At 38.3% G+C, this 59,462-nt stretch overlaps 6 protein-coding genes across 13 annotated transcripts; 5 read left to right on the plus strand and 1 right to left on the minus strand.

Annotated features, from left to right (window-relative positions):
• The first annotated feature begins 2,857 nt into the window (after positions 1-2,857).
• Positions 2,858-9,358, plus strand: LOC134861497 (B-cell receptor CD22-like). Of its 5 annotated transcripts, XM_063878736.1 has the most exons (11): positions 2,858-3,141; positions 3,235-3,287; positions 3,481-3,819; positions 3,904-4,128; positions 4,563-4,835; positions 5,287-5,577; positions 6,870-6,948; positions 7,483-7,513; positions 7,840-7,983; positions 8,067-8,155; positions 8,995-9,358. In XM_063878736.1, exons 2-11 carry the CDS (start codon positions 3,248-3,250, stop codon positions 9,062-9,064), a joined length of 1,581 nt encoding a protein of 526 aa, XP_063734806.1. In that variant the 5' UTR covers positions 2,858-3,141; positions 3,235-3,247; the 3' UTR covers positions 9,065-9,358. The 5 variants fall into 5 exon arrangements, 4 of the variants coding, with proteins under 4 accessions (XP_063734806.1, XP_063734805.1, XP_063734807.1 ...); XR_010165417.1 differs by having other exon boundaries at positions 3,033-3,287; positions 8,067-8,219; XM_063878735.1 differs by having other exon boundaries at positions 3,033-3,287.
• Positions 9,359-9,365: 7 nt separating this feature from the next.
• Positions 9,366-23,303, minus strand: hpn (hepsin). 3 transcript variants are annotated; one of them, XM_063878739.1, is made up of 13 exons: positions 22,891-23,303; positions 21,415-21,560; positions 15,980-16,087; positions 15,796-15,837; positions 15,175-15,304; positions 14,854-14,973; positions 14,632-14,672; positions 13,830-13,995; positions 13,548-13,738; positions 12,629-12,724; positions 12,163-12,305; positions 11,824-11,988; positions 9,366-11,108 (listed from the first exon to the last, which is right to left on the minus strand). In XM_063878739.1, the coding sequence occupies exons 2-13, from the start codon at positions 21,449-21,451 to the stop codon at positions 11,064-11,066; spliced, it is 1,284 nt and encodes a 427-aa protein (XP_063734809.1). In that variant the 5' UTR covers positions 21,452-21,560; positions 22,891-23,303; the 3' UTR covers positions 9,366-11,063. The 3 variants fall into 3 exon arrangements, with proteins under 3 accessions (XP_063734809.1, XP_063734810.1, XP_063734812.1); XM_063878740.1 differs by having other exon boundaries at positions 21,415-21,582; XM_063878742.1 differs by lacking the exon at positions 12,629-12,724.
• Positions 20,342-30,246, plus strand: LOC134861500 (B-cell receptor CD22). Of its 2 annotated transcripts, none has more exons than XM_063878743.1 (10): positions 20,342-20,597; positions 23,087-23,354; positions 24,217-24,394; positions 24,953-25,083; positions 25,345-25,436; positions 25,537-25,742; positions 27,243-27,506; positions 28,340-28,651; positions 29,334-29,436; positions 29,760-30,246. In XM_063878743.1, exons 3-10 carry the CDS (start codon positions 24,316-24,318, stop codon positions 29,821-29,823), a joined length of 1,251 nt encoding a protein of 416 aa, XP_063734813.1. In that variant the 5' UTR covers positions 20,342-20,597; positions 23,087-23,354; positions 24,217-24,315; the 3' UTR covers positions 29,824-30,246. The 2 variants fall into 2 exon arrangements, with proteins under 2 accessions (XP_063734813.1, XP_063734814.1); XM_063878744.1 differs by having other exon boundaries at positions 29,763-30,246.
• Positions 30,247-32,669: 2,423 nt separating this feature from the next.
• Positions 32,670-36,879, plus strand: LOC134861379 (uncharacterized). The gene is made up of 6 exons (XM_063878564.1): positions 32,670-32,927; positions 33,553-33,682; positions 35,048-35,298; positions 35,510-35,657; positions 35,857-35,979; positions 36,067-36,879. Exons 2-6 carry the CDS (start codon positions 33,586-33,588, stop codon positions 36,114-36,116), a joined length of 669 nt encoding a protein of 222 aa, XP_063734634.1. The 5' UTR covers positions 32,670-32,927; positions 33,553-33,585; the 3' UTR covers positions 36,117-36,879.
• Positions 36,880-41,128: 4,249 nt separating this feature from the next.
• On the plus strand, positions 41,129-44,671 carry fxyd11 (FXYD domain containing ion transport regulator 11). Its single transcript, XM_063878944.1, has 7 exons — positions 41,129-41,273; positions 42,970-43,014; positions 43,194-43,259; positions 43,555-43,569; positions 43,711-43,785; positions 43,928-43,952; positions 44,105-44,671. The coding sequence occupies exons 2-7, from the start codon at positions 42,981-42,983 to the stop codon at positions 44,133-44,135; spliced, it is 246 nt and encodes an 81-aa protein (XP_063735014.1). The 5' UTR covers positions 41,129-41,273; positions 42,970-42,980; the 3' UTR covers positions 44,136-44,671.
• A 353-nt stretch (positions 44,672-45,024) lies between these two features.
• fxyd3 (FXYD domain containing ion transport regulator 3) lies at positions 45,025-57,332 on the plus strand. Its single transcript, XM_063878943.1, has 8 exons — positions 45,025-45,275; positions 52,719-52,774; positions 53,836-53,868; positions 54,152-54,175; positions 54,274-54,348; positions 54,457-54,493; positions 55,272-55,315; positions 56,664-57,332. The coding sequence occupies exons 2-8, from the start codon at positions 52,741-52,743 to the stop codon at positions 56,681-56,683; spliced, it is 267 nt and encodes an 88-aa protein (XP_063735013.1). The 5' UTR covers positions 45,025-45,275; positions 52,719-52,740; the 3' UTR covers positions 56,684-57,332.
• Positions 57,333-59,462: the final 2,130 nt, after the last annotated feature.

Below are 59,462 nucleotides of genomic sequence, written 5' to 3' on the forward strand. Positions count from 1 at the left end.
ATTATGTTTTAAATGTTGTTTAAATTCTTAAGAACATTACAAAGTGTTGTTTTAATATTTAAACTATACAGAGACATGATTGAACAAAAATAAAAGTTCACTTTCAAAATCTCATAATAAATCCAAAGACTTTCTAAACACTTAACATTACTTACAGCTTGTAAAAATGATATGGAAAGTGTTTATTTTTACGAAAAATCACGGCACATAACATAAATCACCTAAATAAACATTTTGACATACATTTGTATGTACGCAACAATCTTAATGTTGGAAATTTAAAGAGATGTTCTGAATTTTTGTATTTTAAAATTAGCCTGTTGAAAATTCGTATACGTCATTGACCCATAAACTCACAGAACATGTCATATGTGTAAGCGATATGATTACCCCAAAACATTAGGACTGTTATGTGGAGAAGAGATGTAGTTTTAAAATAGTTTAAAAAAAGATTTGCCCCTAAAATAAAACACAAATACGACCCAACTGATTTTGTACCAACTGTATGGAGTCTAAGTGGTGGAAGATGTAGATGAGACATTGGCGGTGAAAAATAAAAAATGATGATTAGAGGTCGGGGAGGGAAGCGGGTAACAGTCTGTGGAAAAGGGGGATTCCAAAATAGGATTGCTTGTTTTTATCAATTTTGTGAGTTTTTTTATTTTTTATTTTCCATTTCTATTTCAGAGAATATCCAACTTCTTTCTGGTAAATTAACATTTTTAATCTTGCAAACTGTTTTTTCAATATTTGATCGCCCTCCCAACACACAACGTCTGTTTTATGCTGTCTTAGTCCTGTTCTACTCAAAATGTTTTCCTCTAATATGTTTCCTTTCTTCTTCCTTAGCTGAACAGCACATCAGCGTTCCTCATGTGAAGGCTCATTACTTCACATTCACATCATAGGACACACCTTGTAGTGAACTCTGATGATACCTTACTGTTCTGGGTCAGACGTGTCCTTATGGATTCTCTGCAGTTCACTAGCATGGTGCTGACTGGGAGTCTAGATCCTACCCATGTTGCATGATTTCCTGTTTTTTCTATGCATCTTACCACTGTATGCAGCCTGATAAAGTCACATTCAGCCTGTTAGCCACTATGCTTGCGTCCATATCCACAGTACAGGCTATACTGTATATACCATTGCTGGTGTTGATTTTGCATCCTGGCTCTCACCAATGAAAAGTCATAACAATGTGTATTCAAACATACAGAAAAGTGATTTTGTTTTGAAAAGTGAAGTAATTACACTTACTGTTATCTGTTTTTGGTATGCTGAAGGTTTAAAATAAGACATGGAGTCTTGTCACATTCTTTTTATTCTGTGAAAAGTCCACAGCACTGATTGAGGTATCACATTGGAAAGATTCTCTTTCCCCTGCTTCCTCATTTCTTTTTCACTTTCCTTTCCTCTTTGGTTTCTAATTTAGACCTGCAAACATTATCTATTAAATACCGTTATACCTGTTTATAGCTAAATAAATCTATTGCAATGTTACTCCCAAAAAATCTATCCAGCTCTTGATCTATTTTTATTCACGATTTAATTCTTGTTGATTGATAATATGGGGCAGTGGGTTTAACTATGTTAATGTTTAATTTTCACGACAAAGCCGATCAGCTGGTTGCTGCATAATGGATGTATCTTAGAGTTCACGGTATCTTGACCGCAGATATGATCTTACAAAATGTGGGGAAACTCCAGTATTACATTTTGGCTATTTGAAAATCAATCAGCTACTAAAGCTTCAAGTTTTCTTTGCCCGAAAATCTTGCGTCTGTGCCCCTCTTTGGTGCAATATATGTGTCACTCTCATGTACTTATTGGGACATTTCCTGTGTCGCTGCAGTGGAAAGTTTTAGTGGGGTATTGTTCTTACGACAGGTCCCAATAAAAAGACAGAACTACATCACAACAGTTCCTCATCTCATAATAATAGTGGAGAACCCGAGAAATCTGCTGTGAAGCAATTCAATCATAAGAGCATTGTGTCTCTCATCTTCAAGCATGGTCAAATAATAATAATAAAGTATTGTATTTACTCACCAGTTACTTCTTGTAACCCCACCAGTGATTTACATTCGCTACATCTGCTGCACAGTCCAGTAACACCACCCTGTGGAGCAGGATGGATCACATTACCCATGACCATGCAAGACCAGCATATCTTCCAGAAAAAGCTCTGTTACACTGCAGCAACCTCTGTTTTATATATTTAGCATAAAAATAATAACTTGTAACTAAGAAACCTTCAATTTGTCTCACTCATGGACATTCAACATGTGATGAGCTCTAACGCAAAACTCCTGTGGAGGTCTAAGAATCATCCACACTTCAAATCAAACTGAAACCAGCTTTTCATTCAGTGTTTTGCCCCATCACTCTATTGGCACGCAGTGGCATACGTCAGCAGAAAATGTCTGATGCCAATTAATGTGTTAAAGGTAAATGTCCACAAGCATTTGGAGACACATGGCCAGAGGCAGGGCTGGTGCTCCTTTGCATACTGAGGTAAGCTCTATAGCAAGAATAGCTCTATAGCTACCCATAGCAAGAAAAGGCTAAAGATACTGCTACAAGTGATACAATTTTATGACAAAATATTATACAAAAAGGGCACATGCTAGCAGAAAGTGGCACTAAATTAGGTTTATCTTTTTTTTAAATAACTAATACATTTCATACATAATCGGAAAAAAATACCCCCTCCCAAACATACATTTCTAAACGTACTTGCCAGTTTTTTAACATGTGACATGCACAATCTTGAAAAAAAATAAAAAGATCCACCTAAACCTTAAACTCCACCTTCATATAGTCACAAGTTCAGTAGAAAAGCAGCAGTAGAATAAAACAGAAAAGTAGAGTATTTCCTTTTATGGCCCAAATTTGTTTGTAATTTCAGTAGTGAAGTACTCAATAAAGTCATTGAACTACTTGAAACACTGTAAAAGCACTGTAAAATGGTTACAATACTATTTTAATTACCGGTGTTTGTGTGGAGTTTGTAGCTATGTAATGTCAGGACGATAATACATCAGGAAGCAGGGCGTGCACATACTCCCACTTCCTCTTTTTCACTCTTTAAATCATCCTCATTAATGTACAAAGTACTGCCTCTTCTTGCTCTCACTGGTGAGTACTACTAACTTAATAAGTGTATTTTTTTCATTGTCCTCTCCTGTAAGAAGGCAGTATTAATCTGTGTCCTTTTCTATGATGTTGCAGGTTTATTTTAACAATGGAAAGCTTTATTCTGATTATTCTGGTAATTATGCCCGGTAAGAAACCTTTTATTTTTTTTCTAATTAATGTTTAGAAAAAAGTATTGACTGCGATCAAATGCAACTTTTGCTGAGAACAGTTAAACTTTACACATTACATACACCCACTTTTGGGTATTTGATGTATTATATCAGCAAATATTGTGTCTTAATTAAATTGACTTTATATTTTCTTTATTTTTACCCAAAGGTGTGTGGAGTGGACAATGGAGGGTGACCTCTGAAGATCAGTGTGCTTTGAAAGGGGCATCAGTGGTCATTAAATGTCAGTATGACTATCCTTCAGGGCAGTGGGTCACGTCAGTAGGCTGGTCCAAAATCCTGCCTGCACCTGGAAGTCCAAGGACTTTCATCCTCTCACAGCTGCAACTAAACTCAGAACACTTTGAGTATGTGGGCAACAAATGGAGTGACTGCAGACTGAAGATCAATAATGTACAGCACGCCGATGAAGGAGCATACCATTTCAGTTTCGTAACAACAATCAACAGATGGAGAAGCATGAGAGCGGCTCATTTGACCGTAAGAGGTAGTAATTATTGACTAAGGAAGGTTGAATTTCTTGTGAGTTAAATGTGTTTTAATAATATTTTGGTTCTGTTTCTGGATACAGAGCTGACTACAGTTGTGGAGCCGAGCACATTGACAGAGGGGGAGGGGGTCCGTCTGTCCTGTGTGTCAGGCTGTTCTACACGGGTCAATATCGTCTGGTTCAGAGACGGACAGCCTGTCCCACAGCCGGGGTTCCAGGCTACCAGAGAGGATGCTGGGAGATACTACTGTGCCATCTTTGGACAGGAGATGGTCAGATCTGCCTCTGTGGCTCTAAATGTTCAATGTAGGTAAACAAAAATATAAATAATAATTTTAGAACACAAGTTGTTACGCATGTTCCTGTCATTTTAAAGCCCAAAGTCTCCCTAAATTCCAACTCCCTAAAATGTTGATAAATTATGAGAAAAACCAATGGACTTTTTTTTTATTGATGTTTTTTACACCCCCAATTGTGTTCTTGTTGTTGTTGTTGTTGTTGTTGTTGTTATCACTATTGATTATTATTATTATTGATTATTATTATTTATTATTATTATTAAGTGATTCAACTTACTTTTTAGCTTTAATGTTGTTACTATTTTTTACAGTAGTATTCATCTATTTATTCATTCCTTCATTCAGTCATTTATTAATTTGTTTATTTATTTTACTCTCCTCCTCTCTATGCCTTGTGAATCACTAATCACTTAAAGCCTGACCTTTCTAATCTTCTCTCAGATGCTCCCAAGAAAGTCACGCTGTTGATGACCCCATCAGTCCTCAAAGGAAGTGCTGTGACCTTCACCTGCAGCAGTGACGCCAACCCCCCCGTGCCACAGAATGGATACAGCCTCCATAAAGACGGACACCTCATCAGTTCTGGACAGGTTCACACCATGTCCAACATCCAGCCCCACCACAGCGGCCTATACTCCTGCCAGGCCTGGAACAACATCAGCCAGAGCGGCATCAGCCACATCAACTCCACTCAGCTCCACCTCGACGTCCTGTGTGAGTGTGTGGAGGCTGGTGTCACATCTCTGTGTTTCAATCTGTTACTAAAAACTGTGGCATAGTGGATTCAAGCAAGACGTTCACTAATGACGAATGCATGATTAAATTGATCACAATCTAATGACTTCACTATGCTTCATTGTTTCCTGATCTTTCAGGCTTGTGACCCCTTAAAATAAAGCAGGGTTGACCCCCCAGCACTCGATATGACCGCGGAATGAAAAGTTTAACCAGTTTCTTATCTTAGATAGTTTATTTTCAATTATATTTTGAGAGCCTGATTAGGTGAATCCAGTATTTCCACAGCGAGAAGCCTAATTAAGAGGAGTCAGAGTTTCTCTTTCAGCCTTTGAGTTATGATTGTAATCCCTTAGTTGTTGAATGAGCCTTAACATTTATCTCCAAGGTCGAGAAAACTATCAACATGGTTTTTTTCCCCTTTCTTTAGACCGTCCAGAGAACATTTCCATTTCAATTGACTCACCGGAAGTTGTAGAGGGCAGCAGTGTGAATCTGAGCTGCAGCAGTGCTGCTAATCCCGCAGCACACAACTACACCTGGTTCAGGCAGAGTGCTGCTTCCAGCCTCAGCTCCATGCTGCAGGTGGGATCAGGACAGGTGCTGTCCCTCCCCTCTGTGGACGTGTCACACACCGGACTCTACCTCTGCACGGCCAGGAACCAATTGGGGGAAAACAACTCAACAGAGCTGATGCTGACCATGAAGAAACAATACAAAGGTATGTGTCATGTTTATCTATTACTATCATCTAAATAATATATTTAACATCTTACTTTGGAAAGTTGCTTTTATTACCACATCCCTAGATGACAAAAATGTCTGTATCAATAAACTGCCATAAAAATATGTTTATATCAATATGTTAATGTCACTGTATTTAACCAGGGAAAATATTTAAATTACTTTAAGTATTAACCTCTGTCAGGGAATATATTTGTAGTCTGTATGAGCATTAGTACACAGTATATTGAAGTGCATTTAATTTTCTTGTGCAGGAAACCAGAAAAGTTGCCTATATTTGCCACAGAAAAGTGTAAAGACAAATTAAAGACAGGAATCTTGCATTTTATATTAGAATGCTTGATTTTATGCTTTAATGGCGCTGGTGTCAAACCTTGTGGACTAAATATATTTTTTAATGGGGCCTTTTTTTCTTAAAGGTGCCATAGAAAGGAAAACTGTATGTACCTTGGCATAGTTGAATAAGGAGAGTTCGGTACGTTGAACTGACATACTGTGAACCTCAAACACCATTGTTTCCTCCTTCACGTGCAAATCATGAACATGCATATCACATCGGTAAAATGGGCAAATTACAGCAATCCCTGTGTGTTACGTCACACACCGTAGTCCAGCCCCAACATTTGCATACACCAGCTGCTTGAAACACTAATGCTAACACTTACCACTCCCTAACGTTGCTCTCCAATCTCCGACCAACTGGCTGTTCTTCAAATTCATCGGTTTCCTCCTATAAAGGCTCAAACATGTAAGGTTGGATGCCAACAGCCTCCATGGTTCATCTCTCAGTTTCGCGAACTTCACTTACTTCTGTGGGCTCTGAGGCAGCCATGTATTGCTCCTTGTAAACTAGCCAATCAGAGCAGAGCTCATCATCATTATTTAAATGAGCCCCAAAGAATGAAATTCAGCTTGTTTCATTCTAGGACCAAATCATAGGTTTATAAATGGGACTGTGTGACCGCATCTGGACCTTTGTTGGATCGACCAAAGTTATAAACCTCCTTTGTAGACATCAGAGAACAATTTAAAATCGCAGATAGATGCATTCTATAGCACCTTTAAGGTTGTGAACTTGTGTATTTTTTGCAACAGGGTTTATGATAGACGTATAGATATAAAAACATTGCCAAAATTGTTGCCATAAAGATTACTGGCCAAAATGATTTAAACATTTAAAATATCAAAACATGTCCCTCCTGAGGCTGAAGGGTGTAAAGTGACATCAGGCAGAAGCGCAGTAATGTAACAGAATGTGTTTCTCCACAGGCGAACTGGCCGTCCCAATCTTAGCTGGAATCGGAGTGTGTGCTTTTGTGGCGCTACTGTTGGCTCTGCTTCTGTTCTGGTGAGTAACGGGGTGCTGGGGAGAGGCAGTGTGACTTACTCATGTCATTTTTGCTTTTCACATTCTCTTTTTCCACATTTTGTGTTTTCACCCAATGTTGTCATAGCTGCACATACGACACTGTGTGTCATCTTAATTTCCACATGCTGCCACTTCTAACCATTTACTCATTTGGTCTGCCGTTTGCAAATGTTTTTTGTAAGTAGCAGCTTCAACATATTAAATGATGATCTTCTGTATATTGTGGGCGAACATTTTAATGCCAGTCTAATTAATATATTTTTAAAATACCTTCATTTCAGATGTACGCCATATTTTATGAACTGACTTTTACAAAATATATGTATATTATCAAAACATTTTGTCTACTGAGCAGCAGTTTATAGAAATAACAAGCTGCTGGGTTTCCTTTTCTTACAGAATAACCTCTCTAAAATATGACATCAAAGATTGAGCAACAAAAAAAATATACATGAAAAAAAAGCATTGTTTTTTTTACATATTAATCTATTTTGATTTGTGTTGTCATGGTAGGCTGAAGCACAGGAACCATGCAGAGAAAAAAGTGAGTACTAAATGGCATTTAATTTAAAATGTTATTGAAATGGCAGATTTCAGTTCCCTGTCAAGCTTGTGTTCAGATATAAATACCTTTGAATGGGGACATAAACAAGTATAAAGGCACTCTATGTGCTAAGGGAAATTGCTTAGTTTCCTGTGGTTTTCTCTATTATGAAATGTCCTGACCTGAACTTTTCATAAATGCAATACTACAAAGTTGAATAGAGCCGAGGCACATGCTGGTAGTTTCCCATCTGCAGTGGAGAAATGAAGGGAAGCAAAAGGATGACTCCTAAAACCTAATCAGATTTCCGTTGTGCTCCTCAACAGACTTTGTTTGACTTCAAACTCAGTGGGGAAGGCTCAAGCTCGTCAGATCCATCTGACAGTGTTTACGCCAACATCGAGCCATATCCTCCACCTGTTACTCAGGACATCACTCTCTCTCAGAGGATGTCACACCATGAGCATGAGGTAAATATGGGGCATGTTTGATCCATCATCTCCGCTAACATCAATCAGATTTTTTAAATAAAGTGACCCTCCTCTTCCTTCAGGCACCCATGTCGTATGAAGATGACGTGACCTATGCCACAGTGACCATCAATCCCAGAAACTCCACCCTGCCAAATCGCATGAACAGCAGGTAGGTTATCTGTCCGAATAACCGCCTGATCACAGCTCCTCAGTACTCAATCAGTCAAGTTCAGGTGAAATAACACATTTTCGAAGAAAAAAGAACATGAACATTGTGTTAAAAAACACATTTTATTTAACTTGCCATGGTTAACTACAACTGTAGGACTTACTTACTTAAAGTAACTGAAATCATGGGTGCATGATCCCCTCCTCTAGCTTAACTTACCAAAAATGTTGATATTTTACTTTATCTCAGTGAAAATAGGTTTATTCTCTAATTTAAATCTTATAAATCTTGCAAATTTGAACTACTTAGCACACATTTGTATCACTTTCATCTTTTTATTGGCTTTATGCACAATAACACCATTAAATCTGATTGTAATTGCTTTCCTTTCAGTCTGTTAGACACCCTTATACACTAAGAATAATAATATGAATCATTTTGCAAATAATTATACTATAAATGTAATATTTATATTGTGTATTTATCCATTTATTCATGTTTTCTGTACTTCCCAACATCTCAAATCAACATGTCAATATAACAATCCAGCTTAAGACACAACAGTTAGGGTGTATTCAAGAATCTAACTTCTCTTCAGGACAATAAAGCCCACATTTTCCAAGAAATATTACAACAGAGGATGTGACCTCTATAGTACCTAATGGTAACACAATTGCATTTAAGACACAAAGACTGTTTTTTTATAAGATTAAAAATAATGGTTCTGTCATAAGAAATCAGTGCTGCTGTTATAAATGCTGCTGCCACCACATCACCTCCACAGGCTGCAGTTTAACTACTAACACCATCATTTAATCATACCATCATGTCCTCCTCAGGTCCATAGCTGGAGATAATGATGAGTCTGTGATCTACGCTGCACTGGCCAAACCCGCTGAGTCTGTTTGAACCCGTTCACTCCTTTAGGAAAGTTTCATTCTTATCAAGAAATGCTGCCATGTGGCGTCTTAAAAGTCCAAGTCTCTCCGGAGAGTCAAAAAGAGATATTATAGTATATTTTAATTTATTATTAATAAATATATATTTATTTATATTTTTGCAAGGCTTTTTTGTTTGTAGTTTGTACATAAATACTTACTAAATACATATATTTAATGTTTTTGACGCTTGGGGAAAGGTGTGTGTTGTTTAAGATACTTATACTGCAGTCTGTACAGTTGGTAATAAAGATTCATAATTACAGCATGACTGGGCTGTTTTATTTTTATTTTAATACAATACACAATGCTACAATTTACATTTTACAATATGAATTTCTCTTTCACACATGAAAATTGCCATAAATGTACAAGCATTCACTTTGTCGATCACATGTGAAACTACTGGGGAGTAGTTTGGGACTTTATGGATCCAGATTCAATAGCAATATTCCACATAACCTTCTGAATAAGACTTTTTCTAAATACAGTTGTGTATTTGCAGTACGCTGACATTAAGAGCTTACATTTTCCTTAAAGTTTTTCATGAAGCATCCACATTTCACAGTGTAGTAAAATCTTAAACCCAGTGCGCAGATACCCTGCTTTTGTCCTTTTGTGTGTCTTAATATATTATAATAAAACACTCTTTTTTAATATGTAACATCAACATAATGTAAAAGAATTATGAAGATTTTAAGCTGTTGTGCCACTTTAATCTCAACCATACAAGTGTGCAATTAAAACAATTTATGTTGTATATCGTATTGCTGAAATGGTGGTGGTTTATTTTAAGTACTACTGTAGGAGCAGAGGGGACGTTTAAGTATATAATACTATTGGTCATGATATGAGTATACACACTCCTGCCAGTTAGCTTTGAGATATGTAGATCATTTGAACTTGCTTCAAATAAACATCTACATAAACAAGACATTACTAATATTTACAATACATTAACAACATACAGATTAAAAAAAAAAAAAGACAAATCTTGAATTAAAAATGATTTCTTATACAAAAGTCAGGATACTGCATATAAAAGACATAACATGTATTACAGCTTAATTATAAAAAAGTTGTGAAAAGTTTTACGTGTTGTGATTTTACCAAGTACAATACACAAGGTAAAGTTGTAGTTATCCATTAGCAATACTCATAAATTAAGATCTTTTATTGTGGGTGTATGTGTGTGTGTTTGCCTGCTTCTCAGGGTTGCACAATGTGAAAGTACGGAAAGATTTGAGACATAAGGAATTTAAATCTCCTTATTTATGAACCCTTGGTATTACATCTGTAATTTTTAAATGTACATTTACAAGGCTGAATTCAATGTATTGATGCTAAGAAGAGGGAAATTATATTAATTATAGTTTACAAAAAGGGTATCTTGTATTGTGTGACAGTGATTTAGTTTTTTATCCGTTTTTTACTTCACCTATTATGCAAAATCCACTTTTTGGTGTCTTTTATACATATATATGTGTCCCCTCTGTGTTAAGAGATTTGGAAAGTTTCAGGAAGTTTTGAACAACTTTGTGATGTGACAATGTTGTTTTGGGTTGTGCAACCATTAGCCACTAACCAACCAAGGTAAGACCCACCGACCTTATCACCTGAATCTTCTCGTAGAGCACCATTGTGTTTTTTTAACCAACCATCTTGCAGAGGGGCGCCGCCAGCAGCAGCTCATTAACACTTAGAGCTACAGACACAGAATCAGCACTGTTGGAACAGGTCTGAAGCAGAGGGGTTTATGGCTTGCTACAATACAGGATTTGTTTGGTATTTCCAGCCAAACACTTCAGAGTTGGTGGACATTAACATTGTGTTTAGGTTCATGAAGAGATTGAATCCTTAATAAGAAATCATGTTAGGTAAAAAGGAGTATGAACAACCATGATATGAGGAGAGCCTCACACGCCTTCCATCAAAGAGCAAAAAAAGGTGGAAACATAAGAGCAGGAGTCTCATGTTCGGGCCATTTTGTGAAGCCCTGGCGTGTTGTTATAGTTCTGAAGGAGAGAGATGAGAGCAAAAAATTTAAAAACACATTCTTAATGTCACAAGAAGAAAGTGTAGATCTTCAAGCACATATGTTTCCTAAACTGATCACTCTGAACATGAGTGATTGTGATCTTGTTGGATGCAAAACACTTGATTAAGACATTTTGGTTCCTCATTGGAACTTCTACATTGTGTGTGTGTGTGTGTGTGTGTGTGTGTGTGTGTGTGTGTGTGTGTGTGTGTGTGTGTGTGTGTGTGTGTGTGTGTGTGTGTGTGTGTGTGTGTGTGTGTGTGTGTGTGTGTGTGTGTGTGTGTGCGTGCGTGAGGAAATGATGGAAGCACTGAGAGGCGGATAAAAGAGAAGAACTTAAACAATTGATTTTTAAATCTGATCTTAATTGCTTTTCCTCCTGTGTTTATAAATTAAGAACAGGTGAAAAAAGGCTACAGGATCATCTTTGCGGATGTTGATTGGTTGTTGTAATAGTTCTTTTGGCCACAAGAGGCTGAAGTGATCCCCACCGCTGGTTCTTATTAGAACTAAAAACATTCATTTTCTTCTAGATGATATGGAATTTCTCAATGCACTGTAAACATGGTATGTAGTTTGAGTGGAGCCTGTGTTTCCATACATTGTTGGTTTATAGAGGAGCTGAATCCCAGTGAGTGACTGTTCTGTTACTGTTGTTATTATTATCTAAATTGAAGAATCCATTTTATTACCCTCATGGCCGTAGATATCCATGGTAGGAATCTGGACACTCGGGTGTAGACACCTGGTTTCTTGGCCATGGCGCAGCCTATCCCCCAGCTCACCACCCCCATCAGACGATACCTCCTGCTCTTAGAGAGACAGTCTTCCGCGACAAAAGGACCGCCACTGTCTCCCTGCAGCCACACACCATTACAGCAGTTCATACACACACAATATAACAACGTATCTGAGGTAAGCATTTACAGAAATTGAAGTAAATAGTAATGCAATAAAATGTCAACCAGCTAAGTACATGTATTGGATTCAAACAGGCATGAGTGTTATCAGCAGAACAAACGCACTCTGACCTGGCAGGCGTCAGTGCCTCCTTTCTCATAACCAGCACAGAACATACTGGTGGTGATCTGGTTGTCATAGTAATCAGGACCGTTGCAGACAGCGTCACTGATGATGGGGACGTTCGCTTCCTGCAGTATATCTGCTTGAATACCTGCGGTTGCAAAAAAGCAAAAACATTAAAAAAACATTCATGTCAATTAATATTAGGACCCATTTAAGTATTGCAATATTAATGACTCTTTCTATGTAGTTATATACTGCAGATAGATGTTTACAGTTTCAACTAGCTCTACCCTTACCAACTCTATGATGTTTTGTACTTTTACTCAAGTAACATTTTTACATTGTGTTTTACATTGTATCACGGCTACTTTTAATCAAGTAAAATAATTAATTCCTCCATTGAAACAAGGAATGCACACACATTTGTCTGTAATTAATACCATAGAGATGTACATCAGAGGATGGACTCACCATAGTAATCTACATTTCCCCAGCCTGTTACTGTTCCCATCTGTCCGTCTACCAGTCTCTGACCATATGCAGGCAGACAAATAGGCTGGACATATTCTACACACAAACAAATATAAGATATAAGAAAACATTCATATAAATACTGCAAACAATGATTCAAACACTGTCCGGACAGGGACACCAATGGCTAAGAACCATCATACAGTATTAATAAACTGAAACTCTAGACTTAAGTTAGGTTTATACTATGTTTATCCGGCTATTTCTTGTCATTTTCTCTCTCCCATTACAATATCATGTCTTTATTGTCCTATGTCGGCATAAGGGAAGTTTTCATTGGATCATGCCATCTACTGTTGGCTGAAGGTGAAATAATGAACAAAGTATTTATAAAAGTAGATAGCTTATAATCCAAAACATGTAAATAATAGGCTTTTAAAGCTGTATACCACATGTTTTCTAGCACTGAAATAGTTAATTGCATTGAGCTAATACCGTATCCTTGATTTATTTTAATCCACATGTGATGTGGTTGTAATTATAAAGGTCAAAAAGTAGATGTCAGAGGTGGCACGCAAACATTTATTTTTAAGAGTACTCATTGAAGTTTGTTCCACTAGTGTGTTATTAAAATTAAAAACCACATTACAGACATATGGCATAAGGGTGTGGAAACTTAATTAAAGGGTCATGTGATTAGAAATAGAGACACATCTTGTTCAGTGCTAATATAATGTTAATATAATAAGATAACTTTAATCCTGCTGTCCGCAATCTGGGAAACCGAGAACATAAAGCAGGCAAACAACCATACTATCTGACTTTTTATGTATTTGACCTTCTTCCTCGTCTCTGATCATTGTCTTCATGTAATCAAATCAAGTCAATGAGTGACTCTGTGTGCCCTTGTGTGACCTACCGTTTAAAGCGAGGGGCTGTGTGAGGGCCAGGACAGCTATGTCCCTGCTGTTGTCATCGATGCTAGCATCCACAAAAGGCAGGTAGCTGCTGTGGTAAACTATGGTGTTCACCTCCGCCACATTGGCGTTGACTGGTTTACTGTAGATGGAGCCCAGTAGCACACGCCAGCGATTAACGGTGCGATATCGCCTGGGATGGAATAAAGATATGATCCAATATGTCAACCAAGTGCTTAAAGATCAAATGTAGTGACTGCATGAATCCAGGCTTGTTTGCTCACTCTCTGAAGCAGTGAGCTGCAGAGACGATCCAGCGGTTGGAGATGATGGTGCCTCCACACTGATGGACTCCATCGTACTCCAGTCTGACCTGCCAAGGCCAACCGCCCTGCCTGGCATCCACACCTCCAACTATACGGTCTGCTGCAAAGCTACGCCTGCCACAGTCTGCAGAGGAGAGAGAAGAGGGGGTTTACTGTAATCCAAACTGTAAGTGGAGGAATCAAACATATTAAAAAAGAGGAACAAAATAGTATGCTAGAATGAAAGTAAGTGAATAAAATATCAGAGCAATGATCATGACAATACCTAAAGGAAGGAGAGAAAAAAGACTGAAAGAAAAAGACGAGTACGAACAATGAACAGCATGGAGTATGGAGAGGTGCATGGATGATGTCTTTTTGTAGTCCGATCCCTCAACAAAAAGCAATAGGATTTTTCTATATGATTTAGAATATTGCTAAAATATAGTGGCAAACAAACCTTTATGACACTAACATGCTTTTTTTCAGCAGGAAAATCTCCACATATTAACATTATTTTTTATGATTTTTGAAGCGTAAATGCAATCACCAGAAGTAAAAGAGAAAATCTCTTAAGGTTGTCTTAACCACAGACCTTATTTCAGGCAACTAACCACAAACACATTCAAGGAAATGGTTTACTTGGAGATGTGGGAACAGGAAGTGGTAAGATGCTAACACATTTCTGGATTTTCAGACTCATTCCTGCACCACTCTATAGGAGTATAACAATGTGGTGAGAAGATGAGCGGGTGAGTGCAGATCTGAGCTCACAACTTACCTTGACACAACAGTGTGAGCACCTCCCTGCTCTCACAGTCACTGAAACAAAGACAGACGCAGTTAGTGAGAGCCTGACAGAAAAAAGGGAACTCAAAAACCAGTGAGCTTCCTCTATGTCAGCCGAGTAGTGGAGTGAGAGAGAAGGAAGCAGGAGCAACAGAGACGACAGTGTGGTAGAAGGTGAGACAGGTGCAGGGTCAAATAGACAGGTTTTTGTTACCATGGGAACAATGAGTCTTTGATTTTCTTGCCGTAGCTGAGCTCCTGCTCTCGGACACAGAAGAACTCCCCACCGTCTCCGCTGGCGTCCGGCACCGATGTGACAGAGTAATTTACCATACTGAGACAAACACACACACACACACACACACACACACACACACACACACACACACACACACACACACACACACACACACACACACACACACACACACACACACACACACACACACACACACACACACACACACACTTGTCAGTCCTGTTTACATTAAACTGTATTAACACACTTTGTGATAACATTGTAAAGATATCTCACCTGACAAAGCCCACTTCTTCACAGCTGATGCTAGCTAGCAGCTCATTGGCTGAGGAGGAACACACCTGACGCCACCTCTTGTGGGCGGGTTCAAAGACTCTGAGACGTTGGTCAAGTGAAGTTACCTGGACTGCAGGGAACAAGACAGGGTTATTCAAAAACACACTTGGGACAATAACTCCTGCTAACCCAACATATATTTATTTTCTCACTGTGATGATCATTTGTGCAATTATTACAACCCCCAAGATCCTTTTTAACTTATATTATGCCCCTTTCAAGCAACATGTGCCATTTCAAAGACCAACAAAATAGCCTTTTTTGCCTGTTTGACCATTAGACCTCGGTGTTGAACCTGTTGTTACCGGCTGTGAAGGAACTTCAGTTTCATCTACTGTAAAATCTCTTTTATAAAATGTATAAATGTTTTAGAATACACATACAAAAATAATGAAACTGCAGCTAAGTGCGAATCCACATCGACATCCATATACTTATGAAATCATCATATATATTTGATATTTCTGTCAAGCAACAACATTGTTACCCTGTCTTTATTATAGCAGTACTAAATACATACTACTAAATCCATGAATTTGAAACAACCTCCCTCCTACTCACCATCATACATTCCGGTGTCTTCCTCCATTGTGCAATACGTAACTACAGAAGGGTGATAAAAAAAAAAAACAGCTGCCATTTTTTAAGTCAATGCAATCTACAGGAAGAAGAAAGTTCCTGAGATTTTTGATTGTAGAACTTGAAAATAAAAAAATATATTATTGGCTTCAGCATGCAGTCTGACCTACGGCCCAGACGGCGGCTCCGACGGCTCCCAAGGTCATCACAGTCATACACACCCCAATGACACGGCAGGGCGTCAATACACAGGTCAGAGAGATTCCCCTGTTCGCTGCACACACACACAACACATGCATGAGTGTACATACACTCATTCAACAGTATACACACAGAGACCTAAACATGAATGCATAGACGCAGATGCACTGACAGTTAGCTGAACATGGGGCAGAAAATCTCAAGAATAAATATTATAACACTGACCTCGTTTTATAGATAAAGATGTGTTTCGATCCATTACATTGCATAAGTTCTTTGTATTTAATTTGGATTCTTTTGTTGGCTAACAAACATCAGGGAAATGACCGGAATCAGCTCACTGTTCCAATTTAATAGTACTGCACATTTCCTTGGCCAGACTGAAAAGTACAAATGGCAGATTAGATCAATAGTCTAAAGTCCAGCATTTGTCCACTGACTGAGAACAAACTTTTAAACTACGATATGGTGGCATGTCAGTTCAGCGTGCACGTACAGTCTGTGCGTGCGCCTGCGTGAGGGGGGTCGTCTGTCCCTTTCTGCCCCTGCTTTCCTCCTCACTGCTGCTCTGAAAGTTGTCAACTTAACCCAAAACTTAAGTTAATCAATCCTTTTTCAATGTAGACATATAACCATTGGAAGGGCAAACACGTTGTTATTTTTTACATTTATAAACAATTTCCATTGTTCTAGCTGCAGGGTGCTGCGTGCTGACACTTATGATAGTACACAGCCATAAATAATCTCATTATAGTTCCACCTGTTGTAAACCAGATGATGGCGTAAACGTTCCCACTATCATTACCATCATCATCACCATCATCACCATCATCATCATCATCATCATCATCATCATCATCATCATCATCATCGAGTTAGAGCAGAACAAAAACACAAGATGATCAATTACACTTTCAGATTCCAAAAGTGTTGTTTGTTTTGTTAATAATAATACAATAAGTGATTCAAGTGTCCCAGCCTTACAACCAAAGCTTGCAGGAAATGGTGTCTTTTAACAGCAGATATGTTGACGTGTCGTAGGAAAAGCACAGGTGTAAACAATCAGGTTATCGATGGCTACATAACACTCAAGTTCCCATTTACAGTGGGTCAGCATGCACAATAGACCCTTATCACAGGAGACACAGCTGTAAATAAACACGTTAACAATGGCTCCATTCCTTTCAGTGTGTGAGAGAGCCATGTCAGTGACCTGAATTGAATGCAGCCATCATTATTGTTAATCATTTCTCCTGTGCTCTTCCTGCTTTGGCAAGTCAAAATCTTCTCTGTGAAGGTAAAGCAGCCAAATGGAAATCAGCCGTCATTAGCTGTATGATAGACACCTATGAAGAGCCTTTAAAATGTATATTTTTTTCCTTGTTTTGTCAGTAGAGAAGTCATGATTGCAGGCCCTTCTAAAGCATGTTTGACTTAACATAGCAGGGAAATCAGATATTATTATTCATGCCATGTCATGTCCAGTAAACCGAATAAAGCCATTACATATGTTGTTATTTACACCAGTGTGTTTCCAGCTATGGCAGGACCAAATGTCTGCTGAAAAAAATAAATATTGGAATGGCAATTCACACCTGGAAAACAAAACCTACAGTTGTCTCAGGTTTCTGTCATTTCTATAATATTTGGAGCAAAAAAAACAACTTTAGCTAAATAAAAAAGGGTGTCCATACTGACAGTGCATTAATATTAGCTATCAAGAGCCTGTGCCTTGATGTTTGTTATGAGAAAAACAAGCTGAGAAAGATCACTGTCATGTAAGTTTATTTCCCATTAATTACACAGGAGAGTCAGGATTGTGATAGTTTTCCTTCCATCAATGTGTCAGGAAACAACTGGAGATACTCTAGTATCTGTGTGTTGCCAATCCAATCAAAGAAAACATTCTACATGCCCAGTTTCCTTCCAGCCACCGTCTCCCTCCAGCATTGCCCCTACTCTCTCATGTCACTAACATTTTCATTTTCTGTGAAAGCAATTGAAAACAGGAATTAAAAGACATAAAAATACGTTTTAGACATTCAAAGTATCCACTAAGATGATTGATTGACATCCATAGTGTTTCTCCACAGTTACAAACTCAGTCATTTTCTTTAGCTTATATGTAGACTTTTTAATCTGTTGTTGTATGTTAGCTGTGCGAACCTACTCATCCAGTGACCTAGAGCTATCTCCTGACATGTGCTCCCTCCCTCCACAGTACAACCTCTACCTTCACCTTGACTGCATTTTCCCTAAAGTCCCTAACTTTGCCTCCTTTTTTACTATTTCTTTACTTCCTCTCATCCCTTTCTTTTTGCCTACTTATCTGCTTCTCTTCCCCCTCTCTTCAGGCTTCCCCAACAAACATCCAGTCAGGTGTTATAGTCCCTTGGGTTGTAAAATGACAATTAACAATGGGGACCAGGAAGTCAGAGAGGAACGTGGAATTAGGCAGAAAACAAATACCGTAAGTGGGAATTAGAAAGTTAACATTTTGAGAATCTGATGAATGGACATTTTATAAGAAGCACATTCAAGTTCATAATTTCACGGTTGTGTCCTCCAGGAAATACCCCAACATTTCCTCCACACATCTTAACTCCAGCAAATACACACTACGGTTTGGCCCACCCCCCTTGTTCCCAAACTTCTTTCTTCTTCTTTCCTCGCTGATCCCTTCCCGCCAACACAGCGCCCTTTCCCAATCAAATTGCAGGACAGAACAATCACTCTTTTGTGTCCACTTCTACCTGAGACCACCCCCTTCCTGTGTGTCTGAATGAGTTATTGGTTATTAGTCAGGGTTTTTCTAGAAATCATTGCGTAATATGTTCGGTAGATTCTGTATTCTAATAAAAATATTAATACTTTAGAACATTTGCCTTATTTTCAGAAGTTGAAACAAAGTTCTCCATAGTCTGAGAGAGTTGTTAAATTGTATTACATTGATAACAAATGCATTTGAATACAGATTTATTTTCTAAAATGAGAACTATATTCTTATTGTTTGCTGTTTTTAAATTAATTTTACCTATAGTTCCCAAAAACATTAAAGGGGCCCTATTATGCTCTGGGATTTTTTCCCTTACTTGTAGTGTGTTATACAGGGTTTTTGTGCATGTAAATGGTCTGCAAAGGCATAAATCCCCAATTTCCCTCCAGAGGGAACTCCCTCTACAATCAAAAGATAGGACTGGATTTCTGTTGCCATGTTTTGTTGTCGCTGCAGTAAATAAGGCTGACATAGGGGAGAGGAAAGAATTAATCATCACTTACTGTTTGTGATCCACACAAAAATGCAGCACATACATCTAATTTTGGGTTATTTCTCTCCCTATACATGAGTCACATTACCAGCCAGAAGCAGCAGCATGCTTCACTGTATCATGACTCATTTACTGGGATGTTGGAAGGGACACCCTTCATTTTGCATGCATTACGCCCTCCCACTAGCCTCACAGTGGTGGGTAAAAAGAAGCAGATGTGTTCCAGATGGGCTGTACACACCCTCAACAAAAAAAAAGCTAATTTTGTATTTAAAAAAAAAAGAAGGAAATCAGCCAATATGTATCTGAGATGCAAGCTTTTTTTAATTAAATCAATATCGCTGGTCTTGCTGTTGTTTCGTGTTGGCTTGAAATTAGGTGTTAAAGTAAGAATGGAGTTAAACCTTGAAGATAGTGGAGTGAATAAAAAATCCTCTAGTTCCAGGCTTTGTTTTTTTACATATCAGGTTGATGTACTTCATGTCCCTTGACCCCTTCATCCTCACTGACATTAGGGCTTTAGGAAACAGATTCAAAAACGAGTGTCAAACCAGGAAGATCACATTTTATGTATCTGCTACAATAAAAACAGGACGGAGCTTAAATTCAACATACATTGACTCCAAATAAAACACCATATATTTATACAAGGGGTACAATGGTTTTCAAAATAAATATAAAAGAATATCCTTTTCCTAAGTGACTGAAGAGTGGGAAAAGCAGAAATAACAACAGCACAGAAGCAAAAGAAAACCCTTCACACACATGTGAACACAGCAGAATATCTGACTCATAGCTGTAGTGGTTGTCATGGTAGAAAAGGAAAAAATAAACACAACCATACTTTGTGCGGTAAATATTAGTCAGATAAGAGGTATACGCTGCTCTGTGAGTGCGTGATTATGCTTAAGTGTGTTTCCTGTACTTGTTCATGCATGTAGCATGTGATGTTTAAGGTAAATACAGCTAAAAATAGATTAAATAGATATCCCACCTAGGCGTCAACACACCAGACAAGATAAACCACACCACATGTGCCACTCCTCGGCTAGACGGTGTTTCTCTTGTAATTACCCGCATCATAGACACAGCAGAATTCATGGCATCTGAGTGGGCTCCCTTCAGAAACTACAAAACCAAATGCTGAGCTGACCACGTTCAGACGTAGAAAGTAAGTCACAGCACAACAAGGACAAGAGGACCACAAGTTGAACGGCAGGAAATGTGGAGTTGATGACCATTTTCAACTAAAGACTTCACTTCAACTAAGACTGCAGGACATGTTCTACTGGCAATCAAACCCTTCAATGTAAGGTAGGTTCAGTGTTGACTAGCAGGGGTAATGGGGTAAAAATACATCTTCAAAGTGGCAGACATATATTTGTGTTTTACAGTTCACACGGACAGAAGTGCTTTCTAGCAAAAGTGCCATAAAGCATGTAATCTTATCTCCACTTCTTTAACAGCATCATATGATAAGTCATAAAGTCATTAGGAGCTGTAAAGCTGACTAACTCTGCATTTCAGCTGAAGTAATGCCACATAGCAGGACAGAGGTGAATTCCCTCGTTTCCTTTTAAATGTGTATGGTGGTGAGAGTGTGTTTGCTGGGATAAGGTAGTACAGTTTCCTATTGAAAGTGAAGTGGGAACAGGGAGGTTTTTTGTGTGTCTGCAAGGCGGATGAATTGTTACTGCTGTAGATATAATGTGCTGCAATTTTGTGTAATTTTGTATAAAGCGCAGGGTTGATAGCTGGCCCCAGTTATCAACACAAGTATCATATTTTTTTTCTGGAAATCTTTTGAAATAAAAAAAAAACATTTCCTATCTAAATGTGTTTTCCAATCTGAAAGACAAACCTCAAAAACTGAAAATCAGACAGCCAGTCACCTTAGCAAAAACAGTTAATGGTTAACTGTCAAATGGACTGTTGTCTGGTCCTAAATACAGAAAAAGGCAACATGACCAGCGCAACGTTCTTGATGTGTGTGTGTGTGTGTGTGTGTGTGTGTGTGTGTGTGTGTGTGTGTGTGTGTGTGTGTGTGTGTGTGTGTGTGTGTGTGTGTGTGTGTGAGTAGGAAGGGGTGGAGAATAAGGGCAAGAACAACAGTAGTGGTATGTGCACTCACCCATCTTCCCCTCCGTCAGAACTTTCTCAGCATACATCTGTATACAGTAGGAAGCGAAAGGGAACAGCTTCCTTCCTTTTCCCTTACTTCCTTCTGTCCTTGGCTCTTCAGAACAGGTGGTCCAAGGCCTTGTCAGTCACTTTTCCCTGTTGCGATAATATCGAAGGTCTTAAGTGACAAACAAAGACCATATTGAAGCAAACATTTCACTCGGAAAGCATTCGGGTATAGCATGTTAAGTGGGAGTGCCATAAATTAGAATGAAAATACATCCTAAAACACTTATTCGCAGTACACTTTAACATAATAATACTAGGCCTACATCAATTTTGATCGATATGCTCTAAAGTACAGGCTGGTTACATCACAGTATGCAGTCCATAAAAGTCCATAAAAGTCCATACATTTTTTAACACAAACTGAGTTTTTCTTCTAATATTTGTATCTTCACTCCACTTCATTGTTTTTGCCAATAAATACTCTAAGATTGTTGTCTTTATCACCGAAAGGTTAAACTAGTTACAGTGTTCACTGCCCTGCAAACAGGAGGAACAAGACACATGAGACCACTGGCAGCAAATGATTACAAAGGCATTCTTCTTCCAGTTTAAGTGTAGCTATAGCAAGCAATAGAAAGTTCAATCCCCTATGGTGTCACAAAAAATCTTTAAATTCCTTTAAAAAATATAAAAAGCTATGATATTTCTTTAATTTTAGACTGCAGAGGTTCAGAGAAAAAGTTGTTTTGGCATTAAAAAGGTTCAGTACGATAAACTGTAATGCTGACATAATTAAAATGATACCAAAAGCTACATCATTCGTTTTTCTCATTTCAAACAACTAGGCCTACGCACTACTAGCTGTTAGTATTGGGTTAAAGCCACTGGTGTAAAGTAACTAAGTACATTTACTCAAGTACAGAACTTAATTACTATTTTGAGAGACTTCTACTTTACTTGAGTATTTTAATATTTGCATACTTTGTACTTCTACCCCACTATAATTCAGAGGTAAATTATGTACTTGTATTCCACTATATGTATTTGATTCCTTTAGTTAATTTCTGGATTTGGATTAAAAATGTAAAATATAATGAACACTTAAGAAATACTTTAGTTACACCTGGAGTAATACAGCTAACCTGCCATATATAAAGTCATTAAAAGCTGCACCTTTACCAGCTTTGAAAACAGTTTAATGCATCAATAATTATAACAAACACATACAGTATAATATATTATTCTGAAATGGGCCCATCTGCACAATAAGTACTTTACTTTTGGTACTTTAAGTATATTTTGATGATAATACTTTTACTTGAGTAACATTTGAAATACAGGACTATTACTTTTATTGCTACAGTCTGCTACCTTTACTCAAGTACAGGTTTTGAGTACTTCTCCCACATCTGGCTATAGCCTTTAGCAATGTTAACTTTAAGCATTAAGGACTGAAACACATTCCAGAAAGACTCACCTGTCTTTTCTTACAGCAGGGGAAACACTGCTCTTTGTTAGTGTCAAATATGATGTTATTTTTTCTTTAAAGTCTTTATTGAAGACTAGAAAAAGCAACAAAAAAACTTCTGCCTCGAAAAGCACGCGACAAGGCCGTTTAAACTCCGCCACGGATAAATCCAGTTTGCAGTAAATCCGTGTATCTGTCTCCACAGGTTACTGACCCCAGAGGAAGAAGAAGGGGGAAAAGAATTTCAGCGACTCTTAATATCAACCGAAACCACCGACACCGGCGTCTAATAGAAAAGAGAAAAACATTTGGAAGCCTTGACTATCTGAGACGAAGTTAATGAAAGTTTATCGCATCTTTGACTGCTGGTTTAAAGTGTGGTCGCCTTGTGAGCCGTCAGTGCGCCGAGGAGAGGGGCTCCAGTGACGTCACGGTGCGTTTCTGAGTGGACACAGTCTGCTGACCTGCTGCAGGTGAACACACTATCCTTACGATGTAAACACACACAACCTAACAGGCGTATAACTTAATGGATGCAAGTATTAGTGTAAAGATTTCCCTTAAAACGGTGGTTAGGCTCGTATCTATATTAATAATGCATAAGATTTATATAGCGCTTTTTCTAATGCTCAAAGAAGCTTTACATATTGACCCAGTAACACATGCTGTATCCCCTAACACATATTGATGGAAGTAACTAAGTACATTTATTCAAGTACAGTACTTAAGTACAATTTTGAAGTGCCTGTGGGCCTACTTTCCTCGAGTATCTCTATTTGTTTGCCACTTTATACTTCTACTCCACAACAATTCAGATCCATTTGGTAACAAGTTGCTATTATTCATTAAACATATAAAACCACTGCTGAAGTATGTGCTATGTTGAATTAAAATACCTGGCAGTATAAAAAGTAATTAAAGTAAGCTCCACCAATACCAGTTACAAATGAACATGATAATTCAAATGAGGTTAAATAAATGGGTCCCTGAATATACTCAGTATAATTTACTTTATTACCCGGAAAATGTCCATCCTGCAAATAGGCTACTTTCTTACAGTTTAAATCCAACTTCTATACTTTTACTTGAGTAACATTTTGAATACAGGATGTTTACACGTAACAGAGTATTTTTACCTTGTGCTATTACCACTTTTACTTAATTAAAAGATCAAAGTAGTTCTTCCACCACTGCCAACACATACACATAGGCTACACACATTCATACAGTATGTTCTCTTTGCTGTCTTGTATCCATGTCATCACCCCAGTTCCCTATTGCAGAGAAAATAAAAAGGAAGTTGGACAATCTGACCAATGAGTCTATGCTCTACAGGAAGCAAGCATATCTCCGAAGAGCAGAGGAGGGCAGACAGTTGAAGCAAAAGGAGAAGAAAGGGTAGGTCAAGTGACTGAGGGAGAAAGATCAGTAGACATGAATCATCAACAGCTAGAAGAGAAGAAGATGGGTGGACGAGTGAGCTGCTGGCTGCTGCTCACACTCTCTCTGAAAGGTAACATACATATGTAATCTAAAGTTACAACACTTATTATACAGAATAATCTTAAAGTTTCAGCTTGACTTTCTTGATATTGACATTAATGCAGTGTATAAATCATAAAACTGATGTTTGATCACAATTGCTTGGTCATGATTTCAGTGGCATTTGTGAAACTCCTTCACTAAGTGCCATATTGCTACAAAAATGCTTTCTTGGGCAAAAAGTATAGCTACAACCAGAACTACATGCATAATATTTATAAATGATCCAGTGAGTTTAGTCAAAAACGGCCCTCACCAGCATGAAGCCATTTTTTTTTTGTATTTAAAAAAAATATGGCCATAACACGTGGAATAGTGTTGTACATCATAGCAATACTTGTAACGCAAGTACACAAATGTCAGTTTGATCTGTATCTGTAACTTTGTAATATATCTTTTATCACTGATATTACTTTTAACCTGGTAAATAAAAGTACAACTCTTATGTAAATGTTACACCCTTGTAATGTAACCTAGTGGTTATGATATAAAACCTTCTATAATGTACAATCTATATCCTCCCCCTCAGGTATTCTTGCAGCTGATTGGGCAGTTCGTCTCCCTTCCAGTCCTATTTCTGCTGTGATTGGTTCCTCTGTGGTTCTCCCTTGTTCCTATGACTTCCCTTCTACTGAGGCTGAGGGACGTCTCTCTGCTCAGGTATAAAGAAGGCTTTGTTAGCAGTTGGATTGTGTCCTGTTTCTTCAACAGGGAGTTTTTCTCTGCAAGGCTCGTAGATACAAAATGTAAAGCTGCAGGAATAACTGCAATAAACTAACTACTTTAAAATTGCATTAACATTTTTGGAAAGATTTAAACATCCAGCATCAGGTCAACATAAGCATCTGTGCTATTTAAGGGTGCTTTAGCGTTTGTTCAAAGGCTCCTTCCATAGAAACTCTCCCTAATTATCTCGATTAGGGTGGAGGAGGAGGAGGAGGAGGAGAGGGACAGCAGTACAACGTTTCGTCTGAGATCTGGTGTCTCAAAGACAGTCGCTGTATCACATCAAGGTATTGTTGAAGATGCACAAAAACATCCCCAAATGATTTCTGCAAAGAACTCCTAGAACAGGGATTAGTCAAATAAACTAAATCTGTCCATCTGTCTCAGATATGTCTTCCACAGTGCCGGTCTATTCCCACATCCATCCTACCAGAACAGGGTGGAGTACCTGGGGCAACCAGGAACCAAAAACTGTTCTCTGAGGATTTCTGACCTGAGAAAGTCAGACAGTGGAGCATACGTGTTTTACCTCATCACCAGCCACCCCACACAGAAGATGCCAGAGCAGAAAGGAGTACAGCTCCTAGTGGCAGGTGGGAATATTTAATTAACAACTAATGCCACGACTGATCTCTAACAGCATTACCATAATCACCAAAATGATTTTCATTCTTAATTATCGATGCATAGCTCATAATATGTAGAGTTGCAAAGTGTCTAAGAAACAATTAATGTTGTTTTTTGTGAATTGGTTGACTTTAATGTTTGGATGACAATTGTTGATGTTTTGGCATCATTTCTTCAAAGTAGGAGCCACTTCCTTTATGCAACTCTGTGTGCAATTTGTGTGAAGTACAAGTAAAACTCACCACAGACGAAACATAATAATGATTGTGGTTCCTTATGTGAAAAGACAGTGTTACATCCTTACACAAAATTATCCAAGTTCCAAACACAGACTGAAAACATGTCTTTGCTGAACTCTTAAAAGCAGGGGATTTAAGAAGCTATTTAAGGTATTAGAGCCTGTGGAAAAACAACCTAATTTGGTTTGGGTGAGATGTCGCAATATGCTTAAGAAATAATGGACCAATGTCTGTGTCAAGTCACTCCCTTGTTTTGTATTTTGGTCCAAAAAAATGGTATATTACAGTTAGTAATTATCAGTGAAAAGTTGAGAATTTAAAGATTTTCAACTGAAACAATTGAGTACTGTTTGCATCATGCAGCTGCAAAATAACCAAACAACGGGTTATGATTTGCACATGAACAGTTGAAGGGACAAAATAAGCATCACTGGCGAAGCATGTTTAAAAGCAACACCTTTTCAAGTGAATGTTGAATGAATAGAGTCTTGTGAAAAATAACCTGGGGACAGGAATTTACTGTTTCAGGGTCAGCTAGTCCACACAGAGGTCACATTCTCAATATGGAATAAAGCAGAAAAAATGAGTCTCTGAGATGAGTCTTATAATGAAACCTCACACACAAAATATGGATCCCAATATGTTTAAATCTAATAAAACCTTATTTAATAAGATTTACCCGTACATTTGTTCCCACATTTTAAACTATAAGGAGTAGACATGCAAAAATAGAACAGTTTAATGTTCTATGTTTAACAGGGGAAATAAATATCAAACAATACACTATTACTTTTTTTATTTATATGGCAGGTTAGTGGACCTTTTCCTCAGTATATCTAAAATCAAGCCCTGAACAGAGATCATCATATACTGAAACATTTTCTTTAATTCAGTGTATTATGTCGACACATTTCACTAACTGTGTTTGGTTAGTTGAAAGCAATAATATTATGTTCAAACCAATATATTTTATTAAACTTAATAGTATTGCTTTCAACCAACTGAATACATTTATTTGAAATTGGTTGAGATAGTACACTTAATTAAAGTCAACATTTCCATTTTTCAGTGTGCAGTTCTTGTTCACAAATTACTACATTTCTTGAAACAGTCCTGCAAAAACAAGAAAGCTAAAACTTGCATGTTATTATTTCACACAAGTGTTCTATTCTTGAAAATGTGAAGACTTAATACACTTGTTATTTTCTTAACCCTTTTTTTCTCCAGACTCCTCCAGCGCGGTCACAGCATTAGCGAGTCCCTCTACAGACATCACAGAGGGCGTGGGCCTTCGCCTGGCCTGTGGCAGCCCTGCAGCTGGTCCACAGACCCGCTTCAGATGGTATAAGAGCACAAGCAGCATCCTGAGACACACTGGACAGGTGTGGGACATCAGTGAGGTTTCACCTGAAGACTCTGGCAGCTACTACTGTCAGATAGAGACTGGAGATCAAGTGCAGAACTCTACAATGCTGCCTATAGATGTAAGATGTAAGTGACGGTTTATTCCCATTTAAATTGATATTTATGTTATGAATCAACAAACAAAATGTTTGTTGATTGAGAGACCCATAGTGGTGTAGTTTTATACCACTATGGGTCTCTCAATCAAAACAATAACAAAAGACAGTTTGGTGATATGGAGAAATAGCGTGGGATTATGGGAGTTGTTGTCTTCACCACCATTGCAGTTAGCTATCTCCAGTTAGGCTTTCGTGATTGTTCGTTGTTCAGGAGTCTTTAAATGGTAGCCACATTATTCATAGAGGTTTCTGCAGGGTTTAGGGTTGCCGCTAACATTTGCTGAGCTTGTTTCTGTGTAGAGTTGAGATCCAGGTGTTCGGGTTGTATTTACAGGGAGCCGAGTTCTCCTTTTCTCTTAAACAAACTAACCCATTGATTTAAACTGGACAAAAGCATTAAGAAAAAAGCAGTTTAACATTAAAAATCTATTTCATCTTGTTTTTCTCATTAAGATCTAGAAGTCTAATGGATGAAATAATGAAATCGACCATTCCCTTGATTAAAATTAAGGATTTTTTAAAGGATTGAAAATTGTTGAAAACATTTGGGATAATACCCATGCACAACTCAACAGAATATATAGGTTTAGTGGTTTTAAGTCATTTAAAATATGGCAAAATATATATTTTGACTGAGCATTACAACATAATTGGAAATTCTAAATTGTACAAAGAAGAAACCACACTCTACATTTTTTTATTTGCTTGAATAAAATAGGTATTAAAGCATTCAGTGATTTGAGAGAATCCCATATGATTTTAAACAGGGTGTAACTGACTTTTCATCTCCATCCTGTCCAGACTCTCCTCGTAACACAGCCGTCACAGTCTCTCCTGCTGGAGAGCTACAGAAGGGGCTTCCTGTGACTCTGACCTGCAGCAGCGATGCTAACCCGCCTGTCCACACATACACCTGGTACCAGGGGGCAGCATGTCTTCCGGCAGCAGACAAAAGCTTTTATCGAGCCAGACAATCCCCTGCTACACCCACAGGACGAGGCCCGACACTCAGGAGTGCCAGCATCGCCGCTAAAGAATATGGGCTGCACTGCTGTGAGGCTCGGAACAGACATGGATCACAGACTGTTGGTGTAAAACTAACAGATCCCAAAAGTGAGTTAATAAAGAGCCTGACAAAGAGCCTAGCAATTTTTTGTGGCAACCAAGTTCAGCAGGACATAGTGCTAAAATAACACCAGGCCAGATCTAAACTAAATATCCAACAGCAAACGAACTAAATATAGAAAGTAAATTGATATTTCTAAAAAAAAACAGCCAGTGCTTACATCACAGGAGGAGACTGATAGACCACCTCATTTTGCATACCCCCACCTATGACAATCACAGAAAAAGGAGCCCTTATCACCCTCATCACTACAGTGAAATGAAATCTTGTTGACCTCTGATCCATTTCAGCAGCAACAGTTTTTGGGTTTCGTATGTAAAGCAGAAAAGTGATAATTAAAGGATCCCATTTTACCACCAGAGCACCAAACACTTATAGAAGTATCATAGATTCTTTTCAACTACATATCTTTTGTCTCTCTTTGGGATGCAACAGAAAAACATATGACTTGGCCATGTTAAAATTTAGTTCCAAAACTTGCTCTATTTTGCATTTAATCCAGTAAAAACAAAACACTAATTTTGCTGCCATGAAGCCCAGCATTATGAAACACCTTTACACGGTTGGTCCATCAGCACCAGGATGTCTAAGGTCTAGCTATAAACATATTCTGAATTTCTACCAGAGACAGTTTTATCTGGCTCTAATGTTGCTTTCTACCCACCCCAGCAATAGACCCATCTGAGTCTTCAGGAAAGAGATTGCTGATTATTGGAGTGACTGTCTGTGTTATACTGGCTTTAATCGCCATCGTTGCCTTTCTCTTGTCAAGGTGAGTTATTGACTCCCCTTACAGATGATCACTGCATTGTTTTAATGACTATAATTTATTTTCACGTTTAGACAGATGCATATTTCCCAGTCTGCATGCAGAGTCTGTTGTTTGAGTTATTCCAGTAATCCAATCTAGATGTGACCATAGCATGTATCTTAAAGGTTGATGTCATGTCTGTAGTGGTGTGACTATAAGCCTAAGATCTCCAATGTCTGTTTTAGGCTTACATACAGTGTTATTCATTTTAATTTTAGATATGATTAACTTAGTATTGTAAATGTCAAATGTTTTTTTGATGAATGTTTTGTCTTTCCTTCCAGAAGACAGAAGTCAGCAAGGCATCAGTCATACATCCTCACAGAGACATCTGCTCCAATACCTTGAGGCCTCATTCAGCACAAATACTAAAACTCTTAAACTGGAGTTGGCTCACTTTTGCTTAAAGAGCGTACTCAAGCAAGAGAAAAACTATGTAAATATATTTACTCTTTTGGCACTTATCTGTTCTTTTTTTTTTTACTTTAGTTTAAGTGTTATTGTGCTTTTGAATTTGCTTAATGCTGCTGTCAGGATATAAAGTGACAAAAAATAAACAAATATATTTATTATATTTGGAAAAATCCCCAAAAATCCTCAGTTGTCATCACCCAATTTTCTTTTCTACTGCACTAAAACAACACGCCACAGAATGCACCCAGTGGAAGCAATGTCCAGAATACAGCTGTTGCTGGAAGCCTGTTAGTGATGATGCAGAGCATACAGATGATGATGGAAAATACTGATCCAATTAAAAGCTGTTTGCTGTAAGCACTGGGTCACATTTTTGTGCTCTTGAGTAAACTCTGCAGAGTGATAAGGCTTTAACAGATACTGACCAGAGCCTGAGGATGAAAACCATGAGGACAGTGACACTGACACCCGGACATCCATTTACAAATTGTACTTGGATATCAACTCTTCATCTTGTTAGTTTATTTTTAGAAAACGTGGCCTTTGTCTCATTTATTATATTAAGGCGCGCTGAGCTAAGACATGCTGATTGAGTGAACAAATACTTAGAGACGGTTTCACATACTGTATCTGCACATCAGTTCATGTGTTGATTTCTTTGGTTGTATTTACTTTTCACTTTTAAAGGGATAGCTCAACACAAAATGAAATACACATATTTTTCTTGTTACATACAGTATATAACATAGATGTTGCTATTTAAAGGGGCCCTATTATGCTTTTTGGGGTTTCCCCTTTCCTGTAGTGTGTTGTAGGTTTTTGTGCATGTAAATGGTCTACAATGGCTAAAATCCCAAAGTTCACACCAGAGGGAGTTTCTCTACCACACTCCCCCTCTGCCTGAAACACATCGATTGGACTCCTTTGTATACTTCAGTGAAATAATAACACTAAGTACAAAAAAGAACCTGAAAATGAACATAATACAGCCCATTGAAGAATGTAGATTATTGTGAGTTGCAGACTAATAGAATAATGCAGATATCTGCCATAGAGAGGATTGCCTTCACTTGAATAAAAGGGAACTAAATGGCACCTGGCTCTTGCAAATGCCATCTAGGTTTGTTACACAAAAGCAGCAGCAGATATCAGCAAATATGAATCTCCATACTACTGAACACACTATACTGGAGCACACATCAAAATTAAAAGGTAATGGTGGGATGATAAGGAGTTGAAGCAAATAACTGTGAATCCACAAAGAGAAATTGCTATGGTTGTAATTTAACGTCCTTAATCTTGCATCAGTTCATGTAGTGATTGCTGCTTTGTTTCTTTCTTTCTCAAGCATATTGCATAACCTTCTGTGGCCATTTTCTTCCTTTTCTTCATCAAATCAAAAGCTTACAAGAAAATGGTGACCTCTCAAACTCACTCAAGCTTCAACCCATGAGATGTTTATCGTTATGAGATCTCAATCTGATACAGTTTTCTGCGTAGCGATTTAGAATTTTGGCACGCCAGTATTTAATCTTGACTAAAATATCTCAAAAGCTACTGACAGAATGTCTCTGGACAACTTTTGGACAGAGAGTCAAGGGCCCAAGATGGTCGATTCTAGACGCTTTGGTTAGCCCATGACTTCATCTTGCCCATAGTATTTCTTCAAAATAACAGCATCACTATCAAACCACTGTTTTTGTCAAAGCAATAGACAACATGCTTTCCATCAGATTTGTACTAACCATTTCAAGAATGCTAATATTGTACACTTGCTAAACGCCAGTGTATTAGCATTGACATTGTGAGCATGTAAATATGCTGATTGTAGCATCTATGTCAGGGGTGGGGGAGACAGGACCCAAGAGCAGTAAAACAAAGGGAGGCAAGTATGGGTCCAAACATAAGGCAAGCTTTATTCACATTAAAGCTGTATTATTAAACAAAGAAAACCCTCACCTACACTAACCAGGGGACACAGGGACACCAGGAACAGGAGCAGACAGACGGATGGACAGGAACAGGCAGGTAACATGGACTAGACCAGGTGGGAAACGACGACAACCGAACAAGAGACAAAAGGGAAACCAAGACTAAATACACATGGGTAATCACAAGACAAGACACAGCTGGAAGAGGGGAGGAGAAACACAGGGGCAACAGGTGAACACAATGACACAATCAGGCACAGGAGGGAAACGCAGACAGGAAGTGAAACTAAACATGACACAAGAGGGGAAAACATTTCAAAATAAAACAGGAAACAACAAACAAAACAAGGATCATGACAATCTAGCTCAAAGCACTGTTTAGCCTCACAAAGCATGGTTGTAAAACTCTTAATGTTGTTATCACACATTATCAATCTCTTCCTCTTAACTTCAAAGAATCCGTGATCCCAAGAAATGGTAATAAAAGCAAAACATGGCAGGTGTGTTTTTGAACATTGAGGTCATTTCTCCTGCTATGACACCAGGTCGTCCCTGTTGTCCTTCACACAGAGGGAACTTATTTGAATGTAAAATTGTTACCTAAGTATTGCAAGCTCATTCTCAAGAAACAAATTGTGTGTGTGTGTGTGTGTGTGTGTGTGTGTGTGTGTGTGTGTGTGTGTGTGTGTGTGTGTGTGTGTGTGTGTGTGTGTGTGTGTGTGTGTGTGTGTGTGTGTGTGTGTGTGTGTGTGTGTGTGTGTGTGTGTGTGAGAGAGAAAGCTAGACATTGCTATTATTGGCTCAGGCCTGCCCAACCTGTTTGTTTCTCAGTCGCAGAAATCCTTCCTGTAAATCAGGATGATTTCCACATTCCTTCAGTTGCTTTGTACCTCTCGATTTACCTTCTGGTCAGAGCAAGAGGATGGCGTGAGACGTGGATAGATGAAAAGAGAGTCAGCATTACGTTGCGACATTTACAGACTTTTGTTTATTGAGCCTGCATATGTCAGAATAACAGCTGAGAGAAGGTAGTAAAGTAGTTGCGTTGGTTTTTTGAATAAGGAAACTGCGTGCAGATCTTCTGGGGAATTCCCAGTTCATTTCAAGGTTAGTGGTAATAATTTCATCGTCTTTATTATTTGAAATACGTCTGTTTTTTTCATTTACTTTGCTTTATTTCTCATATTTACAAAAACCTTGCTAGATTTAAGGGGTAAACAATTCATGTTTATAGGTAAAATAATTATGACATATGTTTTACATTTATTTGAAAACAAATAACTTTGCACGACAAAACCAAATAAGATTCTATTTAAAATGATTGCTTTCAAAAGAATCAAAAGTGGCAAAACTATGAATGTCAAATCTAATCATTTAATGTTTTGTATATTGTCCGCCCATAAATTATTATTCAATCTATGGTGTGAAATAAAATATTTGGTTTAAATATATTTATATAGATGACAAAAGTGATTTTTAAATCAATTTAATGGGTCATAAAACACTGGCCCATTTTCATAAAAGGATATTAACATTGCATCTGTATCTAAAATCATTATTGTAGTATTACCTGCGGGCAAAGAACCAGTCAAATGGTTATTTGCCCTCAGGTAGCAAAGTGCCATCTTTATTTACATCCCATTTAATCTGACTAAAAGCATGGGAGTCTTGAACTGTTGTGTTCCTTTATTGTTGCATGAAAAGTAAAGTTAAATTGTTGGTCATTTTGCAGATTAACCTATGAAATAAGAGAGTGGAGAGAATAATGGAGAAGACGAAAGTAGAGATGAGGAAAAGGAGGAAGGTTTTTAATATCTGCTTGCTGCTGCTGGCGATGCTCCAAATCACCGCACCCTCCTCAGGTAACTAACTACATCAGGGATTACAGAATATAAGTGTGTTTATATCAAACATCAGGTTTCCAGGTCTTACTTGCAACTGAATACATGCACTGATGTCACTCCGACCCTGGTTAATGTGTTGGAGCCTCTAAGGAAATACCTTTAGTCACTGGAGGATTTTTGTATAACAAATCTTTCTCCATGTCACGGAAATCTTCTGGGGAAACACAGTCATTAGAATATACAAATTTTTATGAGGGCCGGGGATGTACTTTGCTTAAGGCATCATGATGTTGGATGCAAGTAGCATTCACTTCCTGTTGACAAACCTCAACAATGATGGGTGGACATTTGTTTTTGCAAAGTACAACAACTCAACCTGAAATGATTATCTTAGCAATGACGTGCGCTGTGTGTTATGCAAGATCAGGTTCCATAAAGTGTGATGAGTTGGGCCATGCTTAGACATTTTTTAACTTTTGTTTCAGAGATTGTGTGTGTGTGTGTGTGTGTGTGTGTGTGTGTGTGTGTGTGTGTGTGTGTGTGTGTGTGTGTGTGTGTGTGTGTGTGTGTGTGTGTGTGTGTGTGTGTGTGTGTGTGTGTGTGTGTGTGTGTGTATCATAATTTGCTGCTGACTGCAAGTAAATAATAACTGCTTCCTTATCAAAAATGATTTCCATCAATTGTGCTCCCATGCTGCTAACGTTATCGGCTAATATAAACCCCATGTGTTTTCAGCTAAGCACAAACAATTTAGGTATGTAAACCTTATACTGCTATGGGTTACGAGTATGACTATTACACAGTGTTTAACCAGCTCAACATCCTCAAAAGCAGCCTTAATGCTTAGAAAATATGACACAATCGCCATAGGGTCTTTGGAGCCAATAACTTGACGGACACTGCAGTCTGTGTTCAAAGGGGGTTTAGTGAAGGGTCATTTGGCTAGGTTAAACCAAAAAATAAAGAAGATTCACTTTGTCTGTTGCAAGCCACATTTTGGCCTTTGTCATGGTCCAAAAACAAGCAAAGGACATCGATCAATAAAGATGACAAAGACATTAATCTGAAGCATCCACAGATGTATTCCATACCATATATATAATGATCCACTTAAGTAAGGCATGAAACAAGATAAATAAATCTAAGTTTTTGTTCGTCTTCACCGCCATTGTAAGGGGAATTATTGAACTCTTTACTGTGTGGGAGTTTTGAGAGCACTTTTCTAGGTAAGAGTGTTTGGTTACTTAACTGGTTTATCAAGTTTTTGATTAAACAAAACTGTGGATGAATAGTAGTCAAGACAAATTGTACTTTAATGCTCTCTGCACGTTTTGTACTATCCTCATTATCACACCCATTGTCAACTGTAAATAACTGTTTCAGCTAAAAGCAACACCACCAACACCACCCTCAACAGGACCACCCCCATCAAGACCACGACCACTTCAGCATCGAACCCAGCAACTCTCAGATACGTCACACGCCCAGCCAACCTCACCGTGCCTGTGGGAGAGCCTGCAGTGTTTCGCTGTGGAGTTCACGGAGCTTCTCCGACCTTCACTTTCACCTTCTACGGGAGTAAAGGCAATTACAGCCTCAATTGCCCCTCTGGCCATGTGGAAGATATACCCCAGGTGAGGCCTCATCTAATGCTTCCTCCTATCCTCACTTTCTTCTCCACTTCCATTCAGTGACACTATCATACTGCCACTGTAAGAAGAGTTTTAGGTTAACTCAACTGTCTCTCGCCAGATCATTTCCCAGCTCACGTTGTGTGTTATATCATTTTTTATCTCTAATTCTTCCATCGCTTAACTTCTCTCCACTGTCTGTCTGTCTCCTCAGGCTCTTTATGGAAGTTGTGGTACGAAAAAAGGCGAGTCATTGGCCGTGTGGACGCTCAAGGGAACTTCTTACTCAGACAACGGCACAAGAGTTGTGTGTCAGCTGGCAAACAATCCCGTTGCACCTACTGCCATCCTGCACGTTTATGGTGAAGACACTACTATTGCAGTTTAATATCTAAGTATAATATATCTAAAAGACAATGTTTGTACATGTTAAGAGAGCCGGTTCACAATCATATCTGTCCATGTTGTTGTTGCAATGATTTTGAGTGATCCTTGTATTGATCTGATCTTTGCATTTAGTCTTTCTCCACCAAATAAATCTGTGATTAATTCACTCTCTAGATGATGGCCGCAGCTACTCCATTCTCATTGGCTGTGTGATTGGAGGCTTCTTTGGCATCCTGTTGGTGTTTGGTTTGTCCTACCTCATGCTGCGGAGATCCGAGACCCTGCAGAGTTGGTTCAGTAAGTATACTACCCAAAGTCTCTGGTGAATACATTGATTGCAAACTGCAAATTATTTAGCAATGTTGGATGTCTTTATGCTTTCAGGGGGAGGACAACCAGAAGATGATATGGACACAATAGTAACAAAGAAATAAATGAAGCCATTGCTGTTTTTTTGTACCTCCTAAACAACAGTGAATTAATGTTTTTCTTAACCTTTAAGCAATGTAGTTGTGAAAGCATGATATAACCCAGGTCTGGAGATGATGATTACGTCTTTGATCTAGTCTGACCCCTGATAACTTCACTTTCTTGTTATGTCCTCTTAAACTGGACATTGCACCCATTATACACAGCCTGGCAGTGCAAAAGCGCTTTAGACACATTTAAAAAAGCTTTCCGCTTGCTGCAAGGTCCTAACATCTGATCTCATGTAAAGTGTCTTTGATCATTTAGCAAAGCACTATATGAATCTTATGTATGTATCATTGTTATTATTATTGTTATTATTATTATTATTATTATTAATAATAATAATATGTGCACTGCCTTTACAGCACCTACCTTTTACATCCTGTTAAAACATTTATTTTCTAATGTGCCTAAAGTATGTTTTTGTGTGTAGAGTGAATAGACACTGTAGGGATTTGAAGAGCAGTTTCTTCTTCATGAACATTTTTACTGCACATAATTGTTAGAATAAATCAACATTAATAAACAAAATAAATCTTAATTTTTAAGGAATCTTCCAATATTCAATATTTTTTGTCCAGATGCAACAAACAAAGGACGATGTAAGTGTCAATGCATGTTGAGCAGCTTTAGGCAGCAGTTGGGGATTACAGACACATTGTGAGTGAAAGTGAAGGATTGTCTGCAGGCAAGCAAGGTTAAATAAAGAATAGAGGAGGAACTGTCTTTGTGCTGGTACACATTCTTTACAGCTGTATTCTTATGAAATATTATGTAAAACTCTGACTGATGAGGGTCCCAGCTTTCCAGGTAAGTCAGCTACACTTTCACAGATTGTCCACTTGAGGGAAGCACTCACTCCACAGATAACAGAGAAAAATGTTCGCTTTAAAACAAGTGATGTTCATACCAAACACCAAAACAACAAATGTTCTGTTTTTGTCAGAGCTTGTTGCACTTTTCTTTGTGAAATGATTCAATGCTGTGACGATACGTGCTTTCATATCTTTGCATACGGAAGTAAGTTGTCTTTACACTTTGTTGTCATTGTCTTTGCATGAAGTTGATGATGTTGGTGACTTCTATTCTGCCTTTCATGTCTTCTGAAGTACTTATGATGAGATCACTGAAATATGCTTTTGTTCTCATCTTGTTGTTGCCTATTGACCCTGTGCTACAGCTGTGATTGAGCTAATATATATATATATAAAATTGAACATGGGTTGCAGTTGTAAACACATGGGGAACACTGTGAATTCAAAATACTGTATATTGGTTAGGTTAAGAAAGAGACCAGTGTATGGGTTAAAATAACACATATTGTTAAATAATAAGTTAGGTAGTAAACATGTTGGTTTCACAAAGGACACAAACAGGGATCCCCTGGGTAAAAGTCTAAGTTTATCATCATTACTCCTCTTTTGTGTTATGTCCCTTCATCTTTAGTTACAACCAACACTGTGCTGCTGCAAGAGGATTTTACATTGTTTGTGTTTTAACAATTTTGAATGGGTACTTGTTAAGGACACTAGCATTAATAACTGTAACATGCAACAGCATGTGGCAGAGAAGCAAAACAGAGTGACAGATGATGAAGTAGTGATGTTATTTTGACCTAATGATCATCACTTCAATATGTTTTGCTTCCCTCTGGTGGTGAACTCCTTACAGTTACTTCACAGTCTTTTGGTGTTGCTGGCACTAATCCTGTTGCCTTTATGCTGTGGTAAAACATGGCACAAAGTAACACCAACTATACTCTAACTTGCTATTAAAATGTGTGGAGTAAATTACTTTTTCCCCCAATTTGTACTTAAAACCATATGCTTATCTTTACAGGGAAAACTTCACTAGTCACTCAAATGGTTTTGCACGCACCCCAACATAGCCTACCGAATTCACTGAAAAAATGCAATATCACTTATCAAACACAGCAGCTCACAAATAAATTCTCTACTTTCTGTTAGAAGCTAATTGAATGAGCACTGAACAATGTTACATGACAAGTGGTATTTGTCTGCTCTTGACTACAGTCTTTTGCATGTTGTTACACCTGATTACGAGCAGCTAGAGACAATAGACACACACACACACACACACACACACACACACACACACACACACACACACACACACACACACACACACACACACACACACACACACACACACACACACACACACACACACACACACACACACACACAGCAGGATAGCATTCTGCCTGGTCTTTTCGTTGAGGCAGTATGGAGCAACGTGTTGACTCAGCTGCTCAGCTACACCTCGGTTCACTCATGATAAGTTTCCTGTCAGATTCTGCTGTTTTGATTTTTAATGTTATCTATTACTGAATATGAAATCTTCATGTATCAGTTTAAAGTATGATTGGCTTCATTTGGTATTTGGTTGAATGAAACGACAAGGAGTCAGTTGAGTTAAGTAAACAAATCAGCGCCTGCACTTTTCCAAATAGTACTCTTAAAATAAATCAATATTAATAATGTGGTTACCATAGGATCTTTTCAGACCCAAGTGAAGCTCTCTTATCTGCTGACTGACTGATGTCACTCTCTACTATGTAAGCTAACCTGTTGTTAGACCTTTAGTTTTACTGTTTATGGACAAACATTCCAAATACCACCATAACAGAGAGGCATGTGTCGCCATCTGTGTGTGTGTGTGTGTGTGTGTGTGTGTGTGTGTGTGTGTGTGTGTGTGTGTGTGTGTGTGTGTGTGTGTGTGTGTGTGTGTGTGTGTGTGTGTGTGTGTGTGTGTGTGTGTGTGTCCACTGATAACCTACATTGTTCAGTGTATCTTCTCAAGATGACCTTTAACTGAGAATGGATCACTTTAACTAACTATGTATCAATAACTAAGGAAATGAGTTAAACTGTTATCATTTAAGTTACAGTTTAACAGCTGTTAATACTAAGTGGATTTAGCAATATAAATTTTACAATCTTTTTAATTGACCTACAACCAACCTCTATTCTCCCCACATACATGGAGGACCATTGAAAGAAAACCAGATCAACCGATCTGGTTTCTTACTCTGTTGCATTGATCTGATCCTCCATTTCTGTCCAAACACCAATACCAACTAGAGTTCCCTTTCTGTCAACAGTGCTGTATTTATTCCTCTGCAAATCCCCAACAAAAAGCTAATTTGTCAATTTTAAGTTTCTTTGTAAAGCTAATGTGGTTGTGAAGTTGCAGTTGAAACTACTTTAGCCTTATTGTTCAATGTGTAACTTTCACATCTCACAGTGATTTTTATGATTATTATATGTACACATTTTTTAAGGGAAATGAAATTGTAGTTTACCCTACAAACCTTACATCTTACATATACTGAGAGAAACGGCACACTGAGTATTCCTTATATATGTTCTCTAGCTCCTCTATCAGAGCTATTGAAATGGAACACAGAGGCCTTTATTTAACCTCGTATTCACAATGCTACAGGCAACCGGGGCTTCATGCAGACATCAGAAACAGCACAGATAAATTGGTTCAGTGAGATTAGTCTTTCCATATCGTGATATAGACGTTATTTTCCACTGGATATCAATCAGTTTGTGGTATTTTCCATTTGTACCATACAAGTTACACAAACTAATATGAAATGTCTATCCCCTCTCTCTGTTTTGTCATCACCAGTTGCCAATCTATCTGCTGTCAAATGGTTATATTATCACTTACAGGCACACACACATTCGAACTGCAGTATCTTTGTGTCTGCGCCTGTCCCCGCAGTATTTTCATATGTTGAAAGGCCGATGCATGCCTTGGCTTTGTCAGCGTGTGACAGGATAAGGTATAAATAGTCACAGATCACCACTGTGACACATGCATGCGCTCACATATCTCTGCACACATGCTTTGTATAAACTGTAGGGGTCACACCAACAAATCTAAGATGGCGTATCAGGGCTTGTGTGCTGTAATGAGGTTGAGCCGATCTTGCAAAGTGAAGTAATGAATGTTTCCCCTAAATGCTCTGAGTTTTTTTCTCAAAAATGTTAGACATTTATAATCTCACATATTATCAAGGGTTTTTGATCTACCCTTTGAAGTCAATGTGAAAATCCCTACTTCCTGCCAAGGGTTAGTAAAAAAGGAAATGCCTGTCAACCATGAAACCAACTCAGTGCAATCTACTCCACTGAGAGTGGAGCAAAGAGATAAAACTAGAGGGACAGAAAACACATAAGGCACTGTACATTACACACACACTCACACACACACACACACACACACACACACACACACACACACACACACACACACACACACACACACACACACTTACTCGCCTTTTTTTAACAACTAATATGTAGGATTACACTTGAAAAGGAATTGTGATGATTTCATCTTATTCTATCATAGTTGTTCCTGTCTTTGTGTTTTCCATGACTGATATTCACTTTATTTTTGCTACATTTGATATGTTGTTAACACAGTGCTTCTAGTCAAGGCTTCGTGATTCATGTGGTGTGTCAAAGCAATACTGCTGGTGAATCACTGGCTGCGCAGAGTGGATTCAGTGTTTATAGTCCTAGCTTGAGAATGAAGGTTGTGAAGTTAGTTTCAGTTATCATGGGGTCTAATGTTGGAACAAAATGTTAAAAGAATTCAGATTTGAACTCAAACCATTTTTTAAAGGCATAAGACTTTTTTGCTAATTTTAACTTTGTTTTTCTTCTTTATGTAAATACATACATAAATATATATATATATATATACTGTATATATTTTACTTCATTAATCTCAGGCACCACAAGCTGCCTCTGTGTATGAAATATGCGATGTTAATGTACTTGCCTGCCTTGTAGAGAGTATTAACTATAAGTAAAATTTTCACTGAAACAAATTAGGAATGGATTTCACTCAATCATGCACATACGCTGATGTTTATGAAATAACATTGCTACTGGTGTCCTATTTGAACAGAAATGCAGGATCACACTGGACGCGCTGCACACACTCAAGTTTATATCCCAAACAAAGAGGAGGAGCAGCCGCTTCAAATTCAGGTAAAATAGAAAGTACACACTTTTGAGCATCCAGTGTCTCGGAACCTTCACACACACTCCTCTGCTCCTGAACCACCAGCTCAGGTAAGCTCAGGGATGATGGAGCAAAGCAGCATGGGAGTCAGGGTTAGGGGTCAAGGGCACCTTTGGAAATAGAAGTCAATATTAAGGGTTGTAATTTTCAAGTAATTATCATTTATGTTTAATGTTTTAGTTTGATGGGACAACAGAGTGTTTTGAACAACCAAAAATAGTACCAGGAATTTGAGGAACTTACTGATATGAGTTTTTAATTTGTTTGGAGATTTGGATATCATTTATTACACATTTTGTAGCGAATGTCCTTGAGATGTTTGTGAATTCTTTATGTTATTGCTAATGGTAAATGGCCTATATGGCTGTTGTGTGTCATATATGACATAATTCCTGTGTATGAAATGCCCTATAAAGATGTATGGGCTGATTTCTGCAGCATTCTTACTATCTAAAAAAAACAACTATTTTTTCACATAGGATCAGGATGTTTCTAAAAGCACTGCAATGCAGCGATTTGGGTAACAAAATAGTAATGAATGATGGGAATGTTGGTTGAACATCAATAAGAAGCCAAGGAAATCTGTGTAAAATGACTTTAAACCCAGGCAGAACGTTTATTACGTCTGTTGCTGCTGTGTCATCTGAAAGTGGGACGCATTTTAAAACATTAGATCTTGAAGACCGAGGGCGGTGCACAGTTTGACCTTGGCAAATGTCATACTTAACTGATAACTGCAATGACATTAATACAGGGGGCCTGTATTGAAGATAAGTGGCAAAAACTGCGTAATTAGTAGTTTTTTGCATTGACTTGTTTTTATTTAATTTCCATTTCCGGAAAATCTGGTGCAAACTTTATAAATCTGCAAGAACAACATGCAAGCGTGTAAAAAAGCATGAAGCAGGTTTTACCTGTTGCACTATGCTTTAACTATGCAAAGTTTAAATAACAAACCCAGGCTGTTTAAGAACACGCAATTTATTCAGAGGGAAAGAAAATATTCAAAACAAGCGGAAAAGCACCGATTTTCCAAAATGCATTAAATCCATCCTCATGGAGGCCCAAGGGTGTCCAAGATCAGTCAAAGGTTAAAGTAAGGTCAATGTAAAGTCTTGTTGCATTAACAATTGGATATCATTTAAAAAGTAATATACTAAGATAAGAAGGAGGTCAACCAAATTTTAACTAAGTATGTTTACTTACCCAAAAGAACAGAATGCTGCCTATTCAACCTATATACAACTCTATAAAGTCAGTTATAGCTGATCATATGAGATTGAAAGTGAGAGAAAGAAAAACCACAGGTTGAAATCTTCTCTGTAAAGCACATGACAGTGTTTGGCCTGATTGGATTAGGTTTTTCTGGAGTTTGATGAAAACTGGTCTGGAAACCTGCTGGGTTTCACCATAAGACAAAAAATGATCGACTGTTTACTCTCCAAACACCCAGAATGCATCCCTGCTGACGAGACACTGACCTCTCACACAACAAGGACATTCTCTTCCCGGGGAGAGGGGTGTGTGTGTGTGTGTGTGTGTGTGTGTGTGTGTGTGTGTGTGTGTGTGTGTGTGTGTGTGTGTGTGTGTGTGTGTGTGTGTGTGTGTGTGTGTCTGTGTGTGTGTCTGTGTGTGTGTCTGTGTCTGTGTGTGAGAAACAAAGGGAAACATTTTTATGTTATTGTCTCTCACGATCATGTTCTCTCTTCCTTTCTATGTCTTTGTCTCTTTCTATCTGACTCTTAGTTGTGTTAAAGATGGGACACCTCACTATTGTGGCTGTTATAGCAGGTAAAGAAAAGGCAAAAGTCAACTTTTCTATTCAAGGAAAAATATAAGCATGCAAAAGATGACTTGTTTGAAAAGCTTGCCATGGCCTTACCCCTATTTATTTCTTTAAAACTCTGTTGCAAGGCAAGGCAATTCACCATCAACAAAATTAGCATCTCTTTTGTCTGATTCTCTTTCAGTTTTCTTCACCCTGTTTGTGGAAATCGAAGCAAGTAAGGCCCAAACTCCATATTCACCTGAGACTGGTTTGTTAAGAAACTGGAGTTGGGAAGAAATCAATGACATATTCACTTTTATCCCCATAACAATGGTCACATTCAAAGCAAATGAACAATTACCATTAATGGATGCTTAAAAACAACAACATTTAACCTTGAAACATAGATCAACGAGTTGTTGCCGCCAACTGTTGCACACTTGCTGGAGTGAGGGGTGAAAGTCTTGTACAGCTGTTGATGCTAGTTGAAGTATGTCTTGTCACTAATGTTCCTGTTCACCTTTATTGTTTCTCCTCCTCCTCCTCTTGTGTTTTGTCTGCAGATCCATTTGCTTACAGTAAGTACAGACACTCTTATCTCCTGCTTCTTATAATCTGCCTAGTATAACCTAGACTAGTGCAGAGTATCAGTTACATTGTACATACAAAACATTCTTTGGAATTGAATTCTTACCCTGTCTAACAATATTGTCTAACAGACTATCAAAGGCTACGAATTGGAGGGTTAGTCTGTGCCAGCTTGTTGTTTCTCGGAGGACTCGTGGTTTTACTTTGTAAGTATTGACACCTAACAGATAAATAAGCCTACATGAAAGCAACACTATTCCAACATGACAATCAGAGAAGTAGTAAAAGTGTTGAATTTGCATTGAAGTGGGTGTAACCTTAGTAACACGTCCTACTTTGCGTTCACAGATACCAGGTGCAGCGGGAAGAACAAGTATGTTTTTTCCTTTCTAAATCTCTATCTGAACTTTAACACATGAATAGCCCCCTCTCTCATTGTGTCCCTCCCTTTCTTTCTTTCTTTCTTTCTTTCTTCCCAAACCGCCATGCTAACTGCCACTCCTGCCATCCTCTCTTACCTTGTAGAAAAGTGGAAGATGACAACAGTGAAATCTGATAGGGGGCATGACTGACAAACCGGTTCCGGCCAGGAAGAAGAGCTGAAAGGCAAGGGGTGGAGAGATGAGGCTGCATGGTGGGGGGTGTTTTTGTAGGAAAACACACAGGTTCATATGATCACACCTATACAGACCTGTGCAATACTGTTAAAGCAAGATGTAAAAACAGTCTGTAAATGTCCCTGAAATGATGAAATAAATGTTTTCTTGTTTTTAAAATGTATACACTTTGCCCAAATCTGATACTGTATGTTAATCAGTATGTTTATCCTCTAAGCATATAGACCTTCACAATTAACACAAACTACCTAGTTTGGTCCTGACCATAAATATGCACAGTGATATCCTGCATTATTATAAACATAAGGTGATGTTTAGTCATTTTGGCCTGCGGTTGATTGCATGTCTTGCAGTATAATAAACTAGTTGGATAAATCATGTTGTAAACCATTTTAGCATTGACAAAATTAGAAGAAAACATTTAAGAAACATTTGGCATGCATATCAAAAATAAATGTCTCCATGCTAAACCAAATGTTTGTATGTCAGTGATTTCTTAAGGGTAGCTATGTATCCTAGATAGTTTTACTCTTTGACCTTTAGAGACCCTAACTTCAGTTATCAAGATTTCCCATTAAATGACTTGTATGGACCCATATATTACATTTTATTACCATATTATTACTATTACTTGTGTTTACTACATGTGTGTTGTCGTTTTTTTATGCCGCTCAATATTTATAGCTCAAACATCCCTGTGAAGTAAATCATCGTAACTCAACAAACTTCGGCGTCTCCGTTCTCGACAAACAAACATTAAAGGTTCCTCCTCCTCCCCCCGGCTCTCAGCCTGACTGACTCTGGATCAGCCTCCACGCCCCGCTCTTCTTAGGCTTTCTGCTCTCCTGCTGCCAGCCAAAAAACAGAAACCGACCCCCGACCAGGACTCACGGACAAAACTCTAGCGTTTCAAACTCAACCCCCTTTCGTAAAACCCAACCAACCTGTAGAGTGCCAGTGTTAAGGAAGGTAGGGTGTTGGCGTGCTGTGTGGAGGAAAGTCGCTGTTTCTGTCTCACATATCCGCCTTCTTGAGATAAATTTCCTCGTTTTATACGCCCTAAACACAACTCGTGGGAGGTAAGTGTTGAACAAAGAAATGTGCTAGTATTTGCAAGAAGTTTCTTTATTTAGGAAAACAATATGTTTGTAAAGTTAAAAGGATCCAGATAGGCAATTGGCTAAGCATCTTAATAGGAAAATAAGAACAATGTAGCTAATGTTAAGCTAATGTTAATGAAGCATTTTATGTAGCTTCACGTGTTTTTCTGCTGTAACTTACATTGCTTTATTTCTTATGAACTGTTCTTTTGGGTTACTTAAAATGGTCCAAACTAAATATATAAGCGTTTTTTTTCCAGACTAAACACATTTTTTAAAATGGGAAGTTCTTCAAATAGGCTATGTCATAACTCTTAACCGTATGATGTTATTCGGCTGACATTTGTAGTCAATGCCGGACAATGGAACGGCACGCGCCCACGGAGCAATGTGCGTATCACGGCCAGCTTTCCCTTCACGCGCTATGATGCCAGCGTACATGTAAACGATTTTGAAAGTACGATGCAGGCTTGAAATATAGGGTGGCATTTGTGTACTGTTTCTTTTCGTACCTTTAGTTTTTGATTAAACCCACCAGATAAGAGAAAAAGTAAATCCGGTCCCTACGTTTTGGTATTTGATGCTTAGCCTTATCCTCTTACATCATTTTCAAAATTAGCATTATGCTGCTAACATAATATCATATATCAGAGTGGACCTGTAACACACTTTGCAAGCTGTGTGTGTGTGTGTGTGTGTGTGTGTGTGTGTGTGTGTGTGTGTGTGTGTGTGTGTGTGTGTGTGTGTGTGTGTAAAAAGGCCTTATGATAAGAACAGTTGTGATAACAGTTTGCTACTATGTGGCACAAGGACACATTGGGACATGGACAGATAGAGGAGACATCAAGTACTGCTGTAGAATTGTCAGAAATATTTGTGTTGTATTCATCAAAAACATGTTTGTTGTTTAAAGTTGTTTCAAGTCAACATCTTCAACTGTTACATTGGTAGGAAACAAACATATTCACACATTCTAGGAGATGTAACCTACAAAAATAAAAGTGGTCATTAGAAGATATGATGAGTTCATTGGTTACCATCTTGTTGTCATCAATTAATTGTTCAAGCACTATTATGAGGCAGTTCCTATCATTTTGTTTAAAATAGGGGATGTGGGTGTGGGACAAAATGCCTCAAGCATTATAAAATGATAGATATGTTTACGACTGCCTCAGGGTTGTTTTTGTTTTATTTTTCATAATCAATGTTAGGTTTTTATACCCTTGTTTACAGATACAGATTGTGTAAGGTAAACAAGAAACCATAGATAGACATCAGTTTCTAGTGTCCATTGACCACAATCATGTTTTTTCACAGTAAACATTGGACCTAAATCAATTGTACAAGAGAGACAGAATGCAGGGTTTTGAGAATGGGACGTTGCCATGACCATAGACAAACTGCGAAGCTAACATACTCTTGCAAGAGATCTTCACTGTCCTGCAACAAGTAGCCAAGTAACAGGGTAACACTCATAATTAAGGTAGAACTTAACAGAAAGTGGTGGCAACATTAAAATTCCTAATCAAATTCACATTCTGAATGATATACAGTATATCATGGATGCCATTTAGCAGTGCAAGAGAAGATGCTTTTAAGTTTCCTTTGCATCCATGCATTATACATTATGTGTTAATATTGTATTCTTATTCTTTAAATAGCAAATCACTTGTGTGCACAAATGCCCCCACAGTTGCACTAAAACAAATCAATCATTTCCATGCAATCCATTAATATGCTTGCATAGTAACAAACAAGACTTCATTTCCGTTACAAATCTATTTGTGGATAAGTTAGTGAAACACTGAGAGTTGTTTCCCATGTGATCAGTATAGCAAACTTTAGTGCACAGAGAGGACACGTCACACATTCAACTCACACCTGTCTAACTAGCTTTTGATGGACTTTAATCCACCTTAGTCTCCTTTTATATTAAACCCAGTTGTTCAGCCTTTGAGAAGTGAAGGAGCGAGAGTTACAGGGTGAGAGATAGATATGGAGGATGGGTGAGGGAGGTGGCGACAGACTTTCTTTCCTTCTCAGGTGAGACAGACTTAGCTCACTTCGCTCACCTCTCCTCACATGACAACAATTCCTAAAAAAAATGAGAGATGTGAACAGTTGGAGGAGAAAAAGTGAGAGCGTTCTCAGGCGAGACACTCTCCCTCCTCACCTTTCCTCAGAACACTTTGGTGTCTCGCGAACACAAATTTAGAAACCTCAACGTGAAGACATTGATTTAACTGTGACCTTCCCTGTGTAACCACAGCACTTTATTCTGCAGCTCAGTAGAAACACAGCTAATCCTTTCCAGTTAGTTAACCATAGCTAAATTATAACACAATTACCACATACACATGCCTAAATATATTTACAACAAATCACTCAGGTCTTATACAACGCTTATTACAGAAGTAGCTTATCAATATGTGTTATATTACTATTACATTTATGTAAAATGAGATGAAAAGGTGAAGTGTATTCCATCATTTAATCTGGTGTGTGACTGCAGTTAGGAGCAGGCAGTCTGTTGTTGCTATCCGCTCACTGGGAACCTTGTGGTTACCATGTGTGACTCATGGCTCCCGTATGATCCACTCCCTCTTACCCTCTATTTGTCTGTTCGTGCTCCTCCTCTTCCCTCTCTTTTCCAACTGCACTTTCCCTCGACCTGTTGCCTCCCTCTCTCATTCCCCCGGGCTTTGATCCCTCTTCCTCCTTTTCGCCCTCTCTTGCTCACTCTTATTTACCAACTTAATTTTTTGTTTGTGCTTTTACCTTCTCTTTCTCCATCAGTCAACTGCTTCCACCGTCTGTCCCTTCCTTTCTATCTCTCTTGCATACTTTCCCATTACATATTATAACTCAAATGACACTGAGTAGAGTGCAGACCTTTGTGGTGCATTCAGTTACACCTCAGATGGTCCCATTTCTCAAGTGAGGAAGTCTTTGTTCACCATGAGCTTTATCCTGTAATGTGGAAGAATGATGGTAGAACATTTTGTATTTTATTGCTCATAGCATTAAAAGCACCATGAATGCAGCACAATTGCCCTTATCTCGCAATGTTAACACAAGCAAAAACGTAATAGCTTACCAACCGGAAAATTCATAACCTGTCCAAAATGTTTAGGGTTTTTCCTTCAAATTCAAAGTCAAAATCAGGCCAGTAGTTTTCCCATAGTCCTGCTCCTTCACTGACAAACTAACCCAATTCTAAACTACTGAACTTCTGAATGTGTCTGTGATCCCCTAGAAGTCAGAGAGAAAAGCAAGTTTAGAAATAGGAAAATAACTCTTCATTAATTAAAAAACATACTCTAAAGTTATTGGCTTTATCCACCATATTTCCAGGCATTCAATTACAAAGAAACATTATTACCTTCAGTCCAAAGTAGGTTAATTGCATAGTGTTTTAGTAAAGTTTAAATTCAACTGGGTCTAAATAAAATCAGGTTGTTTCTCACAGATGGGAAAGTAGGTTCACAACATCAAAGACTTGCACTCTGGAATTCAGTGCTGCTAATTTAGGAATAAAAAATACCACTGAGAATAGGCAGCTGTCTTTGTAGTGCAGTTAAGGAACACACACACACACACACACACACCAGTGTTGGGCATTCAAATTGTTGGATGTTTTTTTGGGGGGGAAAATAGAAACAGGGACAAAGTCATCCCATAGCACACAGCCATGTGATTGCAAAAGAGAACATGTAATCTATGTTTGAGTGTAAAGTGTTTACATTTTTAGTAGACATGATGAGTAGTGTATGTTCACATGTGTTACATATCCCTATGAAATTTGCTCTCTGACCCTGATTAGAATAAGCCGTTTTAAGAATGGATGGAATAGTAGAATGCTTTGCTACATATTTATTTTTTATATAGCTATACATGTTAGTTATTTAAAGCATCTGCATCTCTGTGTGTGTGTGTCATACCACATAGTGGTTTCTGTGTGTTGTCACAAGGGAGTGAACACATGTCTGAAATACAAAGCCAACTGGCACTGTGTGCACTGTGCCCCTTTGTGTGTGTTTTGTTGTTGTTGTGTTGGCCTTTTTGTTTGTCATACCTACATATTTTCATTGTAGTCAAGAATTTTGTTCAATTTTGCTGCCCTTGGTTACTGCTGGATTCTGGGCATTTTCCATCTAGCCAGGCAGATAGTATTTATCTTATTTGATCAGATTGGAAACAGATTATGTCTCAAATGCTCTGGCCTTCACCCCAGTACAATGAAGTTGAAAAGGTTAGTATAGGAGACAATCACAAAAAGTTAAAGTGGTGCATGGGATACTGACTGAGGGGAGGATGCTGGCCATATTTCAGAGTTTGGGCTCTTTTGGCGACCCTGCAGCTTATTGTGTTACGTCACCGTGGGATAGAAGAGAAAGAGAAGAACGGGATGGAAAGAGAAGATGATAGTGTTGGGGACGGGCATAGAGCCTGGAAAGCTTCTACTCCAGGGAGTTTGTTAGGCAGGGGATAAATGAGTGGGAAAAACAAAAAGGACAGGAGATGGGTGAAGGAGCAAGGACACACAGAGGTGAGTCAGGGAGAGACAGCAGTTCATCAAAGGCAGAAGAGCAGTGTGAAACAGTGATTTATACAAACAGACGAAGCTTAAAGCTTTTAACACAAGTGGAAAGGAGTAACTGACAGTATATTGGATGAAAGGAGCAGGCAGTGTAGTGATAGGAAACAATGAGGCAGTCCTAAAGACAGGAAGAAAAAGAGATGCAGCTGAAAACAAACAGGCAGAGTAGCACCGGAACAGAAATCTCTTTATTTCCTGCACCAGGCGGAGAGATGTGGCTCCGCCTGGTGCAGGGCATTAGTAGGCAAAGGGAAAAGACAAATGCTTTATACATGATGTCTTCATCTTCATTTTATTTAGCTGTGTTTGTCTTTCTTGGTATCAAACATTGGCTGAATGTGATTGTTTTTAGTTCTGTATAAGAAACTATAACTCAATCAAACCTGAAACTATCTATGGGTTATTTGAAAGATTTAGCTACAGTTTTTTAAAATCTATTACAGCTTTTTTTCACCCAAATTGCCCGAAATCTGCTGGTCCCAGCCTCTCCCGAGTGAAGATTTACTGCGTTTCTTTGTCTTATACGTTAAAATACTGAGCATCTTCAGGTTATGGGCTTTTAGCAATGTGAATATTTGACCATGTGCTCTGGGGAATTGTGATCTCCATATTACAATTTTTTAAACATTTTTATAGATGAAGCAGTTTGTCTATTCATCGCAGATACACCAACACTGAGAAACAGTCAACTGCCATCCTTAACCACTGACATGTAATATTGTAATGTTGTGTTGAAGATGCACTCAGCTTTGAAGGGATGTTATATCCCACATTACTTATCCAGCAGCATGTTGCTCTTTGCTTTTAACCAGCTATCAACACAATGATTTGAATCCCCAGCACTCCCACCTGGAGCCGCCTTACACTAACATTTGCTTTACAATATAATCTTCAAACAGGGCCGGGGAGGGGCCAACCCTTCTTCACTCCCCTGCTTTATGTTCCTCACCCTACCCCGTCTCTTTCATTTTCCCACTCCTTCGTTTCTGTCCTCCTTCCTCATGTTCTGAAACTCTTATCCCCACTCTGCCGCCTGTGTCTTCTCTCTCTGCTCCCTGTGTGGCTCCCACTGAGGTAAACCATTCTCTCGTGGTTCTTGGCCTGTTTCCCATCCTCTACATTCCCCCGGCCTAGCCTTTGGTTGCTGTGGAGAGGCACCAGGAGAGGTGCACTCATCCTGCTCTTTTATTTCTGTCTTCTTTCCAAACTCTAAGTACCAGCAGCAGAATAGGCAGACACATTGTTTTCTCAAAGGTCACTTCTTCATCTATGTTTGTACAGATATTAACACACCTCACTATATAAAATACTTAATTGAAGGGGAACAATCTTGACTGTAACACCTTTCAAGTTTCATCCTGAGAAACCATCTCAGTTAAGATTCATTCTGTTTTAAAAACACTATGTTCTCTTGTGTCCTCTTCAATTACCACTCTTTGTCAAATAGAAAGCTTAAGATTAAAACGAAAACCAACTGTTTACTCTGAAGTCATTTGAGCGAACTGAGAGGACAGTTGTAAAGGCTAAGCTGTAGCTTTAGCAGGAATTCAGGCCAGCACACAAGGCAAACTAATTTGACTAGATACTCCCATACAGCCGCAAGGCAGATCACCTCCTACATCAGATAAATAGTCTGTTTGACCCAACCTGAAGGTCAACCAAATGATGATTTTTTGCTTGCATTTTTGGGTTTCCCTTACCTGAATGCCTGTTTGAAATGGGCACGGGGTGTTTGTTCTTTCCTGGGTGCTCTGCATAGAAAAGTCCAGTAAGTGGAAAATCACTGTTGTGTTACTTAAGGTGTGTCCGCTCCCAGTGCACATGTTTCCTCTGCTGCTTCAACATGGCAGCTAAAGAGGACACTCAGAGACACTCAGACAGTGCTTGGGATGTAACTGCAATACATGGTTTATTCGTTACGGATAATGTAGGTGGCATAATTGTAAATTCTGCCTCACTGTCAGGACAAAACTCTAAATAGTTTTGGTCAGATTGTAATAATTATCAAGGATTGCCAAATAAAAACATGTCTTTTGTCTCAAACCTGACCTTCTATAGACCAGTGTACACTTGTAATGAGGTTAAAACACCATTACAGGCAGGAATAGCTTCATAAGGATGAGTGCATACTAACATTGTTTCCATGGATTTTCTTGTCAGCAAGTGAAAGCTATTTTAAAAAACTGGAAAGTTGCTGCAGCAAGGGTGCACTTATAGTACTGTACATTATATGTGCTGTATGATGGAGTGAATTGAAAAACAACAACACAAAATATAAGATTGAAGTTTAAGAGCTTTCACATCACTGTAATGCATTATGCAGAGGGATTAAGTTCTCCTAATAAGCCTCCATTAGAGCACTTTGTACCCTTCAACATCAGATCCAGTTCCTGTGCATGAGTGTGAAAGAGAGTCAGAGAGACCACTTTGTATCTGAATGTAATCCGAGGGAGGGGATGCATGTACTGCAAGAGTGTCTGTGTGTTTAAGTCCTGTTAGAGCCCCTCAGAAAACACAGATATGTTGCATCAGCTCTCTGTTGACTCTGTTGGCTGGAACGAGCCAGTTTGGAGCACAGCTTACCAACATGCACACACACATTTTAAATGTGATTATCTGTGCCATTGGGACTGGAGATAATGATAGAGCTCAGCCTTGTTCTCATTGGCTGTCAATGTAAATGGATGTACAAACATAGGATGAACGTAAGGGCACATACTTTGTTTGCACACATTTTAATATCTTCAACACTGAGGGGTTACACACTAAGGTAACATATTTAAATACTTTTTGCTGATATCAGTGTGTATTTATTCCTGCAGGTAAACAGACTCAAGCGTGAAGATGGCAAAGATCTGTGCTTTGGTGTTGATGACACGTGAGTAAAAAGCTAATTTATTCACAGGTTTTTAATGAAATCCTTCTTCATTACGTAATGTCCTTCATTCAGTAACATCCACCTCTTAAAAAGTCAGTAAATAAATGTCATAATCAGTGCGTGAATCAGTTTTAGTCAATGAGAGAACCCGTGATCTGTTCTGTCCACTTCCTCTTTACAGAGGGTATTCTGCCCGCAGGTCTGTCTTGCATCAGCACATTACTCTAGTGTTTAGACTTTTGGGACAATATTAGACACAAGGCAGCTGAGTGCTGGAGATACCCCCCCCCCCCCCCCCCCCCCCCCCACTCAAGATTTTAAAGTGTCTAGACATCTGATGTGATTCTTTATCATTAAGAAATATACTGTCAGATAGCAAATCCCTTACTCAGTAAGTTCTGAAATGAAGAGCTCTGCATTAACAAAAGGTGAGGGGGATAACATCAACAGATCCTTCAGGTGTTGGAGAAGAGAAAATATGGGATGGATAAGGAAGATGAGAGATTAAACAGGCAGGGTTTTATGATTCATATTTAAACAGATCAATAAACGCAGCGAAGATTTTAAAGGTGTTTCACTTATTTACACTGACTAGATTAATTTATAAATGATTCCTAACAACATCCATTGCAAGTGTGCCTGTCCTTCATAGTACTGAGATATTTATATGCAATATATAAACATAAATATGCCATTATCAATAACTGCAATATTACCTGGCTGCTAAATCTCCTTCAGGATGTGTATTTTGTAAATTGTGTGTTATTCTTTATATTGATGGTTTTTTTTAATGCATATTTCTTTTGTACAGCTGTCTTTGGCTCTGTTGCTGCTGTAGCAAATTTTAATTTCCCCCCTGTGGGACCAATAAAGGGATTCTGATACTAGTGTGTGAAACAACATGACTGAAACAATATAGTATAATTACATTGTTACCACTCATTTTCATCTTTGAATATATCAACAGCAATGGGATATATTTATTGTCACAATCAGGAACAAAATGAGATGCTTAGGTGTGCGTCACTTTATAAACCATGTCTCTCTCTGCACACTTACAGTTGTGTCGGTGGGGTTCGCAGAAGAAGCAAAAAGTAAGTCATAACCCCTCAACAGTAACACCAGTAATTGGTATACTGTCTATTCTTATTTGTATTAATATAAGAAAACAATACGTTTTTTATTTAGTTTTTGTTACATTACTTGTTTGTAACGGCACTTTGAGGTTGTAATGTATTGATTCATCAAACTAGGCCACTGTGTTTGGTAAGCTTTCTGTTTCTGTTGACTTTATTCTGTAACCGTGTGGCTGTTTCTGTACATGCTTGTTTATCTGCTGCTCAAACCAACTGAACTTATTCACTTCTGTTCCTGCAGTGGAAGAGGATCCATTTACCTTCGGTATGTTATTATTTTCCTATGTGTTATTTTCACTATCGTTTAGGATGTATTGAGGGTTAGGGCTTTTTTCAAATGTTAATTATGTCCTCTCTGTGCAGACTACCACCAACTGCGTGTCGGAGGTCTGATTCTTGCTGCTGTCCTCTGTCTCATTGGCATCACCATCCTGTTCAGTAAGATCCAAATGATGCACACATCATCATTGACCCTTACAGCAATAAACTGACACTGCACAGATACACAGATTTAAAGAATGACACTCTTCTTTTCTCTTGTTCCAGGTGGCCACTGCAGGTGCAAGTTCAACCAGGACAAGAGGTGATCCTTCAAACAGTTAAATATTAAATGTGTTTAATTATTGCGAAAAAAAGGCATATCAACTAGGGCTATGAATGTACACTCCCAAAGGAAATGTATTACTTAAAATAAAGTAAAAATTATGCATTATAGTAATATCTGCTGCTCAAATTAGGCCTAATAAAAATATTGACCACATACAGTACCTACAGTATAGGCTTTATAGACATGCCTGTAGTTATAGCTGTTTCCACTAGAGGGCATTACAAAATCACCAAGGAACATTTAGAATAACAAAAAGGCAATAGGCTCCTTGTCTAGGGATGTTTTATTTAGACAATCATATTTTGAAGGTTACTGCAATCTTTGTTTGTAGTTTTTCATTTTGTTGACTAAAATCCCAAAACATACCACAAATATTAGTTTTAATGAGGAAGTGGTGTTATCTCGTTCTGCCATTTCCGACGGCAAGATTTAGAGAACTTGATTGTTCATCAAATGTGTAAAAAACACTTTGGTTGCACTGTGCCTAAATCATGTCCGTTGACATTAGCCAACACATATTTAAAAGAAATGCAAATTTGAATAGGTATTTTAGCGTTAGATCAATATATTTTATTTCTTCCTCGTCTATTGAAGTTCAATACCATGACATGTGTTCCTCTAGCCTGATTGGAAACTCTCAACAAAGAACCATTTACATTTATTATTATATTGTGAAAAGCAGATCATATAACAACGTTTCAAAGAGGATAGAAGTATCTTTTTTCTCTTACTCTCTCCTTTTTTCTCTTTACAGAGCGAGGACAGGAAGCAATGCTCAGCAGATGCTTGCCGACCAAGGTATTGTTTAATCACCTGCCAGAAAAATATATATTAACTCACAAAGGAAATGTTCTTTGTAGTTATGGTTGACTGTAAATGTCAACAGAGAAAATGATCACCTGTGACCACAGACACATGACAGAAGAACCACACATTTTTGATGTAAACTTCAGTAAATGTAAATAGGTAAACACCTGTTAATAATAATAAAGAGAGATAGATGTAATTATAGCAATATTCAATTTTAGGTTTGATACAAATATAGAGTTTAAATAAATAATACTCAATAAAGCAATAAAGAAAAATGAATGAACACACTTTATCCGCCCTCCACCCGAAAAAATGATTATGAGGTAGAAAATGATATGTAGCAAAATACAGAGATCCTCCCCCCCTAAGACTTCATTACCTAGTTGACGTGCTGTTAAGTTGTAAGGTTATATTTACTCCGTCCATCTGTTTCACACACACATACTGACAGTATGGAAGTCTCCCATGGCGATGGCCTCAGATGACATGTACCTGCTGTATAACAGGGGGTGTAACTCTGGGAGTTTAGCATTCACAAAAGGGAGGGAGGGAAGTAGCAACAGGGAGCATGGATGCACATTTTATTTTTTTATGTAGCGGTGTAGCCATGAAAGAAGCCCTCTTGAAAATGCTCATTTTTAATTTGTTTAAAGCTAAGCTAGAGCCATTCCAATGCTGTTAATGTCAGTTTGACTTTAACAGCTGTGATGTATATGATACACACAGGTGGCCCATGTGGAAAAACACTGTGTTTGTGTGAGGGGGCATGTGTGTCCATGCAACTGGAAATTGTCATGGCAGTATGTCCATGTGGGCCTTTGCTGACAAAACATACACACTAACACACACACTCATGAATTGACTTTTCATCCAGTTCAAGCCACATTTTTATATATTTATAAAATGTAAGCAGATGAAGAATTTTAGTACTCTGTGGAACTAGCTGAGCAATCGTTCAGCACAGAGTTGGTGAAACCTAACATTTTGACATTAAACTGCTTATATTCAGTGTTTTACCAGTTATAATAACTGGGTCTGTTCATTTTGACGAGGAACCCTCTGTGAAAGCCTGGATCTTATGTTATCAGAAAAACAATCTGAGTAGATGTAAGTGGCCCAACAGTACATCTGTTGTCTGCCAAGCAGTGTCTCAGAATATAATTTTTAGTTATAAAACTAAACTCAATGAATAATCTTAATGAAATTGAAATTAGGCGTGAATTGTAATTGAACCACAGCGTGATTCACATCATCATACCTCTGTATAACCCAGTGTTTGGTGTTACTGAAACCATTTTCAAACAGCAAAGTCAAACACCTTTCTGTCTGTCTGCAGGTCGTTCCTGCGAATGCTAGATGTCGACTGCGCACACCGACTTCCCATACCTGCAACCATCAGATAACACGGAGGGTGAGAAGCGGGATTTGACACATCCAACGAAAGGCTTTTGTTTCACTGTTAGAGAGCAACAGAGAGTAGTCTGTGTACGGCTGTGAGGTGTGATGCTTTCTGCCTTACAACTGAGCTACTGATCTGCAACATGCACCTTCATTCACACACACTCTATACACACAATGTTTCACTTTCATTTCAATCTACAGAACAATTGATTTAGAAATTGAAAAGGCTATGACACAAATAAACTGTCAAATGAATCTGGTTGATTAAGCTGAAAGTGACCTCATACAACCGTTAAACTATTTTACCAAAAGATTCCTTAAGTGTCCACATGCTGTAGTTCTCTACTGCTGTCTACTCTGTGTGTAAGGTCAAACATCGATGTAGACATTAGTCGCTTATTGTGCCCAACCTAACACTCTGTCCATGCTTTCATGTCACATATATTAAATCCACATATTCATGAGTGTGTAAAATGTTGTTGATTAATCATAATAATCAGTTAATTCCCATGTTTAGCTTTATGAAAGAGAGTAGTGGATTGTACTGTTCAGGAATACAGAAAAACTCTGTCATGTTTCTATAAAAGAACGTTGAAACAAACAACTATGGAGGTTTTTTTTGTCTGTGTGTGTGTGTGTGTGTGTGTGTGTGTCCAAGATCCAATGAAATATTCATTTGATTTCAAAAGCACAAGAATATGAGATATGAAAGTATGCAGTATCTCATGTTTTTAATGTTATTGTATTTTAACTGTGTTATGAGAGAAGATACATTTTATTGATTGAAATCATTTTAATTACTTCATTTTCAAAGACTTCCGATACATCACAGAATACTTTCCACTAAATGACTGATTTGTAACAAAACAAATGCACATATGTCAGGGTTGGGGAAACAGGACCCAAGTGCAGTAAATCAAGGGGAAGCAGGTAAGGGTCAAAAACAAAAAGCGAGCTTTATTCAAAAGCTGTTGACGACAACACGAAGCAAGGGGAACACAGGACATGAAAAACACTTAGCTTCAGACATGAAGGGCGACAGGAACAGGCAGGTATCTTGGACAAGATCAGGGAAGAAATGACTACGACCGAACAACAGACAAAAGGGAAACTGGGACTAAATACACAAGGGTAATCACAAGACAAGAGACAGCTGGAAGGGGGAGGAGAAACACAGGGGCAACAGGTGAACACAATGACACAATCAGGAACAGGAGGGAAACGCAGACAGGAAGTGAAGCTTAACATGAAACAAGAGGGAAAACATTTCAAAAATAAAACACACAACACATATGACAGACACGAAACACGGATCATGACAACATACCCTTTGGGAAATGTAATTTTCGCCTACATCGGTAAAGTAAAGGCTTTGCACACCCACACAAGTGTATACAGTTATTTGCTGATTGGCAGGTTAATGAAAGGCCGGTGTGTCACTGATGCTATTGCTAAACTAGCAGCATGTAAGGTAATAGTGGTTGAGGAGGAGCTTTACTGTTGCTCAAGTGAAAGCGCTCAATGGATGAGGTAATGCAACTAATAACTTCTAACTTTTTCCTGCTTTGTTGGCAGAAAGGAGGTCCAACCAGTCACGGTAGGTTAAAAAAAAAACTCCTGTGAGTATCCCATGGATATTATTGACCTTTACGTTAGGGGTTAATAGGCCTTTGCTTGTCTTTTTAAGGAAATACATGGAAAAATACCTTTCTCCATATCAATAGTTTTGAGTCAACACAATAACAACACCAGCGTAACTGTTACCATTCAAGCTAGTTACACTTGTTTGTGTTAATGACTTGTTCAGTGTCTGCCTTTTCAAACGATCTACTTATTCGTAAGGTTTTAATGTCTTTTCATTTTATAATGGTACTGCCAAATATCTGGAGTATTTTTTTGTTTAGGTGTTTTGGCAAATGAATCGATGTCATTGTGAATTAGGGTCGCCCTCAATGTATCTCTCGATGGTAAATAAAGGGTGGATGAATAATTAGGGGCCATTTCTTGAGTCTTTGACAGTCTCTGGCTCCCCCTAGTAGACGCTTATAAACTCTTTTCTTATCGATTTACTGAAAAAACACATTACATTCACTTTTCAATTATCTGTATTCATTTTTTCTTCACACATTTGCGCATGCACACACACACACACACACACACACACACACACACACACACACACACACACACACACACACACACACACACACACACACACACACACACACACACACACACACACACACACACACACTATAGAAGAGTGGGAGAAAGTTGAACCCCTTGCCGTTTTTGGTACATTTCATGTATAATATCTGTTTGTTTTGTAATCGGAGATGTTTCTGGTTACATTATGGGAGGCTGAGAATGAAGAAGAGCTTTTGTTTGTATTTATTGTAATGTTGTAGATTTGTTTCAACACAACAGACAGACAGACAGAGAGTAGGAATGTTCTTTTATTCGAAGTCCAGGATTGGATTTAAAAGAAAACAAAGTGAAGCTCCTCTTGTAAGTTTTAAAATGAGTATTTAACAGAGTTGTGGACTCGAATTTGATGACTTTAGACTTGACAAAATCTAAAAAGACTTGCACTTTGACTTGGACTTTAACATCAGTGACTCGCATTTGGACTTGGACTTGGACTTGCCCCTTTTGGCTCGAAAAGACTTGCTACTTTTCCCAAACCCAAAGATTAAAAAGTATGACATGGAAAGCGCTATCTCTCTTTGCACCT

This window comes from Eleginops maclovinus, chromosome 3, assembly GCF_036324505.1.
Source record: "Eleginops maclovinus isolate JMC-PN-2008 ecotype Puerto Natales chromosome 3, JC_Emac_rtc_rv5, whole genome shotgun sequence".
In the NCBI taxonomy this organism is placed as follows: domain Eukaryota; kingdom Metazoa; phylum Chordata; class Actinopteri; order Perciformes; family Eleginopidae; genus Eleginops; species Eleginops maclovinus.

What these genes read in the sequence shown, in the direction of transcription:
- LOC134861497 (XM_063878736.1), top strand. Translation starts at nt 3,248, where the DNA reads ATGGAAAGCTTTATTCTGATTATTCTGGTAATTATGCCCG. An exon ending in TGTGGCTCTAAATGTTCAAT is followed by an intron (nt 4,129 to 4,562) that starts GTAGGTAAACAA and finishes ATCTTCTCTCAG; the next exon opens with ATGCTCCCAAGAAAGTCACG. An exon ending in TTGGCTCTGCTTCTGTTCTG is followed by an intron (nt 6,949 to 7,482) that starts GTGAGTAACGGG and finishes TTGTCATGGTAG; the next exon opens with GCTGAAGCACAGGAACCATG.
- LOC134861379 (XM_063878564.1), top strand. Translation starts at nt 33,586, where the DNA reads ATGGAGAAGACGAAAGTAGAGATGAGGAAAAGGAGGAAGGTTTTTAAT. An exon ending in AATCACCGCACCCTCCTCAG is followed by an intron (nt 33,683 to 35,047) that starts GTAACTAACTAC and finishes TAACTGTTTCAG; the next exon opens with CTAAAAGCAACACCACCAAC. An exon ending in TGCCATCCTGCACGTTTATG is followed by an intron (nt 35,658 to 35,856) that starts GTGAAGACACTA and finishes TTCACTCTCTAG; the next exon opens with ATGATGGCCGCAGCTACTCC.
- fxyd3 (XM_063878943.1), top strand. Translation starts at nt 52,741, where the DNA reads ATGGCAAAGATCTGTGCTTTGGTGTTGATGACAC. An exon ending in AGAGGATCCATTTACCTTCG is followed by an intron (nt 54,176 to 54,273) that starts GTATGTTATTAT and finishes CTCTCTGTGCAG; the next exon opens with ACTACCACCAACTGCGTGTC. An exon ending in TGGCATCACCATCCTGTTCA is followed by an intron (nt 54,349 to 54,456) that starts GTAAGATCCAAA and finishes CTCTTGTTCCAG; the next exon opens with GTGGCCACTGCAGGTGCAAG.
- hpn (XM_063878739.1), bottom strand. Translation starts at nt 21,451, where the DNA reads ATGTATGCTGAGAAAGTTCTGACGGAGGGGAAGATGG. An exon ending in AGCCGCCGTCTGGGCCGTAG is followed by an intron (nt 15,838 to 15,979) that starts GTCAGACTGCAT and finishes ACCCTTCTGTAG; the next exon opens with TTACGTATTGCACAATGGAG. An exon ending in GGATATCTACGGCCATGAGG is followed by an intron (nt 11,109 to 11,823) that starts GTAATAAAATGG and finishes TCTCTCCTTCAG; the next exon opens with AACTATAACAACACGCCAGG.
- LOC134861500 (XM_063878743.1), top strand. Translation starts at nt 24,316, where the DNA reads ATGAATCATCAACAGCTAGAAGAGAAGAAGATGGGTGGACGAGTGAGC. An exon ending in GCTCACACTCTCTCTGAAAG is followed by an intron (nt 24,395 to 24,952) that starts GTAACATACATA and finishes CCTCCCCCTCAG; the next exon opens with GTATTCTTGCAGCTGATTGG. An exon ending in GCTGCCTATAGATGTAAGAT is followed by an intron (nt 27,507 to 28,339) that starts GTAAGTGACGGT and finishes CATCCTGTCCAG; the next exon opens with ACTCTCCTCGTAACACAGCC.
- fxyd11 (XM_063878944.1), top strand. Translation starts at nt 42,981, where the DNA reads ATGGGACACCTCACTATTGTGGCTGTTATAGCAG. An exon ending in TATTGTGGCTGTTATAGCAG is followed by an intron (nt 43,015 to 43,193) that starts GTAAAGAAAAGG and finishes ATTCTCTTTCAG; the next exon opens with TTTTCTTCACCCTGTTTGTG. An exon ending in AGGACTCGTGGTTTTACTTT is followed by an intron (nt 43,786 to 43,927) that starts GTAAGTATTGAC and finishes TTGCGTTCACAG; the next exon opens with ATACCAGGTGCAGCGGGAAG.